The sequence below is a fragment of the Rattus rattus genome, chromosome 10, assembly GCF_011064425.1.
Source record: "Rattus rattus isolate New Zealand chromosome 10, Rrattus_CSIRO_v1, whole genome shotgun sequence".
Lineage (NCBI taxonomy): Eukaryota > Metazoa > Chordata > Mammalia > Rodentia > Muridae > Rattus > Rattus rattus.
The window spans coordinates 80,419,741-80,491,829 of NC_046163.1; the positions used below are offsets into that span (position 1 = coordinate 80,419,741).

General features: G+C 37.1%; 2 pseudogenes; both read left to right on the forward strand.

The window, feature by feature from the left end:
• Positions 1-8,537: 8,537 nt before the first annotated feature.
• Positions 8,538-14,420, forward strand: LOC116910949 (annotated as a pseudogene).
• A 434-nt stretch (positions 14,421-14,854) lies between these two features.
• Positions 14,855-44,102, forward strand: LOC116910950 (annotated as a pseudogene).
• The last annotated feature ends 27,987 nt before the right edge of the window (positions 44,103-72,089 follow it).

Below are 72,089 nucleotides of genomic sequence, written 5' to 3' on the forward strand. Positions count from 1 at the left end.
ACACATGGTATGCACTCATTGATAAGTGGATATTAGCCCAAATGTTTGAATTACCCTAGATGACTAGAACACATGAAACTCAAGACGTATTATCAAAATGTGAATGCTTCACTCCTTCTTTAAAAGGGGAACAAGAATATCCTTGGCAGGGAAAAGAGAGGCAAAGATTAAAACAGAGAAAGAAGGAACACCCATTCAGAGCCTGCCCCATATGTGGCCCATACATATACAGCCACCCAATTAGACAAGATGGATAAAGCAAAGAAGTGCAGGCAGACAGGAGCTGGATATAGATCTCTCCTGAGAGATACAGCCAGAATACAGCAAATACAGAGGCGAATGCCAGCAGCAAACCACTGAACTGAGAACAGGACCCCCGTTGAAGGAATCAGAGAAAGAACTGGAAAGCTGGAAGGGGCTCGAGACCCCATATGAAGAACAATGCCAAGCAACCAGAGCTTCCAGGGACTAAGCCACTACTTAAAGACTATACATGGACTGACCCTGGACTCTAACCTCATAGGTAGTATTGAATATCCTAGTAAGATCACCAGTGTAAGGGGAAGCCCTGGGTCCGGCTAAGACTGAACCCCCAGTGAACATGATTGTTGGGGGGAGGGCAGCACTGAGGGGAGGATGGGAAGGGGAACACCCATAAAGAAGGGAGAGGGAGGGGTTAGGGGGATGTTGGCCAGTAAACCGGGAAAGGGAATAACACTTGAAATGTAAATAAGAAATACTCAATTTAATAAAAAAAAGTTCCTCATGATCATTAATTAAATACATATTACCACTAGTTCTTCCCCAATGTGACATTCTATATAACTCACAATCTGACTGTTAAGTTGTACAACTTCAGGGACAGCTTTTACATATCTAAGAGAAAGATAGTTATTCATTAATACTTTATCCAAACAAGCTTCACTCTGACATAATTAATGAATTATTAATTGGTGACAGAACTTGCTTTCTCTCATCTTCCTAGCTTGTGTTTTAGGTTGCTACAATATTTACAAATGAAGCACATGCCCCCAAATGAATCATGTAAAATAGCCAGGGAACTGATTTTTTAAATTCTGTCACACTCGCTCCAAAGATACTAAAATTAGCAACCCCATTAACAAACTCTTTTACAATGTGTACCTAAGCTGAATGCAAAGAGATATTATTTTACATTTTGTAGGGGAATAGATGCTAAATTGATCTTTTAGATGATAGAAATTGTCAATTTTCTAATTTAAAATTTTAATGAAAAAATATATATATGTCCCATTAGGATCAGGATATCATATCTGTTTCGATCTTCTTTGGTTGTCTTATATCCTGCACAGATACTCATGACCTGATGAATATTCTCAATATACTTTAGTATTTACTTTGTTTTTAATCTTTGCATAAATTTTATGAGCATGTACACGGTACATGTTTGTATGTCTGTACCTGATTGTACCTGCACATTAAGTGTATCAATTCTCACCTTCCTTCTTATGACAGCATCACCTCTTATGTTCACTGCTTGGCAGTCCAGGGTAAGATGATGATATTTGCGGGATTATCTTGTCTCTGCCTCTCCTTTTTTTGTAAGAGTACTGAGATTACAGACAATCGATCTCATATTTTGTGAAAGAAATATGGTTATGAGACCATATCCTATACTAGTATAGCACAGATTTATCCACTTAGCTATATGCTCAGTTAATATTTTCTTAAATATAATAGTAAATCATAAGGGATCATTGTCTTTTGTGAAATAAAGTCCAAGTGTCGGGAAGTAAACCCAAATAAACAAACAGACAAACAAACAAACAAAAGTACATTGGTATGTTTTAAATATGTTATAAGGGTAATAGATTAAGATTAATTTCTTTGATTATAGAAAGCTGAGAAATTACCTGTTGGGAGCTAAATTAACTTGAGCTATCATTATATCCCAAATTGCCATTTCTTGTCTACCTCTGTGCTTGATGTAACATCTTTGTGAACAAAAGGTAAAACCATTTGTGGAGAGGACAAAATCATCTCTTGACTTTCACCTACCCAAGAGTTATGACTGATATCAGACCATATGTACATCCTGTAGCAGAATCTTCACCTTATTGTAACTCACCTATAATATGTATGGAACATCATTTTGATTTTTATAAAAACTTCATGAAATGGAAATGTTGGAGCATGGTATCTTGATTAGTGTGCATCTCTTTCTTTACCATGGTCAGTTGTACACTCACACTTTCATTAAGTTCTAGGTGAAGAAAAATTCACTGTATTGAAATCTTTCAAGGCAAATTCACCACATATTTTATTGTATAAAACTAGAAGAGAATTTCCATCCTAATTTGTCATAAAGAAACAGAGGTGAATGCAGGTCAAGTATTCACACTTTGTAAAAGTGACTCAGATTGAATAATACTTGACTCTCACCCCTGAGAACCAAATAGAAAAAGAATTAACCCTAGAAACAAATTGCTCAGAGGAAGAGAATATCCCTGGTATTCTTTAAAATTTTATAGGCTAATTACATAGCTTTTCTTACGTATACAACAGCAAAGCCAGGCTTGTTAGTAAAAGATGATCTGCTTAAGGCTAACCTTACTTTGACTCTGTGTGTGATCCCGATGTAATGCAGACTCACCCTGACAATATTCCTTTAATTCCTCTAGCGGGAATCCTTCTGTCCACACCTTTAATCACAAATAATGGATTACTATTGGGATTAGACTAAAAGATGAATGAGAAAAAGATATTCTTAAATCTCAGTACAAATTATTCAACAGCAGTGCAGATAGAGACAGTTCTTCTCACTTAGTTCAGTTGAGAGGAGATGGGTTCTGTGCAATCAGTTGGAAGTGAATGCAGTGAATGCAGTAGAATGGAGTTGATTTTGTTCCAGAGTGGAGGCAGTTGAACACAGAAAATAAGATTAAGAAGATTAGAACAAATTGCCAGAATTAATTTGAGGTCGAACAAATACATTAAATGTAAAACCCAGAGCAGATTATTTCAGTCATATTGAAAATGAGTCAGGATCATAACAGTTGCATTGAATCAGTCAATTACAGTTCAAAAAGAATTAAAAAGAATCAATGAGCTTCTAAGATGACAATTATAAATGGTGAATAAAAGAAATACCACTTCATATCATTATTCCTTATTCACTTGGATAACCTATGGTGCAAAAACCCATGCATTAATGTATTTTTTATGTTATGGTTTGTGTTATCTCAGCAATTCATATGTGAGGTTACTACTATAGAAATCTGATACCATCATTTTCTGTCAAGACTTTACGTAGGTTTCCAGAAACCTACGTAGATGATAGAAGCAGATTTCGTGTTTACACATCTCAACTGGTTTGCAGATAACTGTTCTTTATCACTGTAAAGATATGGATACATACCATATAACATTTAAGAATTCTCACTTAATGTCTTAATTTCTATATCTTGTCTGACTTATCTTTCAGTGTTTCAGGAGTCAATGCTCTATGCTTTTTATTATGTATTCCTTTTAATAAAAAATCAAAGGTACTACATTGAATTGAATAGTACTTGGATTACACAGGTTGCAGCACATTTTGATGCTCTCATGTGATATTCTGTAGTCTTCATGTCCATTAATGGCAAGACATATTTGCTTCTTAATTCATCATTTGCTGTTGTTTGCATTGATAGCTTTCTTTCATCATAAAAGTTCTCTTATACATCCTGAGGAGTTAGAGTTTCTTGAGAAATTGAAGCCATAGATAAGGTAGAAAGGCATTCTTATCATTTGTCAAATTAATGCCTGTTCAGTGCCTGAAATGATATAAAGAGCTTTGTGTATGTAAAATTTTATTTAAAAATCTGTGCATAGATACTATTTCCGTGGCATCACTAAGAGAAACACATCAAATTTGTAATTCATGTCTAAAGATCAGTGTGACCTTGGATTAGATCTCAAGCTGCCACATATGAACCTAGTATTATGTGCACTCATCTGCCATTCCAAAACTGGATGCCAAAATGTCCCCGGACACTTCTTGAACGCAAATCACCATTATGGAATATTAACCTCTAAAAGTGGTGGAGGGATTGATAAAAGTTATTTGTGGAAAAAGCAAATTATGAGTTGTGTGCTGGAAATGTATGAAGTTTCTACTTCACTTCATTTCTGCTAGTTTGATGCTGTGTTTTCAGTGATTAGCCTGACAATTGATGATGATAATGATGATGATGATGATGATGATGATGAAGGTGATGGTGATGATGATGATGATGATAATAAATGCCCCATGAAAGTCAGACTGAAGAGAATGGAGGGTCTTAGCATTCAGTAGGATTTCAAGGATTAAGGGGTTGTTAAGTGCATAGCAGCTAATTTTACCCCACTATTATTAAGTAATTTTCATTTCCATAACAAAACAAAATTTTAAGTTCAAATAAATTATTTTTCTAAAGGTAACATGATAATATGGAATATATATTTGTCTAGGTTTTTTGTTTGTTTTGTTTTGTTTTACCTTAATGACATTCTTTTGGAAGAAGTCAATTAAAATATTTATTTAGAGGGCCACTGAGACAGCTCAATGAATGAAGGCAAGTAGTGCAAATGTAAACAATTGAATACTTAACTTACTTAATAGAAAGAGATATGATCACTACACATTGTCCTTTGACTTTCATATGTGTTATGGAGTGAATATATGAATAAACATATTTAAACATCATACAAACTACACAAATATAATTCCTTTTATATAATTTAATTTAAAAGACTCTATAAACATAATGAAAAATATAATGCTTATAAACATCTCATGCAGGCTAAGGAGAATGAAAGAGAAAAGTCAGCCCAGAACATAGAGTATACAACCTTTTATTGTTCAAAAGGAAATGAGAATAGAATGAGAACCCTGGATTTCCAAACTACAGAAGGAGAAGGAGGATCAGGAGGAGGAGGGAGGAGGAGGAGGGGGAGGAGGGAGGAGGAGGAGGAGGAGGAGGAGGAGGAGGAGGAGGAGGTGGCAAAACTTTTCCTCACAACTTATCCACTCAGTTTGTTATACTTCTTTTCTAAGTTTGACCTGATGCACAATGGTGAAACAAGTCTTAAGGTGTGAATGTATAAAGATTCTCTGCACTTGGGCTGAAAAGATGGCTTAAGAGTGAAGAACATTGCTGCTCTTCCAGAGAACTGCTGTTTTGCTCCCAAGGCACACTTCAAGCAGATCATGGCCATCTGTAACTCCACAATTAGCACCTTTAGACACCTTCATCTGACCTTTAACAAGAGTTATATCCCTGTACCCAAACTCAAATTCAGACAAGATATGCTTTTAATTTAAAAAATAAAAGTGTATCTTTGTCCTGATATTCAACTAAGCACATGTATTCCAGGGGTTCAACATACTCTTTTACAGAGATCTAATTTAAAATTATCAGACTCAATTGCTTGGGTAAATATATATCTCGGTAAATATAGAAATCACATAAAATGAAGCAAACACATCCTATGCTATATGACCATCACAGGCCTCACACAGGAAGGTTTTCAACTCCTTAGGAGATATATATTTTCAGAATGATCATAAACATGAATCCCTTTGTTCTGCTTGAATAAGTAAGTGGGAGCTGCATTCTGTGAATTAGGTGCAAGCTGAGGCTACCAAAGAGGCACATGCTACACATGGGGTAAGAAGTGCTAGGTAAATATGTAGTTTTAATCTGTTTTAATTTGACAAATCTATCAAAGACCTCTTCACACACTTGTTGCTCAACATCCCTGCATCTTAGACTGTTGGTAAGCTGAAGGACTTTGGAATCTTCTATCAGTTGCTCTATTTTGATGATTCAGAAATACCAGTGATAATTAGAGGTAGAAACAAAGCATAAGAAGTTTTTCACCATCAGTGGAGTCTATGACTATATGTGACTATATGTGGAAGACAAAATGCCTAAGAGCTATAGTAGTGCTTGGTATGTGTGTGATCTAGGATGTGTGAGTAGGTGTTTATGTGACTATATATGATCAGGTATATGTTTATGTAAGTGTAGATGATGGGGGAGCATATGTGTATAAGTACACATGTGTGTGATCATGTATAAGTGCATCTGAATTTGAGAGTGTTTGTATGAATAAAACACAACAATTTAAAAATATCTACGTGTAAAACTCAAGGGTTCTCATATGTGAAACAAAACCTGGAATTAGGCATGGAACTCAAATGTAAAATACATGATAAAAAAAGCAGGAGAACCTGAATTCCATCTGTTGAATTATGTCATAAAGCCATGGTGGTGCACACCTGTAATTGCAGCACTGTGGAGATGAGGCCACCTAGATGCACTGGTCAACATGTGGTCCTAGAAACAGAACCTATTTCAAATTAAAGGAGGATAGCTCCTGCACAACTGCATCTAAGTTTGAACTGTGGTCCCGCCATGCAGAATATGAGTTTTTAGTACCCAGTATAGCATCTCCAAATGTGTGTATCTGGAGTCACTTCAACACCCCATGCACATAGAAAATGAAATTAAACTTTGTTCCACTTTCAGTAACTTTTCTTTTAGTCTCCACCCACGCCCTCAAGATCAATACTTTCCTTTCTCATCTTACTCCTAGTTACAATTATGGAATGAGGCAGCCATGCCTACAACAGGATACATAGAATTCTTCTCTGTACTTGTCTTTTGTGGACACTCCAGGCTGGATTTTAAGAGCATACTCTGGAATTTGGGAGCAAGAAAACTCATTTTCTTCTAACCAGGGAAATGTAGGTTAAAGTCATCTATTAAACTCTCTACCTGGAGCCACAGATTTTATTTAACCTTAATAACTTGTAAATATCACAATTCTCTACTTGGAGTTAGTGACTAATTTTTCCCTATCTAAATTCCAAACTATGGATGAAATTCCCCATATGATTCGGGTAACCTCTGTACTCTCTTCTAAAAAACAAACTTAAATCACCTTTTAATAATACCTGTCATTGAGAAGTAGATGGTCTAACTAGGATTTCAATCCAAAATTCCCTTGAAGCCCACGTTAGAAAGAATATGAGTATCCAAAAAGAATTTTTTTAAGCAGCTTTTATCTCTAACTCTCTTAGTTGTTAACTACTTCTCACAAGGCAGGGGACCTGCAGCCTGTCATCCAAGGCTGTTTCTCTTTCTTTGTTCCTGGGCTTGAGACATCACATGACTCAACATGGCACTGACTTCATCTTATTTAGAAAATAAACCTTTTTCTCACCTCTTAGGATTACTAGTGGATTTTCGCACAGCACATTTGTTCTCCAACTATTTTTGTAAAATTATATAAGGGTCTGTCTTTTCCCCCAACTAGATCCAGCCCTGCAGTTATTTGGGCGATATCTTGCCAGAAACACACCTCTCAACTCTGTGTTGGTCCAGTGTCTCTGCCACCACACACTCTCCCAAATTGAAATCGCCAAAAGAAAGAACACACAACCCAAAAACCTCTGATCCAATTGATAAGATATAATTGCCCATTTAAGCATACAAAGTCTGGTACACATCCATCCCTTAATAACATTCCTAACAACCTGAAATGGAATCTTAACATCAACCTCCATGTTCCCCTGATGACTTCTCCTCCTGTCTCCTCCCATTCCAGTCTCCTCCTCTTCCCTCAAACTACTCTCCTGCCCATCCTTCCTTCTCGTGCAATGACAGGCCTTATTCTCTGTTGTACCTGTGTCACCTGTATGACAATATCCCACAAACATCCTTAGTCATCAGGGAAATGCAAACCAAAACAACTTTGAGATTCTCACACCAATCAGAATGGCTAAGATCAAAAACTCAGGTGAAAGTAGATGATGAGGAAGATATGGAGAAATATGAATACTCCTCCATTGTTGGTGGGGTTACAAACTGCAATTACACTGTGAAGTCTGGTGATTCCACGGAAAATTAGACATAGTACTACCTGGGGACCCATCTATGCTTCTCCTGGGCATACACCCAAATGATGCCCCAACATATAACAAGGACACATGCTGCACTATGGTCATGGTAGCCTTTTTTTTTTTTAATCTTGTTGAGAATTTTTTATTTTTTTTCCTTTTTTATTGGATAATTTTTATTTACATTTCTAATATTATCCCCTCCCCCTCCCCCTTCTTTTAATGAGGGTGTTTTGGCATCTCTATTAGAGGAGTTAGAGAATGGACTTTAGAATCTGAAGGGGATTCAATCCTTATTTATAATAGCCAGAAGCTGAAAAGAACCTAGATGTCCTTCAAAAGAGGAATGGATACAGAAATGATGGTACATTTACACAATTGAGTACTACTCAGCTATTAAAAACAACGAATTCATGAAACTCTTAGCCAAATCAATGGAACTAGAAAATGTCATCCTGAGTGAGGTAACCCAGTCACCAAAGAACACACATGGTATGCACTTATTGATAAGTGAATATTAGCCCAAAGTCTTAAAATACATAAGGAAAATTCACAGATAATATGAAGCTCAAGAAGAAAAAAACAAAATGTAGATGTTTCAGTTCTTCTTAGAAGGAAGTACAAAATACTCATGGGAGGAAGTCCAGGGACACAGAGTGAATCAAAGATTGAAAGAAAGGTCATCCAGATACTGCCTGTCTGGGAATTCGTCACATATGACATCACCAATCCGGTGACTACTGCTGATCTGAAGAAGTGCTTGCTGACGGAAGCAAGGTATGGGTGTCTCCTGAGAGGGTGTGCCAGACTCTTACTGAAACAGATGAGGATGCTTATAGCTAACCATTGGACTGAAGGGGACCCCATTGGGGGAGTTAGAGAAAAGACTGAAGGAACTGAAGGGGTTTGTAACAATATCCAATATCCACCAACCAGATCCCACAAGAGCTCCCAGGGACAAAAACACCAACAAATGTATACACAACAAGCGACCCATGACTCTAGACATGCATGTAGCAGAGGATGGCATTGTCCAGAATAAATAGGAGGAAAAGCCCTTTGTCCTGTTAGGACTAGTTTGCCCAATGTAGGGAAAACCAGGGGTTTGAGGTTGGCAAGGGTGGGTAGTAGTGGGACCATCCTCATAGGATCAGGTGGAAGGGGGTAAGGGTATGGGAGAAGGGTGAAAAAGGATATCATCTGAAGTGTAAAATACATAAAATACACAATAAATGTGAAATTAAAAAAAAGAATAATATAAAATGTTTCTTGTCAATGAGGGTGCTGAGGGTAACTGGAAGGGAATGGGGGACATGAGACATGAAAAAGGATGCCAAGACAAGAGTCTGATCAAGGTGACAATTTTATTTTTTCCCAAGGCCAAATTTGTACCATAACAGGGGTAACAGAGAGAGGGGGCAAGTGGGAAACATTTACTCAGGCCAAGAACACAGTATTCGTGTGGTCAGCTGATGTCACAGGATGTTAGAAAGGTCACAGGTTTGTCATATCTATTAGTCAGCAGGATGTTGAATTCTCAGTAAGGTTACAGGTCATCACATTGGGTATCTTGATATCAGATATATTTCTCAGCAAGGTCAGAATTTTACCATACCATTATTCATCCTGACCACCAGATTTGTATTAGTCTTCTGCAGCTGGCTGGGGATTTTCCATGAACCAAGTCATCCTTAACTAACCATAATAATAACATCAATAATGTAAGGTTTCAAGGGCATTGCTCCCAACAGTTTCTCCCCTAGGTTGCTTTCGGCAAATATATTTTATATTAGCATCAGAAATTAAACTGAGATGGTTTTAATATGTTAAAACAAGACATCTCATTAAATTGGGAGCTTTGCTTATCCCTAAAAAGCTACCGTAGTACTATTGTCCCTGAAGTCCTGCTCAGTGCTAGCCTTACTTACCTAACTTTTTTTATAGATTTTGTAATCTGACCTCAGGTCTTCATCCTTTGCAACAACTGCACTTACCTGTGGATCTTGTGAATACATCTTCCTGTCAGTGAGAGTTCTAAAAATTTCTCAGACAATATTTCAATTAAATGACTAGTTCTATGTATGAAAACAATAGCCTTAACACTTCTTAGATTATATTCAGGGTTTTATTCCTGCTGCATTGTGCTATATTCCAGTCAGTCCTATATGTCCTGTCTTTAAAACTGCAGCCTAATTATAAATATGCTGAGGAAACACCATTCAGCATTTGTGCCTGACCAACTTCAATCTCAAGCCTGATTCTGTGGATGGCTTATTCTTAGGTCAGGTCTACAGGATGGTGAGGCGGGCCTATACTCACTGCCTTTTCTTTCACCTATCAAACATAAGATTCTCCAGATCCAAGGAATATATAGAGTAAGATTCCTCAATCTCATTAACCAACTATTATAGTACCATCAATGATCAGTGAAATTGGTTTCAAAAATGAAAACATGAAGAATTGAAGAGAGACACCCTACATCAACCTCTAGTGGATACAAGTATGCATATGTTTACATGTGTGCTTCAAGCAGGTGTACACACATATGTGTGCACAAACACACACATACACACCACATTATACTAACAAGTACAAGCATGCATATATAAATACATACATACACACATACATACACAGACACATACACACACACACACAAGAGAGAGAGAAAGAGCCCATATAATACAAGGATTATACAAGTTTATTTGTATTAGTTAATAATACTGACACCTTATATTTGAGGTATGTATCTTAGAGTCAATGCCATTGTACTGTCAAGAATTTTGTTTTATTTTCTCTGAGTGTTGACAAAATACATGACCATAAGTTATTGTTTTGGAAAATTCAATTATATGAAAAGTTACAGATATAGTATTCCCATAGTATTTGTAATGTTCGTGAGCACATACACAAATTTCTACACCCCTCAATATACTCTTCATTAATTCACTAATAGTATATAAATACCGGTTTATGCTCAGGATTGTTCGCATGTTCTTGATTATTAGGTAAAATAACATGTCAACTAGAGTACTATCTTTGGGAGGATTTCATTTAAATAATGCAAGGTAAACAGGTAGAGATTATGGCAGTGTAGCTAGTTAAGAAACATACCTATTTTGCAAGCACATGGCTTGGTTCTGAACCTGAAAACCCAAAATTCTAGGTGTAAGTACACCTGTTAATTATAACATCATGGAGTTTGAAGGTAATGAAATGCAGATCCCTGTGTCTCAGTCCCAATTTCCCCAGTGTTTCTAAGGAACCCTAGGTTTGCCCTAAGAGATGCTGCCTTAAAGTATGACAGATTTTCCGGGTTTGAAACTCAAGGACTTCCCCAGCTTCCCTAGGGAGCCATTCACATGTGCACCTGTACATACAATACCCCATAAAAATAATATGTGTAAGGGAACAAATGCATTTTAAAGGAAGATGAAAAAAACAAATAAGGCTGTAGGGCCTAGAAATGGTAGTGTCTAGGTCTGAGCAGCCAGTGTTTACTCTCTTGAGTCCATTCAGTCACATTACAGGATGTTATGGAAGCACACAGCAGGCCTTTGCAAACACCTATGGGTCTACTGCAGTATTATGTGGCTTTTAATTTTATTTATTCTGCCAAGTTAAAATAACCCCTTCGGTTTTTTGAGAGACAGAGTAAAGGTCAGAAAAGAGGTTTAAGAGTACAGTTTGTCTAACTTAAGCCACAGTAGAGCTTAGGTAGAAGTAAAAAGTCAGAGCAATCACAGAGTTGGTGAGGACACAATGGGCTTGGGTCAGCATATGTAATCCACCTTTCCAAAAATTTCTCCAATAAGTGTAAGATATTTTATTTACTCATCTAATTTTTTTCACACAAGTTTTTCTTCTATTTATGAACAACAAGAAAATAAATATATTAACAATGTCTGCCAATCATTTGCTTCAATTAATGTAAAAGGGAAAAATCTAATTTTACTTTACTTTTTCTAATTAAGAAAATACTATGCGTTTTAATTAATGTATTAATTAGATGCTGTTATCTGTTCCTAGAACAGGTACATTATTAGAAAATAAGCCTTGGCCATTTCTCATGTGTTCTATAGCTTTATTTGATACAATTTTTACTTAATGAAATAAGTAGATGATAATGTCTGTAAGTGAACACTCTATACATGGAGTGTTACTTGACAGTGAAATTTTCAGTATTTCCACTGTCATTTAGGCTATTTTCTTTTGTCCAAGTATGTCATATTCTCTTTTCTCTGGAGTCACATAAATAAATGTTCGCTCATCCCAAATATATCATCAAAGAAAGAGAGAAATCATTCCACTTTAGTGGAACTTGATGAACCTGATGGGCACGAACAAGAGCATGGGTAAAAAAGTCAGTCAGATCACTGAAAACAAAGGACCTAATCCCAGCACCACCAACTGCCTGCATTTTCTTGAGGATGATGTGGGGTTATGGGGCCCTCCCTGTTGGCAGCCACTAACTCTCTATAATTTATTGTCTAGTAAGTGTCAGTGTGAGCTCTCAGCTAAGGCAACTGCAAGCTTCTGTGAAGGACAGGCTCTCACGAACCCTTCTCCTTTAAAATCTGATAAATGACTATGAACCATGGTAAGAGGCAGAGAATCCTGTGACTGTACTTAGAAGACTCCTGTGTTTGTCTTAGAAGCTTACTGGGTCAACATTTTTCAGTTCTCCTTCAGAGAAATTATGGATGAAGTGACTAAGTGCCAAGTTCTGCACAGAGGATTGTGCACAAGAATGTCTGCTACTTCTTCAGTATTCTGATATTCTGTGTCCTTCTAAATTTCCTAGAAACTCATGCACTAAATGTATGACTCCATTGTGCTGAATACTATGCCTCACTAAATACCTAGTGGATGACATTAGATTATGGATAAAGAATGTGAATCTATGCATAGTCTGCTGGAATATACTGTGCTGCTTATTCGAACTTCAAGGAAAAGTTGAATGGTGGTTTTGATCCTGATTCTACCCAAATACACACGATTTCAGAAGCAATGACAAGTATTTACTATACATTTTTCCTGAGAAAAGAATGGGATCGTGTTATCTCTTGCTCCCTAACTTCAGGTCATTTCCTGTAGAAATATGGACAATCTTTTTTTTTTTTTTTTATTATTAACTTGAGTATTTCTTATATACATTTGAGTGTTATTCCTTTCCGGTTTCGGGCAAACATCCCCCCCCCTCCCTTCCTTATGGGTGTTCCCTCCCAACCTCCCCCATTGCTGCCCTCTCCCCAACAGTCTAGTTCACTGGGGTTCAGTCTTAGCAGGACCCAGGGCTTCCCCTTCCACTGGTGCTCTTACTAGGATATTCATTTGCAACCTATGAGGTCAGAGTCAGGGTCAGTCCAGGTATAGTCTTTGGGTAGTGGCTTAGTCCCTGGAAGCTCTGGTTGGTTGGCATTGCTGTACCATATGGGGGTCTCGAGCTCCTTCAGGCTCTTCCAGTTCTTTCTCTGTTTCCTTCAACGGGGGTCCTGTTCTCAGTTCAGTGGTTTCCTGCTGGCATACGCCTCTGTATTTGCTGTATTCTGGCTGTGTCTCTCAGGAGCGAACTGCATTCACATTTTGATCATCCGTCTTGAGTTTCATTTGTTCTAGGCATCTAGGGTAATTCAAGCATTTGGGCTAATAGCCACTTATCAATGAGTACATACCATGTATGTCTTTCTATGATTAGGTTAGCTCACTCAGGATGATAGTTTCAGTTCCAACCATTTGCCTCTGAATTTCACAAAGTCATTGTTTTTTGATAGCTGAGTAATATTCCATTGTGTAGATGTACCACATTTTCTGTATCCATTCCTCTGTTGAAGGGCATCTGGGTTCTTTCCAGCTTCTGGCTATTATAAATAAGGCTGCGATGAACATAGTGGAGCACGTGTCTTTTTTTATATGTTGGGGCATCTTTTGGGTATATGCCCAGTAGAGGTATAGCTGGATGAAATATGGACAATCTTAAACCTCATTTTACTTTAGTCACAGTAACAAACACCATTTGGCTTATAAAGATTTTGTTCCAACTTGATGCAAGGAATTTTGAGGAAAAGTAATGGGTGCTTTTGAATGTATTCATAAAGTATATCAAAGAGACGGTCTGAGAGGATTTTATAAGGGTATGTCTGCCTCATATGCTGGCATATCAGAGACAGTTATATATTTTGTTATTTTAAAAATTATAAAGCTAAAACTATTGGAATATAGAACTGCTTCTATGATTGAAACTGCTGATGGGTCTGTAAAAGAAGCAGCAAATTTCATGCTGCCACCTCAGAAACCTGTGCCACAAGCCTAGCACATCCACATAAAGTTGCAAGAACAATACTATGTGAAGAAAAAACAAAATTCAGATTTTTTTCAGATACAGTCTTTGATTGTTCAAGATGTCTCTGGGTCTATTTACCATGGCCTAACAACTCATCTGATGAGACAGATTCCAAACCCATCCATTATGATGGCTACCTACAAAATGGTAGTCTACCTACTCAATGTGTAGCAGCAGGGGCTGCCATGCTGCAGAACAGGAAGACCAAAAGTTCACCATGGAATCTTGAAGCCTAATGGTGGTCAGAAACGGTAGCTGGGAAGCATGTAACTACAGTGACTTAGTGGAAGTTTCATTTTAGGAAGTAAGGTACCAGACCACATTAATATTTCAAGTGAAGGGAACCAGAAGACAGGGGCACTGGAGCTGCAGGTCCCCCATGATCCAGACACCGCCCGGTCCTAAAGGGACCAGATCAACAGTTCTCTGCACCTAAATCCTGTGGGAGGGAGAGTTAAAAGGGGCAGACACACCTGGGAAGCCAGAAGAGAATACACTCTGCCCGCATTTTTGACTCCAGAGGAAAACACCTAACGCCATCTGGGAGGCCGGTGCACAGGGGCTCCCGGAAAAGGGGGGCACAGACACTCCTGGTTGCCGCCCTCATGGAGAGCTCAAGAGCAGCCCTCCACAAGCAATTTAAGCAACAGGACCTAAGGTAAGATCAACTTTTCTGCTCCAGGTGACTTTCCTGGTGGAATTAGGACACAAGTCCACAGGAACAGCTAAAGACCAGTAGACAGGAAAAACTACATGCCCGAAAGCAGAACACTCTGTTCCCATAACTGGCTGAAAGAAAACAGGAAAAAAGGTCTTCAGCACTCCTGGCACACAGGCCTGTAGGACAGTCTAGCTACTGTCAGAAATAGCAGAACAAGGCAACACCAGAGACAACCTGACGGCGAGAAGCAAGCGCAGGAACCCAAACAATAGAAACCGAGACTACATGGCATCATCGGAGACCAGTTCTCCAACCAAAGCAAACACTGAATATCCAAACACACCAGAAAAGCAAGATCTATATTTAAAATAATATTTGATCCTGATGCTGGAGGATGTCAAGAAAGACATGAAGAACTCCCTTAGAGAAACACAGGAAAACATATATATAAACAAGGAGAAGACTATAGAGAGGAATCACAAAATTCCCTGAAAGAATTCCAAGAAAAGACAATCAAACAGTTGAAGAAAATAAAATGGAAATAGAAGCAATAAAGAAAGAGACAGGGAAACAACCCTGGATATAGAAAACAAAAGGAAGAGACAAGGAGTCATAGATACAAGCATCACCAACAGAATAAAAGAGATAGAAGAGAGAATCTCAGGAGCAGAAGATTCCATAGAAATAATTGACAAAATTGTCAAAGATAATGCAAAACGGAAAAAGCTACTGGTCCAAAACATACAGGAAATCCAGGACTCAATGAGAAGATCAAACCTAAAGATAGTAGGTATAGAAGAGAATGAAGACTCCCAACTCAAAGGAGCAGTAAATATCTTCAACAAAATCATAGAAGAAAACTTCCCTAACCTAAAGAAAGAGATGCCCATAAACATAAAAGAAGCCTACAGAACTCCAAATGCATTGGATCAGGAAAGAAACTCCTACCGTCAATATAATAGTCAAAACACCAAATGATGCACACAAAAAAAGAAAGAAAGAAAGAAAGAATATTAAAAGCAGTAAGGGAAAAATGTCAAGTAACATAAAAAGGCAGACCTATCAGAATCACACCAGACTTCTTGCCAGAGAAAATGAAAGCCAGACAATCCTGGACAGATGTCATACAGACCTTAAGAGAACAAAAATGCCAGCCCAGGTTACTGTATCCTGCAAAACTCTCAATTGACATACATGGAGAAACCCAGATATCCCTTGACAAAAACAAATTTACACAATGTCTTTCTACAAATCCAGCAAAGGATAATAAATGGTACAGCCCAACATAAGAAGGCAAGTTAAACCCTAGAAAAAAGCAAGAAACTAATCGTTTTGGCAAGAAAACCAAGAGAAGAAAAGCACACAAACATAATCTCACATACAAATATGTATATAACAGGAAGCAATAATCACTTTTCCTTAATATCTCTCAATATCGATGGCCTCAACTCCCCAATAAAAAGACATAGATTAACAAACTGTATATACAATGAGGACCCTGCATTCTGCTGCCTAGAAGAAACACACTTCAGAGACAAAGACAGACACTACCTCAGAATGAAAGGCTGGGAAACAACTTTCCAAGCAAATGGTCAGAAGAAGCAAGCTGGAGTACCCATTCTAATATCGAATGAAATCGATTTTAAACTAAAAGTCATCAAAAAAATAAGGAAGGACACTTCATATTCATCAAAGGAAAAATTCAACAAGGTGTATTCTCAATCCTAAATATCTATGCTCTTAATACAAGGGCACCTACATACATAAAAGAAACCTTAGTAAAGCTCAAAGCACACATAGTACTTCACACAATAATAGTAGGAGATTTCAACACCTCACTCTAAACAATGTACAGATCATGGAAACAGAAATTAAACAGAGACATAGACAAAGAAAAGTCATGAACCAAATGGACTTAACAGATATTTGTAGAACATTCTATCCTAAAACAAAAGAATATACCTTCTTCTCACCACCTCATGGTACTTTCTCCAAAATTGACCATATAATTGGTCATAAAACAGGCCTCAACAGATACAGAAAGATCGAAATTATCCCATGTGTCCTATCAGACAACAACAGGCTAAAACAATAAGGGAATGACGCCCATATATACATGGAAGTTGAACAATGCTCTATTCAACAATAACCTGGACAAGGAAGAAATAAATAAATAAATTGAAGACTTCTTAGAATTCAATGAAAATGAAGGTACAACATACACAAACTTATGGGACACAATGAAAGCTGTACTAAGAGGAAAACTCATAGCTCTGAATGCCTCCAAAAAGAAAGAAGAGAGAGCATATATCAGCAGCTAGACAGCACACCTAAAAGCTCTAGAACAAAAAGAAGCAAATGTACCCAGGAGGAGTAGAAGGTAGGAAATAATCAAACTCAGAGCTGAAATCAACCAAGTAGAAACAAAAAGGACCATAGAAAGAATCAACAGAACCAAAAGTTGGGTCTTTGTGAAAATCAACAAGATAGATAAACCTTTAGCCAGACTAACGAGAGGATGCAGAAAGTGTGTTCAAATTAACAAAATCAGAAATGAAAAAGGAGACATAACTACAGATTCAGAGGAAATTCAAAAAATAATCAGATCCTACTACAAAAGCCTGTATTCAACAAAACTTGAAAATCTGCAGGAAATGGACAATTTCCTAGAAAGATACCAGGTACTGAAGTTAAATCAGGAATAGATAAACCATTTAAAAAACCCCATAACTCCTAAAGAAACAGAAGCAGTCATTAAAGGTCTCCCAACCAAGAGGAGCCCAAGTCCAGACGGGTTTAGTGCAGAATTGTATCAGACCTTCTTAGAAGACCTCATACCAATACTATCCAAAATATTCCACAAAATTGAAACGGACAGACAACTACCGAATTCTTTCTATGAAGCCACAATTACTCTTATACCTAAACCACATAAAGACCCAACAAAGAAAGAGAACTTCAGACCAATTTCCCTCATGAATATCGATGCAAAAATACTCAGTAAAATTCTGGCAAACTGAGTCCAAGGACACATCAAATTATCATCTACCATGATCAAGTAGGCTTCATGCCATGCATGCAGTGATGGTTTAATATACGGAAAACCATCAACGTAATCATTATATAAACAAACAAAAAGAACAAAACCACATAATCATTTTATTAGATGCTGAGAAACCATTATCAAAATTCAACACCCCTTCATGATAAAAGTCCTGGAAAGAATAGGAATTCAAGGCCCATACCTAAACATAGTAAAAGCCATATACAGCAAACCAATCGCTAACATTTAACTAAATGGAGAGAAACTTGATGCAATCCCACTAAAATGAGTTACTAGACAAAGCTGCCCACTATCTCCCAACTTATTAAATATAGTTCTTGAAGTTTTATCCAGAGCAATCAGGCAAGAAAAGGAGATCAAAGTGGTATAGATTGGAAAAGAAGAAGTCAAAATATCACTATTTGCAGGTGATATGATAGTATATTTAAGTGATCCCAAAAGTTCCACCAGAGAACTACTAAACCTGATAAATACCTTCAGAAAAGTGGCTGGTTATAAAATTAACTCAAATAAATCAATAGCCTTCCTCTACACAAAAGAGAAAAAAGCTGAGAATGAAGTTAGGGAAACGATACAATTCATAGTAGTCCCAAATAATATAAAATACCTCAGTGTGTCTTTAACCAATCAAGTAAAAGATCTGTATGAAAAGAACTTCAATCCTCTGAAGAAAGAACTTAAAGAAGACCTTAGAAGAATGAAAGGTCTCCCATGCTTATGGATTGGCAGGATTAATATAGTAAAAATGGCCATTTTATCAAAAGTGATCTACAGATTCAATGCAATCCCCATCAAAATACGAATCCAATTCTTCAGAGAGTTAGGTAGAACAATTTTCAAATTAATCTGGAATGACAAAAAACCCAGAATAGCTAAAACTATCCACAACAATATAAGGACTTCAGGGGGAATCACTATCCCTGAACTCAAGCAGTATTACAGAGAAATAATGATAAAAACTGCATGGTATTGGTACAGAGACAGACAGACCGACCAGTGGAATAAAATTGAAGACCCAGAAATGAACCCACACATATAGGCACTTGATTTTTGACAAAGGAGCCAAAACCATCCAGTGGAAAAAAGATAGCATTTTCAGCAAATGGTGCTGGTTCAACTGGAGGTCAGCATGTAGAAGAATGCAGATCAATCCATGCTTATCATCCTGTACAAAGCTTAAGTCCAAGTGGATTAAGGACCTCCACATCAAACCAGATACACTCAAACTAATAGAAGAAAAACTAGGGAAGCATCTTGAACACATGGGCACTGGAAAAAATTTCCTGAACAAAACACCAATGGCTTATGCTCTAAGATCAAGAATCGACAAATGGGATCTCATAAAACTGAAAAGATTCTGTAAGGCAAAGGACACTGTTGTTAGGACAAAACAGCAACCGTAAGATTGGGAAAAGGTCTTTACCAATCCTCCAAGAGTTAGAGAGCTTATATCCAAAATGTACAAAAAACTCAAGAAGTGAGACCGCAGGGAGACAAATAACCCTATTAAAAATGGGGTTCAGAGCTAAACAAAGAATTCACAGCTGAGGAATGCCGAATGGCTGAGAAACAACTAAAGAAATTTTCAACATCCTTAGTCGTAAGGGAAATGCAAATCAAAACAGCCCTGAGGTTTCACCTCAAACCAGTGAGAATGGCTATGATCAAAAACTCAGGTGACAGCAAATGCTGGAAAGGATGTGGAGAAAGAGGAACACTCCTCCATTGTTGATGGGATTGCAGTCTGGTACAACCATTCTGGAAATCAGTCTGAAATTTCCTCAGAAAATTGCACATTGAACTACGTGAGGACCCAGCTACACCTGTCTTGTGCACATACCCAAAAGATGCACCAACATATAACAAAGACACATGCTCCACTATGTTCATAGCAGCCTTATTTATAGTAGCCAGAAGCTGGAAAGAACCCAGATGCCCTTCAACAGAGGAATGGATACAGAAAATATGATACATCTACACAATGGAGTATTACTCAGCTATCAAAAGCAATGCCTTTATGAAATTCATAGTCAAATGGTTGGAACTGGAAAATATCATACTGAGTGAGGTAACCCAGTCACAGAAAAACACACATGGTATTCACCCATTGATAAGTAGCTATTAGCCCAAATGCTTGAATTACCCTAGATGCACAGAACATATGAAACTCAAGAAGAATGACCAAAATGTGAATGCTTCACTCCTTCTTTAAAACAGGAACAAGAATAAATTTGGGAGGAAATAGGGTTGCAAAGTTTAGAACAGAGGCAGAAGGAACATCCGTTCAGAGCCTGACACACATATAGCCCATACATATACAGCCACCCAATTAGACAAGATGGATGAAGCAAAGAATTGCAGGCTGACAGGAACCAGATGTAGATCTCTCCTGAGAGATACCGCCAGAATACAGCAAATATATATGCGAACGCCAGCAGAAAACCACTGAACTGAGAACTGGAACCCCGTTGAAAGAATCAGACGAAGGACTGAAAGAGCTTGAAAGGGCTCGAAACCCCATATGAACAACAATGCCAAGCAACCAGACTAAGCCACTACCCAAAGACTATACGTGGTCTGACCCTGGGCTCCAACCTCCTAGGTAGCAATGAATAGCCTAGTAAGAGCCCAGTGGAAGGGGAAGCCCTTGGTCCTGCCAAGACTGAACCCCCAGTGAACGTGATTGTGAGAGGGAGGGCGGTAATGGGGGGAGATGGGGAGGGGAACACCCATATGGAAGGGGAGGAGGAGGGGTTAGGGTGATGTTGGTCCCGATACTGGGAAGGAGAATAACAATCAAAATATAAATAAGAAATACTCAAGATAATAAAGATAATAAAAAAGAAAGTGAATTAAAATATATAATCGCATTTTTAGGAGTCAATTTTACCTCTTAAGAAAAATCATTTCTGCTACTATTACCTTTCCTACTTAAGAAAACAAACAACAAAAATACATTAATTCATCATCAGAAAATAAAATTGTCATAGGTAAAAAAAAAATATTTCAAGTGCAGAAATCCTGGGCAGCTTCTTTGAGAATACTTTAAAATGCATTACTTTTTCAAAATTGCCATTTTCTCTACTATATTTCACCAGCTCCAGTTTTGTTTTACTGGTTTATTAAATTCAGAATATATTGTGAATTCCATAAGCATTTTTGGTCATTTAAACAAAACCATTCCTAAGGATGTACTGTACTGTAATTTTCCAAAGATGATAGTGGAAATTACAGATGACTAACTTGACTTCTCCTGCAGTACTATAAAATAGCAAGTAGATCCTCAATACTTCAGTTCCCCAGAATGGCCTGTCTGTTACAATGTTTTAACTTGATATCAGTAACCACTGTGTTTTGAAAACCAGTGAAATAATATCTCAATATTTCACATTTTCTACATTAAAATGTTTCTGTCACAACTGAAATATATCCATCCTAATGTGGACATTAACACATCATATGCATGCAGTTAATCTTTTTGGGGCTATAAAATGAGCTTGTGGATACTGACTCAGTGACAAAGAGCATCCTCTTACCTTCTTCAATAATGTGATGTATGAATGGATGTGATTTTGATTCATGATGTGGTTATCACAGTCTCATATCTACTTATTATTTACTTTAAAAGCAGATAATAATGACTAGATTTTTCTGCTTACTTTCTTTTTTTTTTTTTTTTTTTTTTTCTTTTTTTTTTTGAAGCTGGGGACCGAACAGGGCCTTGCGCTTCCTAGGCAAGCGCTCTACCACTGAGCTAAATCCCCAACCTTCTGCTTACCTTCATATTAAGAATTTTATCATTTGATTTATTTCCACATCTGTATAGGTTATTTTTGGTTGGTAGAGGATATGATAATTTTCAGTTTTGACATTTATAGGATTCTTGAAGTGATACTAATATTTAGGACAATATAAATATTACAAAAGACATCCTCAGTTATCAGATACAGTGAATCTTAGGTGACAGAGAGTGTGATATACTGGAAAAATATTCTTCTTCCCTAGTTCCCCAAATGCTCTCTCATAAAGGCAGGTTAGTTCTAGTTCATTGGGCTGAAGAGGTAGAGTTTTTATGTGTTGTTATTGAGTCAGCAATATCTTTGAATACTTTAATATAATACATATGGCCATTATAAAGGTGTTCGCTGCTATACTATAGATTTTCCTATGGATGTTGCTATACTGGTATATAAAATTTCTACAATTAAACTCTACTGTAGTACTCATCAATGTACTTTAACTTTAAAATTTGCAATGGCTATCTCTTCAAAACGACTTTGGGAATGTACTGTATTGCCTTTTGAGGGTGTAAGAATTGGGATAAAATTTATTTTAATTTCTTTTCCATTGCTATGTATTAGACAGACACAGTGTTCATAATATTTTTCTGAATTTTAGGTATGCTTTGGAGATCTTACGTTTTTTTTTAGTGTGCTATGTAATGCCAAAAATTATAAAAATAACCACATACATTAAAAGCTTTCTCTGATGTTGCCAAAGAAGTTTATTCCCTTCTTACATTTCTCACCTTGACTTCCTTTTTATCAGTAACTGGATGTTTTTGAAGTGCTCAATTGGAAAGAATATTCCCATCTATTTGGAGACCAAAGGTAAGAGTAGAACGCTACCTGTGGAATTATTGCAACTTTGGCATCTATTACATGGAACATACCAAAAAATAAATGCCTACCTGGGGGTTAAGTTAAATTTGTAGAAAATGTCTCAGGCTATAATGTTTGCTTCTTCAGGTGCTATTGATACTGCCTAACACAGCACCATTTACTCTGTGAAGATCCATAACAATTGTATTGAATGTAGGATATGATCCCCTGTGTTACACAGATCTCAGATGATGAAGAGTGATGTGAAAGCCAGTAGCCAAGGAACAGCTTGTGAAATCATTATAGCAAATCCATGATAAGTGTCCTTCAGGGATGAGCATGTAGTAGTCTGCTTTTTGGAAGTTTCACTTACATTAACCTCTAGTGCATTGTACTCAGCATTTAAAGTTAACATGTGATCTTCAGGAAAGGGGGTTTTAGAGCCTAAGTATTTACTTGTAAAGCAACTGCTAGAAAGGAGCAATGAGGTCCTTTTGATTTTCCCCTGAGCATTCTCTACAATACTTTACTTTATGACAGAGATAATGCAAAAGATAAAGGAAAAGAAAATCAGATATATGTTATACATTGTCTATGAAGTATTTTTTGAGGATTTTAATTGTAATGTTAAAAGTGTGCATACTCAGGGCATTGGATTTTTAAAAAACTGGTTTTCAATCATGTAATCTTTTTTAAATATCTTAAAGAGCTAGGGTGGACCTTGCTGTATACTTTGTGGCAGTTTTCTCAGAAAATTGAACTTCCTCAGTCAGGCTGGAGCAATGGCTCCTAGAAACAACCTCCACACAGCAGCAAGTGCTGTGGTTCAAATGCTTGATAATTGTTTGGGATAATTCAGTTGGTGAATTGTCAAGCTTTTGTGGGTACCATACAGTACTTTAAGTTTCCAGGGAATGATCTACCACCAAACGTCTGTGCTTGTGTTGGTTTTGTTTGTTTTGATTTGGGTTTTTCCTCAAATTTTATTTGTTTGTTTTATTTTTGTGTTGCCCAAGATGACCTTGTTTCCTGATTCTCCTGCCTTTGCCTCCTAAGTGCTGGAGTAACAGGAATGCCCTACATGCTCATTAACTCTATTCCAGTTCTCATTGTACAACTGTGTAGAACCAACTTGATCCATTAAAGAAGTTCAAACTAGCTTGCAATTCTGATACCATGACAGCATTGTTAGGTCACACAGTCTAGTCCTTAGTCTCATAAACTTGGATGTCTTCTTGTTGTAGAGTTGTTAGGAAGAACATATTAAGAGTGTTCAAAAGAATAAATGTTCATTTACTGAAGTCTAAACATTTTTGGCTTTTAAAAATCGCTGTGAAATAATGATTTCAGCTTGAAAATCTTAAGTGGTAGAAATCAGTCTCCCCCTTTCTCTGAAGACTCTCTTCATATTTCTTAGTATTCTGGCTTTTCTGCCCAAACTGCCAGTACAATAGTGACCCCTGAGGGGCTGATACACACCTCCATGGTATTTTCTGCCCCCTCACATACCTTTTTCCCTATAACTTTGTTTCTCTTTTACTGTACCTGGATTTTTATGCTATCCATTTTAGAAAATAAGGACTAGTTCTGTTCCATTATTCTAAACTTTTAGAATGTACACACAGTGGATGTGAATTAAACTATATGAATCATGCTGTATAGTCAGGTTCAAAGAGCTGATGAGTTTTGCCAATTACTGTGAGTGTTGCTATTGTTGCATTGTTGTACACGGCCATAAATCCTGTGCATTTATGTTTGGTTTTCGTTAACTAGCTGACGTTTACTTGAATTAAGATTCATTTTTTTAAATGAATGAGAATCTACATAAAGGCAAACAAACAAAAAACAAGCAAACAAAAAATAAGAGTCTGCCATGGATCAGAAAATGTCGACATTTAGGTCAAGTGCTCTCTTGATAGAGAGTTTCTCAAGCACACAAGAAGCCAGAGGCTTCAAGTTTAGTAAAAAACAAAAACAAAAACAAAAAAATCAAACAAACTAACCAAAAAACAGGAATTGTGAAGAACATTAAATATTAACATCTGGCCTTCAAATATGTGCATCCCCAAACCTACTCACAAGCATTTCTATAATACATTGAAACGCAAACACACACACACACACACACACACACACACACACACACAGCACACACATACACTAGGTGACTGAAAATTTAAGGCTATCTTAGCACAGGTTTCCTTCCAGCTAGAATTTCAAATTTGCTCATAGTCAGTAAATCAAACAAGTAAACACTTGCTCCACTTTCTGGATATTATAGCAAACCAAGATTATACTCACACAGTTAATATCCTAATTTGGACAATATCCAGAGAGTAGTGGTATCTGAACTGTATAACCTTTTTCATTCTATGCACTGCAGGAGCATGCAGTCTTCCCAGGTCAGTGTGTGACTTTCAAAACAAAACCCAGAGACTTAATTTGGAATGAAAAAAAAGGGAAAGAAAGTATGTGTTGCCTGTGGTTGATGAAGAAACACTCTGGCTTCAAGAGCCATAGTGGAGTATTACCTTTCTCTAAGTAAACTAATTCCTTGACAAGTATTTAATGTTATTCACAGTGTTAACAACAAATATTGTGATGACCGTTTTTATTGTTTTTTGAGTGTGAATATTTGAAACATGCATATGAAACGAATACTATCAGCACCAATACCCAGTGATGATACAAGGTCTCATCAATTCTATTTTAACTACACTCAGAATCATTTGCTCCAGTTTGGATATGTGAAAGAGTGCTTAGATCAAATCACCCCATGACATAGAATCACACCAGCACATATTCCTTGAAGATCAGAATCCATTATTACTCTTAGGTAGCCTCATTATAATGATAAATCTAGTAGGTCAATTCACAAAACATTTTAGACATGTGGATGTTGGTGCTTTAGTTGTTGGTCAGAAGTTTGCTTGTTTCTCCTTTTCAAAGAGCTAATGGCAAAGATTTCTCTAAGTTTGTTTTGATTTAATGATCTCTCTTCTTTCACTTTTTATTTTTTCCTTGAAACAGTGTATTAAAGGAAACATATTTATCATGCAGACATCCTGGCCATCCCTCTGGTCTGATCTAACAAGCTCTCTGTTGCTATAAATTGGTGTTCACATTTAATGAGACTCACAGACACTTTGGCAAGAATTCTTCACACGTGGTTTGTATATCTCCATCAGAGACAGACATTGTTCAGATGGCTTAGAGGTCATTTGGGCTTCCTTGAATATTAACGATTACTACTTAAAGCATTAATTTTTTTAGGGTCAAATAAATTAACAGTGAAAGTGAATTATGTTGGTTTCCCTCCTATTAACTTGGATACACTACAGAAAAAAAATTGCTTATGGTTTGGGTATTTAAAGTGCAGTTTATAGAAGCAAAAAACAATGTCTTTTCAGTTGCTTTACATACCAATTTTAAATCTGTGATTCATGTCTCTAGTATCCTTTAAGTGACTGTGAAGATGGGAATGAATAATGAGTATGCAGTGTGTTATTTATCATATTTGATGCCTAAATTGCCCAATCTCAGCCAGCAGTAAGTACTCATTTTATATTTGATTATTCAGTCATATTAATGCAATGCTGATTATATCTCAGAGTTTCTTGTTATGGAATGGTGGGGCAATTCTGAAGTCATCTTTTCGTGCTTTGCAATGGTCAGTGTTGAAAGAGAAACATCTTGCTTTAGAGACATATGACTTTAAGCAGCAAGCATCAGAGTCTGGGTGTTTTCACAGGCTTGCTGCCCCTTCTTAGAGTTTTCGTGGAAAGAAAAAAGAAAAAATCTCTAGAGTTAATATAATTCTTTTGGAAGGAAACTACATTAAAAGTTCATACTGCAATTTCCTGTTCACATTCTGAACAACATACATTTTTTTTGTCTTCCTTGTCATTTCTTTTTCTTTTTTCTTTTTTCTTTTTCTTTTCTTTTTTTTTTTTTTTCAGTGCTCTACCACTGAGCTAAATTCCCAACTCCTTCCTTGTCATTTCTTATCATCTTATACTGGTCTTCAGTGCATCAAGTGAAGCACCCATTGCTTCATTCCATCCCAGTCTATCAGTAATGGTTGTGAGGCGGCAGTGATATGAACATTACAATTTACAATAAGAATAAAGAATCACAACAGCATGCATATTGTCTTGATTTACACTTTTCTTTTTCTCATCTCACGTTTTAGGATAATTAAGTTATTTTACATATGCTGAAAATTTGTGTTTGTGTCATCAGTTTCTATGTGCATTTATTTATCTGTTTCAGTTTCCTAATTTGGGGATTGATATCCAATCCCAAGGTGCTTTAAAGTTCTTGGAACTATATTTTATTTTCAGAATAGCCAAATGTCTATTCCTATTTCATGCATTAATTCCCACGCCAGGTAACGATAATCTTCTGCTTAATTACATATTTTCATATAATTGTGAGTATGTTGTGCACATTTACACACAAATATGCACATGTTTTTTGTATTCATAAGTACATATTTAATATACATCCACACAGAAGAATATAATTATTTGCTCCTTATTTATAGTCAACTATATTTCTCTTCACCTTGTTTCTCCCATTTAAATATAATCAGAACATCATGTGCACTATTAATATGAGACATATAATCTATTTTATAGTTTATTATTGACTGTTTTAGAGATTTACTCAAAGTTATTCAAACAGTTTATTGCTAACGGTCATTTAGAGTGTTTGCATTTGCACTTTTGCTAATAAATTCTGTGCCTATGCTTTGCAATAGGTACTTAGAATCTGAAATATTTGAGTCAGAGAACAAATGTTCTAGTAACCTCAAAAGACCTTACCAAATTCTTCTACATGGACACTTAATTAGGACACATATTTTTCTTTAGTTTATGCTTTATGTGAATGTGAGTATGTACATGCTATATCATCCCTGCCGAAGTTAGAAGACAACTGAACGTGTTGGTTCTCCTTTCTGCTTTATTTCTTACTGTTTCTTACTTGTTTGCTGCAAAATATACTAGGATATCTAGCCTGTGGAAATTCTCATGTTTCTAACACCTATCTCACCGTAATAATAGGATTCTAAGCAGATTTTACTGCCCATCTTTACAAGTGTTTTAGAGACTTGAGTCAGATCCTTTTGCTTACAGCCCCCATTGCTATACCCACTGGGTCATTCTCCAATCCTTTCACACAATTTGATTCTTATGATCTGCTTCCTGGTCTTTATTTAGATAGGGTATTTCATATTTTACTTTTATATCCCTGGCCAAGGTTCTGAATACAAAATTGGATGCACTGACTTGTCTTCTGCACAAAACATGTTAATTTATCAACTTTTTTCATAATTTTCAATATGTTCTCTTGGACATTTCAGTTGTATATTAATCATGAAAGTATTTTATATGGCAAAGTCATGTATCATATTAAGTACATTTTAAGTTAAGGTCATTATGAGCATTACCATTGAGAATAGATATTTTATTTTACAACTTGAAAAAATACCCATGTTTTCAGAATTAAGGACATTATATAATCAAAGAAGTCAAGCATCTACCTTTATTTCTTCCATCAATTCTCTTAAAAACTTGAGTAAGATTTTTGTTTACTCATATTTTTTTGTGTATTTTTTTGCTTATATACTTACAACTTATATGCAAGCATATAAATGTATAAGACACATATGTTTGAGTAGACACTATTGAATATTCATTTCAAATAATAGAATCTAAATGCAAATCATAAATGAAGGAGTGCAAAAGCAAAGTTTCTAGTTCAAAGTTGGTTAAATTTATAAATAAGATATGCCAACTGTGAAACAGAATGAATCCCAAATGTGCAATGACATACATTTGTACATTACAGGACTTTGATTAGTGAAAAATAATGTTGTAGATTTTTTATACTCTATACATTGAAGACTGTAAGTATCCTGAAGACATGTGTGGGTAAGGGTTAAGAGTTGTAAGAAGAGGAGGTGAGAAAATGACTGCAAGTTAAGCATTTGACACTTTAATAATGCTGAAGACGTAAATTTATTATGGAAATCACAAGAGAAAAACCTGGGAAGAGTGGGACAAACTTGTAATACCATTATTGAGAAGACAGAGGTTTGAGGATTCCTGTGTCTCACTGGCTAAATAGTCAAGCTTAATTAGAGTCATGGTCTCCTTGAGAAACCTTGTCTCAAAGTGCAAGTGGGTCTGGAGAGATGAATGAGCAGTTAAGAGTATTTGGTGGTCTTAATATAACATGCTCTTCTGACTCATCAAAAACAAACATATGTGCCTAAATATCAATATAATGATTCTTATATTTAAAATGTAGATGGCCCTTGAAGAATACTTGCTGAGGTTGTCCTCTGGTCTCCACATGTGCATACACATACACACACATGTGCATATTCTCTCTCTCTCTTTCTCTCCTCTCTCTCTCTCTATCTCTATCTATCTATCTCTATCTTTGCCTCTTCCCCAGCATTGACAAAGATCAGCATTTAATCACAGATATTGTTGAGAGAGAGAGAGAGAGAGAGAGAGAGAGAGAGAGAGAGAGAGAGAGAGAGAGAGATACACACCACATGGAAAGACAACTGAAGACTGCAAAGGTATTTATCATCATATCAAATGTCTCATTTAACAATGTGGCCAAAATGCCAGAACATTCAGAAGAATATTGTTCCTACTCAGGTATGTCATTATACAGGACTCTGGAAGTCCACCTTCATTAAAATAAGTGAATTTCTTAAAACTCAGATAAAAATATTGAGGAAAAATACTACAGAGAAAAGATCCATTTGATTTTACATTTTGGTTCTAAATAGAAATTGTGAACTTGATATCTGACAGAAGTTTATTTCCTATTGTACCTCCAAAACAGGTGAAATGTAAAGACTTTCTAAGCCACTGACAAAGTGTCACTAAGCTTTGAGTTAGCTGTGACAGCATTGCAGACTGAGTCAATGTGCCTTTTGGGACTAGAAATAGATGATCTTCTCTAAATATAAAGGTGATTGTTTATTTTATTGTTTGTTTCTTTGTCTGTTTTTAATGGAAGCTTTTTCTTCTGTAATAGAGTTTTACCTCTTATCACATGTTCTAGAGCACATACTTCCCTAAATCCTTAATGCATCAATACATACAATTAAAATGTAAGTTAGAAACATAAAGCTTTCTGGATTCTGGAGGGAAAGATGGAGTCTTTTAATCTAATCACTTACTTGCTAAACAAATAAATATGGCTTGGGAGATGGCTCTGTAGGTAAATCACTTTACACAAAAGTATCAGTGTCAGAGTTACATTGCTTGAAACACATAAATGTTGAACATATGTGAAGCCTATTCTGAGACCAGTAAGTAGAAAGCTTAGTCAGAGAATACCCTCATAAGCCTGTAGCCAAATCAGGAGATTCTTTGAGCTCCAGACCTTCAGAAGACTCTGTCTCTGTAAATAAAACTTGGGAGGTATCAAGCAGTATACTAGATATCAACTTCAGTCTTCTACATGCAGGAACATACACAAACATATGAATATGCATGCACACATGTATACAGACTACACACTATTATGCAACAAATATAAATTAATTGATTAATTAATTAATTAATGCAATGGGGTATGTTGTATGACTTGCTTCATGGAATGGTGAAAAAAAATTGACTTCTCTTCAAGTATCTTGTTTGTTTTTTAACTCATTCATGTTTCTTCCCCTAAATAATACTTATTAAAATCAGAAAATAAAAACAAGACACTGTGCCAGATCTAATTGCATGGATCTAATAGATGTCAGATAACACTAACATATTTAACATGAACAAAATGTTTTAAATTAAATCTCAAACTTAAGTAATTCAAAATTCATAACTTGAAACTGTGATGTGATGAAAAGTAATTATAATTATTCTAAGCTGCATCTTGAACTAAAAGCTAAGTTTAGCCAGATTTATTTTCTACTCATTTGTAAATTCATCATTATATCCTTGATATGCATAAGTGAATAGAAATCTAGTCGAAGCATACTGTTTTGTACATGTCAATATATTTAACAAAGCATATGGAAAACTTACACTAAAAATATCTTTGCATTTATACTCTAATATCCTCTTCCCCTTTAGTTGCATAACGTATACTCAAGTAAACTGTGTGTCTAGCAAAATCATCCAGTTAAAACTTAATTTAGCTGAATTTAAAGAAAACCATTTATTTCATTTGTTTCAAAATATTTTTCTTGGTTTAAGTTAGCTTGTCCATCTCCCCATTCATATTCCCTCCCTTGCAATAGTCAGGAAAAGAAAGGGCTATATAAGTTAACCATTCACCACACAACTGGATTCTGAGCACTGGCACACTGTCTGCCTCTGTAACCCTGGGGAAATCCTGTAAGATTTTGAGCCGAACTCTCTCTTTGCCTCTTCCCCAGCATTGACAAAGCTCAGCATTGAATCACTGAGATTGTCCAGATCTGATCTATGTTATGGGAAACAAAACTTTAACAGCTAAATGACAGAAGTGCTATTTTCATTATCCGAACACCTATTCCCCTAACCTGAACATGCCTCTGTGAACATCTGTAGCCAGGGGATGTCCCGATAAAACCTTTTCTTCAATTGTGGTTTTTTTTTGTTATTATTTCAAAATTAAATAAATTACTTTGTGGCTGTAGTGAAAATAATCACTGGTACCAGGTTTATTCCTGCCTTACACCATTTATAGTCCCAGAAGAAAGAAAGAGATAGCCTTATAAAGGCAGCACAATGCTGAACAGCTTTCTATCTTCCATGCTGTTGGAATCTACGTTCTTATCCATAACCTAAGTTATTACTTACTATGTTCCACCTGTGCTGCTCTGAACTCCAACTACTCAGCCCTGAGAGCCATATTCTCTTGGTCCCTGGCCCATTCTCTCTCTCTCTCTCTCTCTCTCTCTCTCTCTCTCTCTCTCTCTCTCTCTCTCTCCTCCTCCCCCTCCTCCTCCCCCCCTCTCTATCTATCTCTCTCTCTCTCTCTCTCTCTCTCTCTCTCTCTCACTCTCTCTCTCTCTCTCTCATTCTTCTTCTACCCATGGTGGTTCTTGTTCTCTTTCTTGTGGTTCTCAAACCCAGCATCATAAACCCCACCTATGTCTCTTCTCCAACCTATTGTCAGCTTCTTTATTTACTATTCTGAATTAATTTGGGATCAGTGTTCCAGGGGTTGCATGCAGAATCCAGCTTTTGCCTCAGTTAGCATTAAAATAGATAGTAAAAGATAAAAAAAAACCTCAAAAACTACCTTTCATTCTAATGTAAGGCTTTGTTTCCCTCAGATATAAATTGAACACAATTATAACTATTACGCAAACTAAAGTATAGGGTGTGATATATACTTATAATGTCTAGTCCATCACACTTAGACATTTGGATAAGAGTTTTCAATTCTGTACCGCAATGATGTTTAATTTTGACTTTAATTGCCATCTGAAAATTATCCTTTAAACATCTTCCATGCTAAACAACTTAGGATTAATTGTGACACTATATTTATTCATCAATACCATCAGATATTTAAGAAAGAAGTAAATATTACCTTAACATGCATAAAGCACAAAGACACAGCTTCCAAAATTGAACAATTTGAAGAAAACCTTGGAAAGTCCCCAATATTTCTTATAATGTTAGAACATCTATTTTCAGTCTTTATGCCCAGAACATCTGACAGATCTTAAGTGATGCTGTAACTATGAAAGTGTTGCCAAGGCTTAGCATGTGACAATCCTGCATCCATTTGCCCTTTTTGGACAGCATTTTGTCTGCATTTGAATTTAGGTCATTTTCCCCCAGTGACTAGCAAGAAGGGACTCTACATGGAGATATTGATATTCATCTCTTTCCCTGAAGAGATATAGGAATACTGTCAGAAAAAGACGTGCCTCATAGTCAGTACACTTTAAAAAAATGAAATAACATTAAATGTCATATTTTCTGAATCTGAGTCTTTTAAAGACAATCTATACAGAGCATTACTGAACTTTCAAACATTGATCATTTTAACTGTTCACTATTTGAGTAACTTTAAAACACTTTATTATAATTAAATAAATTAGAATCTAATAAGAAAATGTGTTTCACTAATTGACTATTATCTTACATTGTTTAATCATTCTACAAAGTATCTGATAGCAGTTTTAAAAAGGGCTAGGACTAAGCCTTGTATTGTTAAATGAGTTTCATAGGCACAATGGCTATGAGTAATGAATTAATTTTAAATTTTGTATCAATATACAAATATTCATAACAATGAAATACTTAAACCTGTGCCAATATATAAATTCTGTACAATGAAAGCAATTATAACTTTAATTACGCATCAATATATAAAGATTTCTACCAAACTAAGAGTATGTCTATAACGTGACTTGTCAAAGATTAAATATTTAATAACCCATCCATATCTGTTTGGTTTCTGGAATATATCTACATCTCTTTTTCTTTTTAACCCCATCCAATTTCCTAAGAAAGAATAGAGAAGAGGAAGGAAAGATGGAATTCTTTCTAAGTTTTCATTTAGTTTCCTCTCTCTCTCTCTCTCTGAAATAAGAAAATTAGAATAGGCCCAAGAAAGCTAACTACAGAATTTTTTCTTCAGTCTATGAATCCTGAGAAAATTCAGAGCTTACCTGTAACCATCTGAAAGACTGGATGCTCCAAGGTCATTGGGGATTATAAGCCATTTCTGAAGCTGTTCTGGATGCAAGTTTCTGGAAACAGCATCAATTGAGGGAGAATTAGGCAGGAAGGTGGAACAGCACGTCATTTTATTATCCCAGAGGGTGAATTTTGTAAGAGCTGCACCATTGGTTTCTCATTCTGTCATATATAAATCTTACAACCAATATTTAATTCTATAAAGACATTTATATGGATCGTGCAGGGTACAGTGGTTAGTTAAGCATTAATTTTTGCCCCCATTTAGAGCAGGGAAAGATCACTGTTCTATTTATGAGTTAATTTAATCAGTATTCAAAATGAAATAAATCTTCATTCATGCCATGTGAAAGAATAGCATGAAGAATTTTGAGGATTCTGTAACTGACAAGGTTTATTGGCTATGTATAGTTGAAGTTTTGACTACAGATGACATTTTTGTCTTGACCAGATTTAGTTAGGGCTGATCCCATGTAGAGCGGTCAGCAGTTAAAGTTGCCTGTACTGTTTGGTGTCGCTGACTTTTTTTCTTCCTGTACGAAATCAGGATCTTCATTTTCAGGGGTTCTTCCACTATCATGTCTTAACCACACTACTTTGGAAGGTGTCCAAAGCCTTTTCTCCTTTTCTGTTGACACAAACACATAACCTCTCTCCTAAAATATCATGTTTTTAATGCAGCAACCTGTAATCGACAGATTCAATTTAGCCGCACCCTTTTCCTTTAAGCTTCCTCTATTTTGACCTCCCTTCCAGAGGATTAGTAGTATTATTGATACCACCAAATATATAACCACTTTCATTTTGATAAATAGACAATTTAAAATGATTATTACTTTAAAACATTTAAAAATAATTGAGTCAATTTTCATTTGCTCATGAATTTTATGGAGACTAATTTATCTTTGTACCATTTAAAACAATTATTCTTTATTGAGATATTTCTCTGGATGATCCAGATTTGTTTAGACTAATTTGACTTCACTCAAGAAACTCAACTATAACCCTGCAACCTTATCCATGACTTTTTCTCATATAATAAGATCAAAGACCTGGATTTATTTATTCATCCATATATACTTGAAAGTAAATCAATTATCATTATTTCCTCCTCCTATCTTAAAAACAATTGATGCACTTTTGCTTTATTCCTCCCTTTTATGGTGATTAATTTATCTGTGGAGTATAATTATATCTCCTCTATCTTTGTATAAATTGAATTAATTTTCTTTTAAATGTATTAACTTCAATTAAATTTGCTTGAATTTGTCTGTATATGCCTAGTTTTAGGCCATCAATGTGTCAAATACCAGCTAAGCAATCCCAGAGTTTCTATGGAGCCAAAAACACATTTGCTCAATTTGCATTCATTTCTTAAATTTCCATTATTTTTTAAAACTTCTTTAGGTGAGTCAGGCTCCCTCCATATCCTGCCTTATTTCCAAGTGGGGGCTCCCCATTGGGAGATCAATGGTAACTTAGAAATCAGAAATATGTAACCATCAAAGTATTGTCCATCATATCTCTGTAATACTTTTTTACTTTATGCAGTATTGATTTTTCACATTGCTCTTTCCAAATTTTACTGGAGTCGAACTATACCCCTCAGGTCAGGTGAAAAGTCGTGTTACCCAGAGGCCTTATCCATTTCCAACCAACATTATTTAAAAAGCCTCTAACCATTGGAGTTAAGGACCCTTGAAATGGGGCAGAAGCAAAATCTGCATTTGTTGATTATAAAATAGATCATTAGAATACATTTGTGAGTGGAAACAACCTGCCAAATTCTGCAAGGCAGAGCAAGAAAGAGCAATAGAAAAGTGTAGAGAAATAATGCAGTATCATGGCAATTCTGGACGGAATACAAACATACCTTTAATATACACCTTTAATCCTTGACAACATAGGTAAGGTTAGTTTACAGAAGGAATCATCCACGTTTGAAAGTGATGTCTAATTAAGGTGCAAAGAAAGTGAGAAACCCAAGAAATATTTGAAAGAATGAGTCAGAGATAGGCTAGGCACAACTCTCAGATCTCTCAGATGAAGAGCACAGTAATGAAAACAAAGAGAAGTTGAGAGAGAGAGAGTCAATCAGTTCTGTCCATTTAAGTGAGTTGAGTTGAGTTAGTCCCCTGGAAGTCTGTTATGTTTTCTTAGTTGGGAATCAGAGCTGTGTGGTCAGTACAGTGGAGTTGGGTTCTTTCCTGAGATTGTTCAGTTCAGTGAAGGTCAGCAGAGGTGGTTTCCAAAGGGAGATGCATTGATACAAGAAGAAAAAAAAATTGGTAGTTATATATTTGATTTTTAATTTATATCTAATCAATACAAAAAAACATCAGTCCATTGCTGCAGAAAGGTTTTTCCACCTTGTAGTATTATATAGCTTTATTAAACTACAGTAAACTTCTTTTGTGTATTACTTGCAGAGGACACATACAAGACAACATGACATATGTTGAGCTCAGAGTACAACCTTATCTTCCACCTCTTGAGACTGAGTTCTAAGTTGACTTCCCACAGAGTATCCTGTGAAGGCCTGTCCCCCAAGCTCTCTCAATTTCATTTCTTCCACCCTTCATCTCTCTGTAGGAGCACTGGAATCATGGATAGTTTTAATACGTGTCTAGCTTTATATGAGACTTCTGGACACCTACTATTAGGTCCTTTTACTCTTTTGTGACAAGAGTTGTCACACATTGAGTCATCTTCTCAGCCCAATAGCTTTCCTTTGAAGAAGCATGGTAGGCTCTTGTAAGAAGCACAAGATATGAGCTTGTGTCATCTTCCATCTTGTGCTAAGCAAGGTTGCAACCACATTCCCTGAGCGACTTCTCTGTTTCTGTCTTGACCACCCTTTGATGGTTTTGGGATCCTTTCCAGGAGTCGCGATGGTGGTGGTGGAGGCTTTCATCTCTATTCAGGAGGCGGTGGCCAAGGCAGCCTCCAGGACATCTGCTCTCTGCCGCCTGGCATGGGCCTGAACCAGAATCGCCCTGGTCCTGGCAGCCAGAAGTCACAGCTCCCGCCTCCACCTCCGCACCACCAGTAGCAGTAACCTCCTCTGTAACCTCCGCTGGAGCAGCCCCACCGCACCAGCAGCCACCAAATCAACAGTCCCGCCCTCCGCCCCAGAAATCCAAGCCCTTAATTCCCCAAGGTCTCCTTTCAGCGCCAGAGTGAGCAGTGTGCCGCCTCCCGCGGTCTCGGCCCCTCCCGCCAATCCCCCAACCACCTGGGCCAAGACCAGCCCGTGTCCTACCCCGACTCTGCCTCTCACTGTCCCTTCTACTGCCCCCAGTCCACCTCCTCCCTTAATGCCGAGTTCCCAGGCCCTGGCTGCACAAAGGCGGCAAGATGCCGGTGGGCCTAAGCCAGGAGGTGACCAGGGCATGAACGCTCTTGGTGGCCACTGGAAGTCACCTCATAGAGGTGGCCGGGAGGCCTGTGGGGCCCGCAACACCATATGCCCTACTACCAGCAGCTGCATCACAGGCCACCTCCTGTCAGCCCAGGACCTCTCACAGAGGAAAAGATTAGATTAGGAGGGATTTGAAGCCAACTTGTCTCTCTAGGGGAGGTTGTGGGAAAATTTACACACAGCACTGTAGGTTGTTTGTGGGGAGCCTACCTGCTGATATCACAGAGGATGAATTAAAAAGATTGTTTGCTAAGTATGGAGACTCCGGAGAAGCTTTTATCAACAAAGGCAAAGGTTCAGGTTCATTAAACTTGAATCTAGAGCCTTGACTGAAATGGCCAAAGTTGAACTTGATGATACTTCCATGAGAGGTAGACAGCTTTGGGTTGGGTTTGCCATACATGCTGCAGAACTGTCTATTCGGAATCCTACTACTTTTGTTTCTAGAGAACTTTTGGAAGAGGCCTTTAGTCAGTATGGTCCTATTGAAAGGGTTGTTGTAATTGTGAATGCTGGTAGAAGATAACAGGGAAAGGCTTTGTTGATTTTGCTTCCAAGACAGCAGCAGAAAAGCATGTGAAAGATGGGGTGAAGGATTTTTTTCTTGCTGAAAAAGATACCTTGTCATTGTGGAACCACTTGAAGAGTTAGAAGATAAAGATGGTCTTGAAAAACTGCTCCAGAGAAATCCAATGTATCAAAAGGAGAGAGCTATACCACCTCGTTTTGCTCAGCATGGCACATTTGGGTATGAAAATCCTCAGAGATGGAAGTCCTTGGATGTAATGAAAAAACAGCAAAGGGAACAAGTTGAAAAAAACATGAAGGATGCAAAACACAAATTAGAAAGTGAAATGGAAGATAGCTACCATGAACACCAAGCACATCTTTTGTGCCAAAATCTGATGAAATGCAAAGAATTAAGGTACATGGAAGAACTTCACTGTCAAGAAATGAAGAAATGAATATAATCATGGTGTTTTATCACAACAAAAATAACACCAAACTATAATGTTTGTGATATTAATGTTTGTGTATGTGTGTGTGTGTGTGTATTCACATGTACTTCACATGTATGTATATGCATATTTGCAAAAATATTTTCTCTGTTGCTAATCATGGTGTTTGAAAAAAAACATTAATTTATTATTTACTTGTATATGTATTTGAATGTGAGCATGCATGTTCTATGGCTTCTGTGGGAGGTCAGAGGATAATGTGATGGAATTGGTTCTTTCAGTACACAATGTTGGGTCCCTCAGATCCAACTCAGGCTAGTTGGCAAGTACCTGTATGTGGTCAGCACTCTCAACAACACCTTCCATCTTCTTTTGGAGATGGAATTATCACAGAAACTAGAACTTAGTAATTGAACAGTCCACCTGGCCACCATACCCCAGGTATCATCTTGTCCTTGTTGCCCAGCCCTGCATTTACAAATATATGCTGACACATCCAGATACTTACATGGTTGTTGTGGATTTGAACTTAGTCCCTCATACATTACACACTGAATCATCTCCCCAGTCCCTATACTGCTATATTCTCAAATCAGTTTTTTAAAGTTGGTTTCTCAACACTCCGTATTTGGAACATAAATTAATAGAGGAAAATTGACATGAAATATTCTTAGGCTTAAAAAAAAATCCATAGGTACTTCCTTGGTCAATTGACAACATTAGTTATTTTAAACTCTGATAAAAAAATTATCTTTATATTATATTATGTATGTATTTATTTTGTGAATATTTATGTGTCTATGCAAGTGCTACATACATATATCAAAGCATATGAAAATTTTCAATAGTAATTTCTCTACTTTTTCCATACAAATCCTGAGGATCAAACTCAATTTGTCAGGCTTAGAGACAGGTATAATTACACATTTAACAAACTCACAGGCCCAGAAAAATCACTTTTAAACATTGTAAATGTAATGTCCAACAATAATGAGTTAGGATTAATTAGTATTAGTAATCAATCACACTCTTCAAAGTAATTAAGTTTTGTGAACCAATGTAGGTGTTTGGCCACAAAGAATAAAGAAAATGTACTTTGTACACACAGTAGAACTTTCTTAGTTAGAATGGTGTTATTGCACTTAGAGTTAAATCAATACTAATGGAGAATATCATATTGAGAAAACTAAGTCAATCTCAGAAAGGCAAATATTGAATTTCATATAATTTTGGCAGTTAGATTTTATGCGGTTACTTAGCATCATGCATACAAACATAAAATGAAAGTAGAAATGAAACTCTCTAGGGCTCAAAGAGAACAAATGGAGTCAGGAGATAGGAGGAAAAGAAAATAGCTGTGGGAGAATGTGATCAGCAATATACACCCATGTAGAATTTTTTTAACAAAAACATAAGAAAAAGAATTAGTGCTGTAGACAAGTGACAATGCATAACGCCGCAGGTCTAGCCAAATAACATCAATGGAAAACTGACATTTGGATTTAGATAGGCTTGAACACAAAGCCTTATGCCTCACTTTATGTGTGGTACTGAGGATACCTGTTTCATTCTTTTTTCTTTACCCTCATCATCTGAGCACCACAATACCAATGAGCCCATTTTGAATTAATCTTCTAAATCATTTGATGAAGTATCCAGGTTCACATTAGACCAGGTCACATGTACTTAGAAGCGGAGTTTTGTTAGAGAGTGAAAGTACTCTTTCTTTGGTTACAGGCTGTACCTTTATTGCTCTGGTAAGTTCCAGAGGCTAGATTCTACTACGTACACAGTCATGCCTTGCATCCCCTCACTTCAGTCACTGAGCCACAGTTAAGAAGCAGTGCTGTCCTGTGGCCTAACGGCAGCCCCTATTTTATGATCTTATTCAGTACTAGCTTTCTTCACGCTATGTGTGATGTAGGCTAACTCAGGTTTGGAACTGCTCTGTCTACATACTCAAAAGATATAAATGTCAGAGTCGTTTTTGCTTATTTTCTCATTCTATTTTGTGTCTTTTCCCCGCTTAGTTTCTTTGGTGACTTAGATGTCCAGGCTACAGTTTTTATCCATGTGTTACATCATCCAAGGAAGGAATACAAACAGCAGAAGCCCAAAAGAAGCAAGACATCGATTTTTTTCAGTGCATATGGTTTCTTTGCAATATCATGTAACTTTTATGGGTGACAGCTAGTATATCACAGGGCTGTGTTTCTAAGACACTAGTTACTCTAAGTATCCAGATCCTACAGCCCATATATAAGGGACACATCCCCAACAACTTTCTTTCTTCAGTGTGAAATGGATAAATCTTTCTGGGTTGTAGTTCGTAGCTTTACATACTCTGATCCTGGCTCCATGCTCTTCCTATTCTTTGCTACACCAGGCTAAATCATATAATGGCTAAGAAACTATTTTCCTCCTCATGACAGGATATAAAAACTAGAAATGACTCAGTAGTTAAGAGCACTGACTGCTCTTCCCGAGGTCCTGAGTTTAAATCCAAGCAACCACATGGTGGCTCACAACCATCTGCAATGATATCCAATGCCCTCATCTGGTGTGTCTGAAGAAAGCAACAGTGTACTCACATACATAGAATAAATAAATCTTTAAAAAATACTATATATTTTCTTTGGTTTGGGAAGTATACATGCAGCTCTGGGATCTCCCTTGTCATACTGTCCATGGTTATTATTTTTCTTTTTGTACATTAAGTTCTGTCTCTTGATCAAGCTCCTCTCTAGATTTTAATTTAATTTGATTAGAAATCTATTTCTTTACTTGAAGGCTGCAACATATTGCCTCTTATATAATGTTCTGTCCATTTTAATTCTTTTCTGTCTCAAGACTTGCTATGAAGTATTCAAACATTCCCCAAAGATCATTTTGAATGAGGTTCTTTATGAAACCAACTCTTCTCTCACTTTCCTGTACAACAACAATCACAAAAATCTACAGTTTTTTTGACTGGCCATAAGTTAAATATAACTTCCCAGCCACTTGTTACAAACATCCTATCGATTACATATTTGTCTATATTACAGTGCACTTTATACTCAGTCAAGGATATTTTGGAGAGAATAAGAATGTATTTCTATTGCTTATAAGAAATATATTTTATGCTTCTAGCAGTGTAAGTAAAGAAGCCATACAGTGTGATTTGAGGAATTCATAGTTCTCCTGGAGTGAAGCAAAAATGATGAGGTGAAGGTGTGAGAAGAATGAAGCTGTGAGCAGATTACAGAGGATTCCCAATGAAGTAAATATAGCCACATTCAGAGGGACTGTAATGCAGGTTCAAGCATGGGTACTCACCTCATATCAAAGGCACAGCTATTTTTTTTTTTGAAATTCAGGATTACAAAGCAAGATGAGGGTGCTTTCCTTTAGAAATATATGCTAATAATTGTAATGCAAGCAAGTGATTGCATCAGATTAACGGGATAGTCTTCCAAGCATCTAAGATAATTAAAAAATTAAGTCAAAAGATTTGTCTCTCTTTCAATTTACTATCATTTGTAATATGTGCTGGAATTCAAATACAAAGTAACTATATTTGACCATAGTTGGAAATCATAGAAGTGGGAAACAAGGACAGGAAAAAAAAATCTTGGGCTGGAGAGATGGCTCAGTGGTTAAGAGCACTGACTGCTCTTCCAGAGGTCCTGAGTTCAATTCCCAGCAACCACATGGTGGCTCACAGCCATCTGTAATGAGATCCAATGCCCTTTTCTGGTGTGTCTGAAGACAGCTACAGTGTATTCACATACATAAAATAAATAAATAAATATTTAAAAAAAAATCTTAGGGAGAAGAACCTTTTTAACAAATGAGAATTTTAATTCTTCTTCTTTTCAAGAAACTTCAATTGTCACTTATTCTGTAATATGTGGAGGCCAGTCTTTAAATATCCCTGATTTAGGATCTAGTTTTTATAATGAAAAATAAATAGCCTTGGTCAATTTTCAATGGAAGCTAACACAATGATCTCTCCTCAGTGTGATTTACTGGAATGAAAGGACTTTGAGGCTATGATTGTATGATTGAATCTTGAGGTGAGAGGGAGATCATTAGACTAGATAGATAGATAGATAGATAGATAGATAGATAGATAGATAGATAGAAACTAAACCTAGTATGGCTTGAAATAAATGAGTGATTTCCCTCTAAAATCTGTAAGGAGCTTCATTGAGAGATAAAATGTAAGAGGATGGGGTAGAGTTCAGGCATGAGAAAGATGTTAGGGAGACCAAAGCCATAGAGGTTTCCTCATAGAGCAACTTTCAAAGAATCTTTTCCACAAAATACTCATGAGGAGTTTCCCTTAACCAAATCCTCATAACAAAGGAAATAACTGACATTTTTATAACAGTTAAGGATAGTGGAAAGTTCTGCACTGTGTAACTTTTAAGCATGTCATACATATACGAAAGAATCATGTACATAAATTGAGTGAAAGCAAGTCACAGCACACACTGCTTCTTAACACTGTATTCTAGAGAGATCAACAGGAGTTAGTACATGATTCAAGCTAAGGGATCATTCCTAAAGGTCCAATCCCATGGTGTAATATTTTTTTTGTTTGTTTGTTTTGTTTTTTTATCTTTGTTCGTGCAGCTTAGTGGAAGTTGTATACAGTGTATACATAAATTTACATTCTAAATGAAAGGAAAATTATACAGATTTAAGGTTTAAAAATATGAAGTTAAAAGAGTAAGTTTCAAAATTCACAAACTCAGGGCTAAACACTGTGAAAAGCAAGTCCAGGCAGCCCTGCCCTGCCGCTAGGACTAACAGACCATAAAGATAAAGAAAAGGAATGCAGGAACCAGCCCGAGTTATCAGGACTGACCCAAACCATCTGGCAGAAAGGCACCTCCCCCAGCTTACTCAGAGTCACACCTTAACCAGATGTCCTTCAAACCCTGATAGGCCCCTAGCTTCTAAAATCCTGTACCCTCCAGTCAATAGGTACTCTCCTGCTGTGCTGTAATCTCACTGCCATGTTTAAATGAGCCAATCACCTATAGCCGCACCAGAAATTAGCCAATTATGTGTAACTGCACCAAACCCCCTATTCTTCCCTATATAAACCCCTAACTTTTGAGCTTCGGGGTCGACACCTCTGTCTCCTGCGCAGGATACGTGTCGACCCAGAGATCCCCGTAATAGATCTCCATAATAAACCCCGCCTTTGCTAATTTCATCCAAAATGGTCTCTCTGTGTCTGGGGTCCGCTATTTCCCGTGACTCTAGAAAGGGTCTCTCTTCGGAGATCTTTCATTTGGGGGTTCATCCGCGATTGGTGTTTCCTGTGGCGCACCATCCTGAGACTCGAGCTAGGATCTTTCACCAAACACCTGGGAACATTGACTGCTCACAAGTGAGCTGACTGGATTGATCACGTCTTTAAATGTTTTCTCTCCAGTTTTTGTAATAAGTCCTATGAAAAGCACCTCAGCTAGCATCCAGTGGTAGCTCATGTTCAGAACACGCCCTTGCTAAACAGGAACTCTGCTTGATTCCGGTCTTTTCACTATAAACTTATAGAATACTTTCAAAAAATCTTTTCCTCCAAGCAGTTGATGAAAGTCATTGTTCAAATGACTTTTTCAACAAAAGCCTTGAAGTGAAAACCCCAGAGGGAATTTATGGATACTGATTTTCCAGAATCTTCTCATAGTTCCCCAGATGCTGCTAACCTGAGGTGAGAAACTATCACATCACCAAACTCCCACTTCCTGTACTGGTGCTAAGATCTGGTATTAAGTTAAAGATAAAAATTATTCGACACTTGGTTCAGAGATCTCATACAATACAGGAATATTAAATGACACCATTTAGGGAACCTAATATGATCTAATCTTATAGAATCTTGTTATATGGCCTTTTATCCCTGTTACAATATGTTTAGAATATTTTCATTTTAGAGTAAAGACTGACTTGTCACTGTAATCCGGATAACAAATTTCATAGAACAATATAGAGATAGTTAGTCTAAGTTGGTAATAATAAACTTTTAATATTCTCTAATGGGAGGGATAGAACAATGATAGGACGTTCACCTGGGATTCCTAAGACCACTTCAACTACAAATGATCTTTGGTGATGCTAGAATATGTAGGAAATGGTAAATTGACTGAAAGTGATTCCAACAAGCAGGTTCTTTTACGTCATTGGCTGTATATGGTGATACACTGTAGTGATGTAACTATTTCTTTGCCCCATGTTTCTGTTAGTAACCTCTCAAGAATATTTGTAAGCTGGATAAACTCACTGCTTTATTACGAGTTAAGTTCTGAGCACACTCCTCAACTTTTAACCTTGTTCATAAAAATAATTCAAAATGGATTCCAAAGGACACTGAAGGATAATTCTACCCATATTTAAGAGAAAGCTCAACAGGGCAAACAAAGGTGTAAATCCTTGAAGCTGAGGAAGGGAGCAAGACATAGAGAACTTGGTGCATTTTAAGACATAAAGGCAGAGAACAAAATGAGAAAGGTCAGAATATCAGAGGAAGGTGAAGAGGCTTCTGACAGGTATACATAACAACAAAAACTGCTTAATGTGTGAGCATGGACTCATAGCAGAAAAGATCAAGTCCTAGAGTCGTGTGTGCTAGAATTGTGTGCATAATTACACAATAAACATGAGGTTAGAAATAAATATATAACCAGCTTATTTAAATATAGAAGCAAACAGGAGCCCATGTGATCTCTGGAAAGCAATGGGCTATGGTCACTTAAATATCCCTAATCTCTTTAACATTTATTTATCAATATCTCTTGTGAATTAAATGAAGTTCTGGTGAGAGGGCCTTTAGTTCTTCTCTACAAAGTGACTGGATATACTCTATTTATTGAATGAAACTCAGGTACTGATAGGATCCCTATTTTGTAAAACTGTCAGGAGATTTTCTTGCTTCTGGGCAAGATTGCAATGAACAGCAAGCCTTGACCTTCTAAGTCTGTATTATAGGAGTTTTGACCTAGTATTACACATATTTTCATTAGTATTCCCCAGGGTAGGACAATAATCAAAAGTTGCAATTTTTCTATAATCCAGAATTACTGTTTTAATTTTTGAGATAAGGCATTGACAGTGTAAAAATAATGAAAAAGTAATTATGTTTTTTTTCTTTTTTTTGTTGGATATTTTTAAATTTATATTTCAAATATCCCCTTTCCTGGTTTCCTATCCATAAACCCCCTATGCCATCGCCTCTCCCGCTTCTTCTGTGAGGGTGTTTCCCCTTCCCAACCACCCACCCCCTTCCTGCTTCCCCACTCTGACATTCACCTAAACTTGGCAGGAGCAAGGGCTTTTCCTCCCATTGGTGCCCAACAAGGTCATCCTCTGCTACATATGTAGCTCAAACAATGGGTCTGTCGATGCTTACTCTTCGGGTAATTGTTTAGTCCCTGGGAACTCTGGATGGTTGGTATTGTTGTTATTATGGGGTTGCAAGCACCTTTGGCTCCTTCAATCCTTTCTCTAACTCCTCTGAAGAGGACACCATTCTCAGTTCAATGGTTGACTGATACCCTGCATGCTTTGTTACACCAAATGAATATGCAAGTTGCTCTTTCTAACTCTATGAAGAAATGTAGGTGGAATTTTAATTGGGATTTCATTGAATCTGCAGATTGCTTTTGGCAAAATGTCCATTTTTACTATAATCTTGTCAATCCATGAACATGTAAGATATCTCCATCTTCTGAGATCTTTTTCCATTTCTTCAGAGACTTGAAGTTCTTGTCATACAGATCTTTCACTTGCTTAGATAGAATTACACCAAGGTATTTTATATTATTTGTGACTATTTTAAAAGGTGTCATTTCACTCATTTCTTTCTCAGCTGGTTTATCCTTTGAGTAGAGGAAGTCTACTGATTTGTTTGAGTTAATTTTATACCAAGCCACATTGCTGAAGTTGTTTTTCAGGCTTAGTACTTCTCTAGTGGAACTTTTGGGATTCACTAAAGTATACTCTCATATCATTTGCAAATAGTGATATTTTTGACTTCTTCCTTTCCAATTTGTATCCCTTTGACCTCCATTAGTTGTCTGACTGCTCTGGCTAAGATTTCAAGTACTATATTGACTAAATAGGGAGAGAGTGGGCAGCCTTATCTAGTCCCTGATTGGATTGGGATTGCTTCAAGTTTCTCCCCATTTAGTGTAATATTGACTACTGGGTCACTGTATATTGCTTTTATGATGTTTAGATATGGGCCTTGAATACTGATCTGTCCAAGACTTTTAACATTAAAGTGTGTTGAATTTTATCAAAAGCTTTCTCCACATCTATTGAGATGATCATTTTGAATGAGGTTCTTTATGAAACCAACTCTTCTCTCACTTTCCTGTACAACAACAATCACAAAATCTACAGTTTTTTTGACTGGCCATAAGTTAAATATAACTTCCCAGCCACTTGTTACAAACATCCTATCGATTACATATTTGTCTATATTACAGTGCACTTTATACTCAGTCAAGGATATTTTGGAGAGAATAAGAATGTATTTCTATTGCTTATAAGAAATATATTTTATGCTTCTAGCAGTGTAAGTAAAGAAGCCATACAGTGTGATTTGAGGAATTCATAGTTCTCCTGGAGTGAAGCAAAAATGATGAGGTGAAGGTGTGAGAAGAATGAAGCTGTGAGCGATTACAGAGGATTCCCAATGAAGTAAATATAGCCACATTCAGAGGGACTGTAATGCAGGTTCAAGCATGGGTACTCACCTCATATCAAAGGCACAGCTATTTTTTTTTTTGAAATTCAGGATTACAAAGCAAGATGAGGGTGCTTTCCTTTAGAAATATATGCTAATAATTGTAATGCAAGCAAGTGATTGCATCAGATTAACGGGATAGTCTTCCAAGCATCTAAGATAATTAAAAAATTAAGTCAAAAGATTTGTCTCTCTTTCAATTTACTATCATTTGTAATATGTGCTGGAATTCAAATACAAAGTAACTATATTTGACCATAGTTGGAAATCTTTTTTTTTCTTTGTATTTGTTTACATAGTGGATTATGTTGATGGGTTTCCATATATTGAACCATTCCTAAATCCCTGGGATGAAACCTACTTGATCGTGATGGATGATTGTTCTGATTTATTCTTAGATATGTTTGCAAGAATTTTATTGAATATCTTTCAATTGATATTCTTAGGGGGTTTGGGGTCAGGGAGCTATTTGACCAGTTCAGTTCAGTCCCATTTTTTCTTTTAAAGTTACAAGTCTAAAGAGAGTATCCATATTAGAAGAATCTCAAATGTCGCACAAACATGTAAAGAGATGTTTGGCCTCCTTAGTCATCATGAACAAGTAAATGAAAATTACTTAGAGGTTCCATCCTACACCTATCAGAATGGCTGAATTCAAAAACATAAGTGAGAACACATACTGGTGATGACGTGAAGCATGGAGAACACACCTCTGTTGATGGTGGGAGTATACATATACATAGCCACTATGGAAGTCTATATACAGTTCCTTAGAATACTGAAAATTGTTTTACCTCAAGACACAGCTCTACAATTCTTGGGCATATGTCCAAATGATGCTCCATCTTACCGCAAGGGCACTAGCTCAATCATGGTAATTGCAGCTTCTTTCCTAATATACAGAAACTGAGAGCAGTCTGGATGTGCCTCAACTAATGAAGAATAAAAATATGTGTTGCATTTTCACAATGGAATAAATCTTAACTGTCATAAACAATAACATCATGCAATTTGTAGGCAAATATGTGGGAATAGACAAGACTTTCCTGAATGAAGAAAGCCAGACCCTGAAAGAAAAAACTGGTATGTACTCACTTATAATTGGACATTAGCTATTAGTAAAGAATATTGATACTATAATGTACAGACTCAGAGAGGCTAAGAGCTAAGGAGGATTCATACGAGGATGCCTATTTCTCCCTAGGAAGGGGAAATAAAAAAGATTTTGCAGGTGTGATAGAGTTGGGTAGGAATGGGAACAGGATGAATCAGATGGAGGGTAATGGAAGTTTTGGAGAAAGAGACTACTGGGAGACATGACTGGAATTGGAGGGGGTTATCTTTTGATGAATGATGTGAATACCAGGTACAGTGAAAACTCCCTGTAATATGTGATAGTAAGTTCAGTAAAGTCTCCTTCTAATTGTGAATGTTAAGGCTGAACTGGTCATCTTTTATAGACTGTCAAGGCTAATAGCAGTTGGTCTGGAACATCAACCCACTCACAATAACTTTAATCTACAATATGTTCAGGATATGCTGTGATAATATCAGAACAGAAATTGTGGGAGTAGCCAACTATGATTTATTCAACTTGAGGCCCACACCATGAAAAAGAGGTATGTCTGACATAGCACAGAGCAGGAAAACCCAAATACCTACAATAATATCAAACATGACTAGCAATAAATTATATCCAATTAAATGACTCTTAATGATATTCTGCTATACTCATAAATTTATGCCTAGCCCAGGTTTCATCAGAGAGGCTTGATTCATCAACTGATGGAAACAGATGCAGAAACCCAACCTGAACATTAGGTAGAGCTGGAGGAATGATGCAGAATGGGGATGGGGAAAGGACTGTCTAAGCAGAAGGGTATAGTATCAGGGCACACAAAAATATAGCCCACAGAATCAAATAAACAAGATTTATAGGATCTTACAGAAACTCAAACTGCACACATGGGTCCTGTACAGGTCTGAGTTCGGTACTCTGAATTCCTTACAATTATGTAGCTTTGTATTCTTGTGGGATTCCTAACAGTGGCATTGGTGTTTGTCCATGACTATTTTGCCTACACTTTGGACCCTATTCCTAGTCTTATTTGAACATAATAGGTCATGTACTATGTGTATTCCTAAGAGATCTGGTTTGTTTGTTTGTTTCCTTGCTGGCTTGTTTTTGAAGGACAACCAAGGAAAAGTGGAATTCGTGGAGTGGGGATGTGGAGAGAGAGACTGAGTGGAGATGGAGGAAGGATGAAAAAGGAATAAAAGAGGAAAAAGAATGTAAGAAACAGAGTACTACTTCTTAGGGCAAAATATCTATCAAAGATATAACAGGCACCCTACTAAGACACAGAATTACTAGTTTCTAGGCTCCAGGATCTTTCAAAAAAGGAAAGTGAATGTACTTTAAATGTAATGTTGGTGGCCACACAGCTTCCCCACTACCCAATTCCCTGACTTCTGTTTGGGAATCAGTGAGCCAGACTATAGGCATCTGTGCAGCCATCCTCATTCACAGAAGTGTATAAGAATTCCTTTTCTTTAATGTGTTCCTTAGTTTCTCCTGTGACTGCCATTGCAATGCTGTTGTCTGTCTATTGATGATATTAATAACTTTTCTAAAAATCTCCATTCTTTCAGAAAAAAAAAACATTGGAAAACACAGCCCCTTACATAGATAGGAACAATGAAAATTCATAACATTTTTGTGTTTTATATGGGTTCAGGGCAAGACATCTCTAATAAAACACACTTACTTATTTCTTCAAATTCTAATTTGAGTTGAAATTGTTTACAGATCAAATCCTTTGAACTAGGCAGGCATTAGGAAGTAAAGAACAGATTTAAGTATACAGTGCAGCATGTTGTATTTAAGTATAAGGGTTCTATCTGAGCTTTAAATTTAAACATCTGGCTGTTATCTTATTATAGATTAGAGATGCAGAATATGGAAATGTATTTGAAACCATGTGTAGTCAGAGTAAATGTTTCTGTGGAAGCATAAATATGCATGCAGTCCAAATATACTGTGCTTAAAAAGTAAAATGACTCGATCAGATTACCACTTGGTTGACCAATTAATTTATTGGTACTCTATACAACCATGAATGTTCTTTCTAAAAGTGTTGCCATATATATATATATTTATAATATATATATATATATATATATATATTCCAGAAAATACATAAATACGTAAACTTTCCTTTGTTCAGGAAGACCATACCTCTGGAAATGGTTCTGGAAGTTTTCTTGCTCCCTGTAATAGTAAAACAAAAGCCCTCCTCTACTCTTTCATCTCTTGGCTTATTTATTTTGGCATTGTACATTCAAGATGCAAATCCATTGTTCTCAGTTATGAATTAAAAAAGGAAGCACAAAATGTATTAATTTCTAAATCCCTTCTCTCTCTCTATTCTCTCTTTCTCTCTATATATGTATGTGTGTGTATATGTACACATATGTGTGTGTGTGTGTGTGAGAGAGAGAGAGAGAGAGAGAGAGAGAGAGAGGCATACACCCAAATCGTAAAGTATAAAGTTATCAAGATTACATAGAAAACTTTTAGAATTTAATCACCTATTGGTTGTGTATGTTACTGGCAACTTTCTTTATAGAATTCTTAATTTTAAAAAACAAATTCAGAAACAGATTGGAAATAAAGCTTGAAAACAATATTATGAGAATCTGAGGGGATACTGGAAAAAGGAGATGTAAACCTTGATACTTGAAAAAATAAGGGGAATGGAGAAGAAGAAAAGTGACATGCTGCAATGCTGTTTGAGTTAAGCCCGCAAGTAGTTTACACACACACACACACACACACACACACACACACACACACACACACAATCAGGAGTGGAGAGGTACTTCAATAAGAGTCTAAGAAAGACCACAGTACCAGCAAAGTCATAACAAAGCTTTGGCCAGCATGAAAACGCATAGGGTAGGAAAAAGGAAGTGGCTACAGGGTTACATGACAGATGTTCTGTCAATGAAGAATGGATGCATTATTTCACCTAGGAAAAATTATTCCTCCTGTCCCCTTAGTATTGGATAAATTAGCAATCTAAGGAAATAAATGCCTCTCCAGTACCAGGAGTGTGGTAGTCCATGCTTCTATACTAGTGGTGAGGATGGAGAAATAGAAGGATGCCAAGAGTTAGTTGTTCAGGTAGCATAGCCTTATCAATTCTAGAAAATACAGAAGGAAAAATATACACATTAAATGTATATTCAAGAGATATAGAAAGAATATTTCTAACTTATTTTATGATATTAGAAATTTTTATTAGAAAAAATATTTCAAGGGCTGTAGGATGATGTCACAGGTGAGGCAGGTACAGGATAGAAGGAGGCCTGTCATTGGAGGAGAAGGAAGGTTGTCGGGAGAGACGTTTGAAGGAAGAGGAGGAGACTAGGGGAGAGAGGAGGAGACAGGACAAAGGAGAGGGGCTGAGAAGCCATGGCAAAACAAGATGGCAGGTGATGTTAAGATTCTGCTTTGTGTATTTACAGGTTGTTATTAATGTTCTCAAGGGATGGATAGTACCGGGCATTGTATGTTTAAGTGGGCAATTATATCTTACCAATTGGATCTAAGATTATTATGTTGTATGTTCTTTTATGTGAGGGTTTGAGTGTAGAAAAAGTGTGCGGCTGGGATGTGTTTCCGCCAAGATATCTAGCAGATATCTGGGCACTGTGGTACAGAGCTAGCAGGGTAAAAGACACTGTTACTCTTTATTATTTTTATATTTTTACAACAACAAAGGGCATTATAATGAGATAAATTATTAGTTGGTTTTATGCATTGAGGTAGATAAAAGTCAGTAAGAATTTTCAGGCATTTGACTAACAGTTCAAAGATAAAATAATGACTGAACTTTTTTATTGAAGTATTTAGAAGTTAGGCTAATGTTTGAAAATCAATTGTTAGTAAATCTGTACAGTAACAGAAGGAAGGATAAAGTGACTTCAATGCATACAACAAAGCATGAAATAAATGAGAAAATCCATTCATTATAAACTCTCCTAGAATGCCAAAAGGAAATTGTTCTTTAAAGCACAAAGTGAATCAGCTAGGAGGTGCCATGCCTAATGATGAAATATAAGAGCTTCTCCATAGTTTGGGAGGTATATTAAATTCTCTTTCTAAATTGCCAAAGGAGAAAGGCAAAAAATTGGGAAAAGTATGAGATTGTACTTGAGACAACCTTAGATGAATTAACTATGTGTGTGTGTGTGTGTGTGTGTTTGTGTGTGAGTGTGTGTGTTTGTGTTTGTGTGTATATGTATATACATAATTTTACAGGAAAGTAATAATTTATACATGCATAAGTGCACAGATAATTAGTGAGATAGTCCTGAAAAAGTTCAACACAAGCATAATAACAAAAGCATTTGAATATAAAATGGAAGATCAGACCATTAACCACAGAACAGTGTTTGAAGTGCATCTTTGGGACATAGATGACTCATTCGTTTAAGAAGAGAGAAATACTTTTAAAACCATAAGCTTAAGAGACACAATATTTAGAAACTACAATCTGTAGTCTATAGGAGCTAACTGATAACGAGACATCTTTGTTTCTAAAGCATTTGCTAACCAGAAAAAAAGAATAAAGCAAACAAAATATTTTACTATATCCCATATATTATTAAGCAGAAACTTGAACTCCCCAAATCACAGACCAAAATGATTTTCGCACAAATAAAAACAGTGACTATTGCATGACAGAAACCGGCAGACTTTCTGAAGTAAAAGGGCTGCTGATTTGTGCTTGCTGACACACAGAAAGTGAGCATTAGTGGTGAGGAGAACAGCAAAGAGCAAGCTTGCCTATGGCAAGCCCTACTTCCATTTCAAAGATGTTATGTTATATAACCAGCTTTCAAATCCTGGACATTAGCTATTGTAGTGGTCTGAATATGCATGGCCAATGGGAAATGTCATCATTAGAGGTGTGTACTTGTTAGAGCAGTGTGGCCTTTTTGGAGGAAGTATCTCTGTGTGGGAAGACTTTGCGGGCCCTTAATGCTCAAGTTCCACCCAGTGTGGAAGAGGGATACTTCTCGTTCTGGCTGCCTTTGCATCAAGATCCAGTATTCTCAACTTCTTCTTCAGAACCATATTTGCCTGGATGCTGCCATTCTTCCTGCCAGGATAATAATGCGATGAACCTTTGAAACGATAAGCCATGCCCAAATAATTGTCCTTTATAATAGTTGCCTTCATCATGGTTTCTCTTCTTAGCATTTGAAATTCTGACTAAGAGAGAAGTTGATACTTGGGACTGTGCCATTGCTATGGTAGAACTGAACAAGTTTTTGTTTAAGGGAATGTAGATTTTGGAAGCAGTGGAATGCTTCAAGTGGGGACTAAAAAAATTAACATTCTATTAGGTATATTAAAGACATTGGTCATGAGTTTGATTTCAAATCCACAGCCTCAGGAAACATCAGAACCTATCAGACTTAGCCAACTGATTCGAGTTTTAGAGTCAAGAAGAGTAGAAGTTAACTAATGTAATGGATGGTGACTAACTGGAGCTAAGAAATAAGATGTGGTTAAGAGGAGACCAGAATCTCTCAGGTGAAATTTGCTGTGAAGCGTTTTCTGAGAGCAAAAAGAAGCTATATTTCAAAGATAGACAACATGCTTGCAGCTAGACTAACTTTGTATAAGCATTACCTAGGTGGTACTAGTTTCGAAGGTACAAAGGGGTCATGAATAGCAGCTGAGGCTTGTCAGTGTGAGGGGCCAGGAAAGGTCATTTGTAAAGGTACAATATTAGTTGTATTTGATGGCATAAGCTTAATGAGTCATGCAAATTAAGTTGAGGTTTGGCATAATAATGAAATCCTATGAGAGTATATTGGTGAAAATGCTTACAGTGGAAGACCCAGATTATTGGAGTGGCCAGAACACTGGGAAGACTACCACCAACAGCAGCAGCAGCAATAAAGTGGAAGGAAGAGAGCATAAAGTGCTACAGAGGCCAGAGTTGGAGAAATAACCCAAGGTCTTTTGAGTAGCCCAAAATATCATGTGTATATTCTAAACATTGGATCAAGAAGCTGTGAATTTCCTTTAGAGAAACCGAAATGTTAGAAATATCAGAACCATGTGATAACTGCTATGTGAATTTGCTAAGTTGTAGTGGAACCAGCCCAAGAGAAAAAAGTTTGTTGCAGTCAACAAGGATGAAAGGAATTGGATTTATGAAGAGCACTTTGACACTGGAGATGGAGACACCTAGTTTGGGGTTTGCCCATCTGGTTTTTGGTCTTGTTTGGTCCAGTGTTTTTTTCACTATGACATTTTGGAACAATAATATATGTCATCTGCCACGATATACTGTAAGAATGAGATAATGCTTTTTAAATTTGATTTTATAGATTAGTGTTTGTTGACTGCATGAGTGTCAGATGGGACTTTGACTTGGGATTTTTAAACCTTGTTGAGACTGGGATAGGCTTTTGAGTATGGAATAAATATATTTTGCATTATGCTATGGTTACATATGACCCCCCCCAAAAGTTCATATTTTTGAACAAGCCTATGGGTACCAGGGAGTGGAATGTTGCAGATTGAATATACTAAGCCCCTGGCAACAGGCACTATTATGAATTTGAGCCTTGTAGAAATAGTTGAAGCCTTGTTTGAGGAAGTGTTTCCCAGTGAGGATGGGATTTACAGCCTGCTAGTATTGAACTTGTGATCAGCGCAGAAGAGACGGCCTCCTTCTGGCATCCTATGGATAAAGCTGTAGGTATCTCAGCTGCTTTTCCAGAACAATATCTGTCTGGATGCTGTCATGCTTCCTGCCATGATAATAGACTGAGGCTCTCAAGCTGTACTCCAGCCCAATTAAATGGCATTATTTATAATTTACTGGGGTCAAAGGCTGGATGACATAGTGTGAAAATGAATCTAATATTATCAGAGAGCATTCATAGGATTAGGAAGATGGAATAAACTTATCATAATAATTTTGAGAAGTAGGGTTGTGAGTAAATACTGAAAGACAGTTTTGTTTAAACACTATAAAGAGAGATTATCATACTAAAACTAAAATATATCTAACATAGTAATACATACTAACATTAACACTGAAATTTCATATATATTAGCACACACAAAGCAAAGACACATACACACACACACACACACACACACACACACACACACACACACACTAACCAATCCACCATAATGGAAACCAATACATACAAAGTACCAACAAGAAAAATTAAACAAACAACAAATAATGCAAAATGAAATAAGAATTCTGTATAATACATTTGAATGTATTTTAAGTTTGCCACATATTCCAGTACTTCAGGCCTATCCTGACTTGGGCTTAGTGGTGCACATTAAGTTAGACAACATTAGAGAAAGCTAAAGTTCCCTGTTTATACAGTTTCAGTTGCTGATACCTTTTAAAAAACAAAACAAAACAAAACAAACAAGAAAACCACACATGATTCCATCACTTATTCATAGCTTTTTCTTTTTCATTTTCTTTTTTTCAGTATCTATGTACAGTTTTGTGTATTGTTTTGCTTTGTTTTGTTGGATATTTTCTTTAATTACATTTCAAATATTAGCCCCATTCCCGGTTTCTCCTCCAGAAACAACCTATCTCATAACCCCCTCCCCCCCCCCTGCTACAATGAGAGTGCTCCCTTACCCACCTACCCAGTCCCTCAAGTCTACGTGCCAGGCATTCCCCTACACTGGGGCACTGCACCTTCACTGGACAAAGGTTCCCTCATCCAATTGTTGCCCAATACGGCCATCCTTTGATACATATAAGGCTGGAGACATTGGTGATATAGTCTCTGGGAATTCTGGGTGTCTTATTGGTTTTTTATTCTTCTTCTTATGTGGTCGCAAACCCCTTCATCTACTTCAGTACTTTCTCTAACTCTTCCATTCGGGATCCTGTTCTCAGTCCAATGGTTGGTTCAGAGCATCTGCCTCTGTATTTGGCAGGCTCTGGCAGAGCCTCTCAGAAGAAAGCTACGTAAAGCTCCTGGCAGGATGCACTTTTTAACATCCACAATTGTGTCTGGGTTTGGTGACTGTTTGTGAGATGGATCCACAGGTGTGGCAGTCTCTCGATGGACTCTCTTTCAGTCTCTACTTCACATATTGTCTCAGTACTTCCTCCTGCGAGTATTTTGTACTCCCTTGTGAAAAGGACTGAAATATCCACTTGCATCTTCCTTCTTGAACCTCATATGGTCTGTGAATTATAATTTGCGTATTCCAAACTTTTGGGCTAATAATCACTTATCAGTGAGTACAAACCTTGTGTGTTTCTTGTGACTGGGTTACCTCACTAAGGATGATATTTTCTAGTTCCATCCATTTGCCTATGACTTTCATGAAGTCATTCTTTTTGATAGCTGAATAATATTCCATTGTGTAGATGTACCATAATTTCTGTATCCAGTCCTATGTTTAAGGGCAGCTGGGTTCTTTCCCAACTTCTGGCTATTATAGATAGGGCTGATATGAACATAATGGAACATGTGTCCTTCTTCTATGTTGCAGCATTTTTGGGTATATGCCCAAGAGTTGTATGTCTGGGTCCTCAGGTAGTGCTATGTACAATTTTCTGAGGAACCTCCCAACTGATTTCCAGAGTGTTTGTACCAGCTAGCAATCCCACAAATAATGAAGGAGTGTTCCTCTTTCTCTACGTCCTCATCCTCATTAGCTGTCACTTGATTTTTTTTTTCTTAGCTATTCTGACTGGTGTGAAATGGAACCTCAAGGTTGTTGTCACGTTTGAATTATTTTTCTTCTGAAGACTAAGGATATTCAACATTTCTTTAGGTATTTCTCATGCATTCTGTATTAATTAGTTGAGGATTTTTGGTTTAGCTCTACACCTTATTTTTAATAGGGTTATTTGATTCTCTGGAGTCTACCTTCTTGAGTTCTTTGTATATATTGAATATTAGCCCTCTATCAGATGTATGACTGATAAAGATCTTTTCTGGATCTGTTGGTTGCCTTTTTGTCCTATTGACAGCGTGCTTTGCCTTACAGAAGATTTTCAAATTTATGAGGTCCCATTTGTAAATTGTTGATCTTAGAGCATGAGTCACTAGTGTTCTCTTCAGGAAATTTTCCCCTGTTCCCATGTGTTTGATGGTCTTCTCCACCTTCTCTTCTAGGAGTTTCACTGTATCTGTCTTTATTTGGAGGTCCTTGATTCACTTACACTTGATATTTGTACAAGATGTTAAAAATGGGTCAATTTGCATTCTTCTGCATGCTGACCACCAGTTGAACTAGCACCATTTGATGAAAATGCTGTCTTTTTTCCAGTGGATAGTTTTAGCTCCTTTGTTAAAGATCAAGTGACCATAGGTGTGTCTTCAATTCTATTTTACTTATATACCTGCCTGTCTCTGTACCAATACCATACAGTTTTTTTATCACTATTGCTCCATAATACATGAAGAATTGAGTTGGATTTTTGATGGGGATTGGAATGAATCTGTAGATGGCTTTCAGTAACATGGCCACTTTTAGGTTCTTAATCCCGCCAATCCATGAGCATGGGAGATCTTTCTATTTTCTGAGATCTTCTTGGATTTCTTTCTACAGAAACTAGAAGTTTTGATCATAGAGATCTTTCACTTGCTTGGTTAGAGTCAAACAAATGAGCAATAGTCATAGACTATTGTGAAGGTTGTCATTGTCCTAAATTCTTTCTCAGTCTTTTTTTTCTTTCTTTCTTTTTTTTTTTTTTTGAGTGGATGAAGGCTATTTTCCTGAAGATGTTTTTCAGGTTTAGTATTTTTTGGTGAAATTTTTGTGGTCCTGTATGTACACTATCATAACATCTGAGTGAAACCTGCCCAGAATCTTCTGACTTTCATAGTCTCTGTTGAGAAATCTGTTTTAATTCTTAAAGGTCTGGTTGTATATGTGACTTTTTCTCCTTACTGTTTTTAATAATCTTTGCTTTTTGCATTTAATTTTTTCATTCTTATTTAACAGGAGTTTCTTTTTTGTCCAGTCTATTTGGAGGTCTATGAGCTTATTCTATGATCATAGGCATCACTTTTTTATTTTACTGAAGTTATCATCTACAATTTAGTTGAAGATATTCACTGGCCATTTAAGTTGGGACTCTTTACTCTCTTCTATATTTATTATCATTTTGTTTGGTCATCCCATTGTGCCCAGAATCTCCTGAGCGTTTTTGGTGTAGATTTTTGCATTTTGTATTATCTTGGAGTGTTGTGTCAATGTTTTCTATAGTATCTTCTGTACCTGATATTGTCCCTTCTGTCTCTTGTTTCCTATTGGTGATGTTTGCATCCATGACTCCTATGTCTTTCCTAGGTTTGCTATCTTCAGGCTTGTCTCTTTTTGTGATTTCTTTATTGGTTTTAGTTTCAGTTTTAGGTCCTCAATGGGTTTATTCAATTCCTTTACCTGTTTGGATGTGTTTTCCTCTAATTTTTTAAAGGATTTATGTGTTTCCTCTTCAAGGGTTTCTACCTGTTTACCTGTGTTCACCTGTATTTCTTTATGGGAGTTATTTTGGTCTCACTAAAGTCCTTTATCACCATCATGAGATGTGATTTTTAAGTCTGAATCTTGCTTTTCTGGTGTGATGGGTTATCCAGGACTTGCTGTAGGAGGAGAACTGGGTTCTTATAATGCCAACTTGCCTTGGTTTTGGTTGCTTTTATTCCTGCACTTGCCTCTTTACATCTGGTTAGCTCTAGTACTTCCTGCCATGCTGTCTCTGACTGGAGCCTATCCCTCCTGTGATCCTGGTTGTTTCAGAACTTCTTAGAGTCCAGCTGTCTTGTGATCCTGTGATTCTTGCATCCTGTGATCCTGAGATCGTTGGTGTGTCAGAGGTCCTGGAGTTCAAGCTTACTCAGGATGTTGCAAAAGTGGGTTGGGGGTCAGAGCCCTGGGTTTTCTCTGGGTACATATACAAGCAAGAAAGTATTAGTGCCTATGATTTGGTAGCACTTGTGTTTTCCTGGTTCCTTTGTGTGTCCCAGTTATACTGGGTATTGGAAGATATTATGGCCTCAACTGTGATCTCGAGATCATCAGACATCCAGAGCTTTTCATTGTGTCTGATATCCTGGACATCATGGTTCCTCTGTGATCCTGGGATCCATGATCCTGGGATTCTGTGATCCTGGGCATTTCAGAGCACCTGGGAGATGTGAGTCAGGCTTGCTCTCAGTGTTGTAAGTGTAGGTGCAAACCCAGCACCCCAGGTCTGCTCAGGGTCCAGGTTCAGACAGAAGGTACTAGAGCTTTTTTTTTTATTATTATTATTATTAACTTGAGTATTTCTTATTTTCATTTCGAATGTTATTTCCTTTCCTGGTTTCCAGGCAAACATCCCCCTAATCCCTCCCCCTCTCCTTCTTTATGGGTGTTCCCCTCCCCACCCTCAACACATTGCCGCCCTCCCCCCAACAATCACGTTCACTGGGGGTTCAGTCTTAGGATATTCATTGCTACATATGAGGTCAGAGTCCAGGGTCAGTCCATGTATAGTCTTTAGGTAGTGGCTTAGTCCCTGGAAGCTCTGGTTGCTTGGCATTGTTGTTCATAAGGGGTCTCGAGCCCCTTCAAACTCTTCCAGTTCGTTCTCTGTTTCCTTCAACGGGGGTCCTATTCTCAGTTCAGTGGTTTGCTGCTGGCATTCGCTTCTGTATTTGTTGTATTCTGGTTGTGGCTCTCAGGAGAGATCTACATCCGACTCCTGTCTGCCTGCACTTCTTTGCTTCATCCATCTTGTCTAATTGGGTGGCTGTATATGTATGGGACACATGTGGGGCAGACTTTGAATGGGTGTTCTTTCTGTATCTGTTTTAATCTTTGCCTCTCTATTCCAAGCCTAGGGTATTCTTGTTCCCCCTTTTAAAGAAGGAGTGAAGCATTCACATTTTGATCATACATCTTGAGTGTCATTTGTTCTATGCATCTAGGGTAATTCAAGCACTTGGGCTAATAGCCACTTATCAATGAGTGCATACCATGTGTGTTTTTCTGTGATTGGGTTACCTCACTCAGGATATTTTCCAGTTCCAACCATTTGTCTATGAATTTCATAAAGTCATTGTTTTTGATAGCTGAGTAATATTCCATTGTGTAGATGTACCACATTTTCTATATCCATTCCTCTGTTGAAGGGCATCTGGATTCTTTCCAGCTTCTGGCTATTATAAATAGGGCTGCAATGAACATAGTGGAGCACGTGTCTTTTTTATAGGTTGGGGCATCTTTTGGGTATATGCCCAATAGAGGTATAGCTGGATCCTCAGGCAGTTCAATGTCCACTTTTCTGAGGAACCTCCAGACTGATTTCCAGAATGGTTGTAGCAGTCTGCAACCCCACCAACAATGGAGGAGTGTTCCTCTTTCTCCACATCCTTGCCAGCATTTGTTGTCACCTGAGTTTTTTATCTTAGCCATTCTCACTGGTGTGAGGTGAAATCTCAGGGTTGTTTTGATTTGCATTTCTCATATGACTAAAGATGTTGAATATTTCTTTAGGTGTTTCTCAGCCATTCGGCATTCCTCAGCTGTGAATTCTTTGTTTAGTTCTGAACACCATATTTAATAGGGTTATTTGTCTCCCTGCAGTCTAACTTCTTGAGTTCTTTGTATATTTGGATATAAGCACTCTATCTGTTGTAGGATTGGTAAAGATCTTTTTCCCAATCTGTTGGTTGCTGTTTTGTCCTAATCACAGTGTCCTTTGCCTTAAAGAAGATTTGCAGTTTTAAGAGATCCCATTTGTCGATTCTTGATCTTAGAGCATAAGCCCTTGGTGTTTTGTTCAGGAAAATTTTTCCAGTGCCCATTTGTTCGAGATGCTGCCCTAGTTTTTCTTCTATTAGTTTGAGTGTATCTGGTTTGATGTGGAGGTCATTGATCCACTTGGACTTAAGCTTTGTACAGGGTGAAAAGCATGGATCCATTTGCATTCTTCTATATGTTGACCTCCAGTTGAACCAGCACCATTTGCTGAAAATGCTATCTTTTTTCCATTGGATGGTTTTGGCTCCTTTGTCAAAAATCAGGTGCCCATAGGTGTGTGGGTTCATTTCTGGGTTTTCAATTCTATTCCATTGGTCTTTCTGACTGTCTCTGTACCAGTACCATGCAGTTTTTATCACTATTGCTCTGTAATATTGCTTGAGTTCAGGTATAGTTATTCCCCCTGAAGTCCTTTTATTATTGAGAATAGTTTTAGCTATCCTTTGTTTTTTGTTATTCCAGATGAATTTGCAAATTGTTCTGTCTAACTCTTTGAAGAATTGGATTGGTCTTTTGATGGGGATTGCATTAAATGTGTAGATCATTTTTGGTAAATGGCCACTTTTACTATATTAATCCTGCTAATACATGAGCATGGGAGATCTTTCCATCGTCTGAGGTCTTCTTGAATTTCTTTCTTCAGAGTCTTGAAGTTCTTATGGTACAGATCTTTTACTTGCTTGGTTAAAGTTACACCGAGGTACTTTATATTGTTTGGGTCTATTATGAAGGGTGTCATTTCCCTTATTTCTTTCTCGGCTTGTTTCTCTTTTGTGTAGAGGAAGGCTACTGATTTATTTGAGTTAATTTTATACCCAGCCACTTTGCTGAAGTTGTTTATCAGCTTTAGTAGTTCTCTGGTGGAACTTTTGGGATCACTTAAATATACTATCATATCATCTGCAAACAGTGATATTTTGACTTCTTCTTTACCAATCTGTATCCCCTTGATCTCCTTTTCTTGTCTGATTGCTCTGGTTAGAACTTTAAGAACTATATTGAATAAGTAGGGAGAGAGTGGGCAGCATTGTTTAGTCCCTGATTTTAGTGGGATTGCTTCAAGTTTCTCTCCATTTAGTTTAATGTTAGCAACTGGTTTCCTGTATATGGCTTTTACTATGTTTAGGTATGGGCCTTGAATTCCTATTCTTTCCAGGACTTTTATCATGAAGGGGTGTTGAATTTTTTCAAATGCTTTCACAGCATCTAATGAAATGATCATGTGGTTTTGTTCTTTAATTTGTTTACATAATGGATCACGTTGATGGTTGTCCATATATTAAACCATCCCTGCATGCCTAGGATGAAGCCTACTTTATCGTGGTGGATGATTGTTTTGATGTGCTCTTGGATTTGGTTTGCCAGAATTTTTTGAGTATTTTTGCGTTGATAATCATAATTGAAATTGGTCTGAAGTTCCCTTTCTTTGTTAGTTCCTTGTGTGGTTTAGGTATAATAGTAACTGTGGCTTAATAGAAGGAGTACTGTAGTGCTCCATCTGTTTCAATATTGTGGAATAGTTTGGATAGTATTGGTATGAGGTCTTCTAAGAAAGTCTGATAGAATTCTGAACTAAGCCCGTCTGGACCTGGGCTCTTTTTGATTGGGAGACCTTTAATGACTGCTTCTATTTCTTAGGAGTTATGGGGTTGTTTAATTGGTTTATCTGTTCCTGATTTACCTTCAGTACCTGGTATCTGTCTAGGAAGTTAACCATTTCTTGCAGATTTTCAAGTTTTGTTGAATATAGGCTTTTATAGTAAGATCTGATAATTTTTTGAATTTCCTCTGAATCTGTAATTATGTCTCCCTTTTCCTTTCTTGTTTTGTTAATTTGGAAACACTCTCTGTGTCCTCTCGTTAGTCTGGCTAAGGGTTTGTCTATCTTGTTGATTTTCTCAAAGAACCAACTTTTGGTTCTGTTTATTCTTTCTATGGTCCTTTTTGTTTCTACTTGGTTGACTTCGGCTCTGAGTTTGATTATTTCCTGCCTTCTACTCCTCCTGGGTGTATTTGCTTCTTTTTGTTCTAGAGGTTTTAGGTGTGCTGTCAAGCTGCTGACATATGCTCTCTCCTGTTTCTTTTTGCAGGCACTCAGAGCTATGAGTTTTCCTCTAAGCACAGCTTTCATTGTGTCCTATAATTTGGGTATGTTGTAACTTCATTATCATTGAATTCTATGAAGTCTTCCATTTATTTCTTTATTTCTTCCTTGACCAGGTGATCGTTGAGTAGAGCATTGTTCAACTTCCACGTATATGTGGACGTTCTTCCCTTATTGTTATTGAAGACCAGCTTTAGGCTGTGGTGGTCTGATAGCAGGCATGTGATTATTTCTATCTTTCTGTACCTGTTGAGACCCGTTTTTAGACCAATTATATTGTCAATATTGGAGAAAACACCATGAGGAGCTGAGAAGAAGTTATATCCTTTTGCTTTAGGATAGAATGTTCTATAAATATCTGTTAAGTCCATTTGATTCATGACTTCTCTTAGTCTGTCTATGTCTCTGTTTAATGTCTGTTTCCATGATCTGTCCATTGATGAGAGTGGGGTGTTGAAATCTCCAACTATTATTATGTGAGGTGCAATGTGTGTTTTGAGCTTTAGTAAGGTTTCTTTTACGTATGTAGGTGCCCTTGTATTTTGGGAATAGATATTTAGGATTGAGAGTTCATCTTGGTGGATTTTTCCTTTGATGAATATGACGTGTCCTTCCTTATCTTTTTTGATGACTTTTAGTTGAAAATTGATTTTATTTGATATTAGAATGGCTACTCCAGCTTGCTTCTTCCGACCATTTGCTTGGAAAGTTGATTTCCAGCCTTTCACTCTGAGGTAATGTCTGTCTTTGTCTCTAGGTGTGTTTCCTGTAGGCAGCAGAATGCAGGGTCTTCATTGAATATCCAGTTTGTTAATCTATGCCTTTTTATTGGGGAGTTGAGGCCATTGATGTTGAGAGATATTAAGGAATAGTGATTATTGCTTCCTGTTATATTCATATTTGGATGTGAGGTTATGTTTGTGTGCTTTTCTCCTCTTTCGTTAGTTGTCAAGACGATTAGTTTCTTGCTTTTTCTAGGGTGTAGCTTGCCTCCTTATGTTGGGCTTTACCATTTATTATCCTTTGCAGTGCTGGATTTGTAGAAAGATATTGTGTAAATTTGGTTTTGTCATGGAATATCTTGGTTTCTCCATCTATGTTAATTGAGAGTTTTGCAGGATACAGTAACCTGGGCTGGCATTTGTGTTCTCTTAGGGTCTGTATGACATCTGTGCAGGGTCTTCTGGCTTTCATAGTCTCTAGCGAAAAATCTGGTGTGATTCTGATAGGTCTGCCTTTATATGTTTCTTGACCTTTTTCCCTTACTGCTTTTAATATTCTTTCTTTATTTTGTGCATTTGGTGTTTTGACCATTATGTGTCGGGAGGTGTTTCTTTTCTGGTCCAATCTATTTGGAGTTCTCTAGGCTTCTTGTATGCATATGGGTATCTCTTTTTTTAGGTTAGGGAAGTTTTCTTCTATGATTTTGTTGAAGATATTTACTGGTCCTTTGAGCTGGGAGTCTTCACTCTCTTCTATACCTATTATCTTTAGGTTTGATCTTCTCATTGAGTCCTGGATTTCCTGTATGTTTTGGACCAGCAACTTTTTCTGCTTTACATTATCTTTGTCTGTTGAGTCGATGATTTTTTTTTCTTTTTTTTTTTTTTTTTTTTTTTGAGCTGGGGATCAACTAGGGCCTTGCAGCTTTAGGCAAGGGCAAAGCTCTACCACTGAGCTAAATCCCCCAACCCGAAGTCGATGATTTCCTATGGAATCTTCTGCTCCTGAGATCTTCTCTTCTATGTCTTGTATTCTGTTAGTGATGCTTGTATTTATGGCTCCTTGTCTCTTCCTTTGCTTTTCTATATCCATCGTTGTTTCCATGTGTTCTTTCTTGATTGCTTCTATTTCCATTTTTAATTCCTTCAATTGTTTGTTTTTAACTGGAATTCTTTCAGGGATTTTTGTGATTCCTCTTTGTAGGCTTCTACTTCTTTATTTATGTTGCCCTGTGTTTCTCTAAGGGAGTTCTTCATGTCTTTCTTGAAGTCCTCCAGTATCATGATCAAATATGATTTTGAAACTAGATCTTGCTTTTCTGGTGTGTTTGGATATTCCGTGTTTGCTTTGGTGGGAGAATTGGGCTCTGATGATGCCATGTAGTCTTGGTTTCTGTTGCTTGGGTTCCTGTGCTTGCCTCTCGCCATCAGATTATCTCTAGTGTTACTTTGTTCTGCTATTTCTGACAGTGGCTAGACTGTCTTATAAGCCTGTGTGTCAGGAGTGCTGTAGACCTGTTTTCCTGTTTTCTTTCAGCCAGTTATAGGGACAGAGTGTTCTGCTTTCAAGTGTGTAGTTTTTCCTTTCTACAGATCTTCAGCTGTTCCTGTTGGCCTGTGTCTTGCGTTCACCAGGCAGGTCGCCTGCAGCAGAAAAGTTGGTCTTACGTGCAGCCCCGAGGCTCAAGTTTGCTCGTGGGGTGTTGCTTAGGAGCTCTCTGCTGCAGCAGCAACCAGGAAGATCTGTGCTGCCCTTTCCAGGAGCTTCAGTGCACCAGGGTTCCAGATGGCGTTTGGTGCTCTCCTCTGGAGTCAGAGCTGTTGGCCGAGTGCAGACTCTTCTGGTTTCCCAGGCGTGTTGGCCTCTCTGTAGGTTTAGCTCTCCCTCCCATGGGATTTGGGTGCAGGGAATTGTTTATCATGTCGGTCCCTTCAGGTTCAGGCTGTGTCAAAGAAGCAGCAGATTTCCTGCTCCTGTGCCCTTATCCAAGGGAACCCAGAGGCCATATACAGTTTCCTTTTGGGCCACGAATGTGGGCAGGGGTGGGCAGTGTTGGTGGTCTCCTCTGCCCTGTCCTGGCGGTGAGCCTTCTCCCCCACGGGGCCTGGGAGCAGCGAGCTGGAGGCCACTAGTGCTTTTTTTTTTTTAGCAGGGGTTCCTATGTCCTTGGATCATGAGGGACTCAGTTACTCCAGGTGTTGGGAAAGATACTGTGGCCTCTCCTGTGATCTGGGCATTTCTTAGCACCTGGGACAGTAGTGCTTCCTCTGGGTGTTGTAGGATTTTGTGCAGAGCCAGTTCTGCATATCTGGTCTGGATAGAGATTCAAACTGGGATCATGGGCATGTTAGAGCACCTGGCAGTTGAGCTTCCTCGGGGTATTGTGGAACTAGGCCCAAAAGCAGTACCAGAGGTCTGCTCAGGGTGCTTGGTTACACTGGAATGAACCAGTGTCACTGATTGGGCAAGAGTTCCTGAGTTCATGGATCCTCAAGGATCCAGTTACTACAGGAGTTGGGGTAGGTGTTGTGGCCTTTCCTGTGATCCTGAGTGTTTCCAAGCACCTGGAATAAGAGCTTTCTCTAGGTTTTATTTAGTGGGTACAGAGCCAGCACATATCTAATCTGGGTGGAGATTTAAACTGGAAGGAACCTGTGCCACTGGCCAAGTGGGTTTTCTGCATCCCAGCCTGGGGGTCCCAGTTACTCTGAGTGTCAGGGCAGTTGTTATGGCCTTCTCACCTGTGACCCTGGGCCTGTTTGAGCACCTGGGAATCTAGCTTACTCTTTGTGTTGTGAGACTGAGTGTGTTGCCAGCACTCAAACTTTTGTAAATGTAGCATAGATTTTTTATAGTATTGTACTCAGATTATGAATGTGCCCCTTAATGTCTGCATATTAAGTTATCACTGTCTTAGGGTCCTCTAGATTTACAGAACTTATGGTATGTCTCTCTATATATATTAAAGAAATTAATTGTGATGATTTATAGTCAATAGTTAACTAACCTAACAATGGAGAGTAGTGAATCGGAAGTTCAGGAATCTAGAAGTTGCTCAGTCTGACAAAGCTGGTTGTTTAAACTCTTCTTCTGTAGAAATAGGTTCCAGCAAATATGCTGGCAAGCAAGTCAATGTAGTCAAAGAAGCATGAATCTTACTTTTTCTAATGTTCTTATGTAGTCCTATGTCTGAATCTAAATCTTGACTTCAAGGCTCACCTTGAACTCAAAGACGTGTTTGCCTTTGTATCCTGAAACTAAAGTTGTGTACTACCTTGCTGGAACACTATATACCAAGATTTCTATGTCAAGGTCAAGGTGAGAAATCTTGGTTCCAGCCTCAAGATCTGGATCACAGTTGTACCCTTCATTTCTGGAGTGTATTTCAGTAGAGATGTAATAAAGTTGACAACTAGGAATAGCTATCACAATACATTCCATCAATAATTTTATGTATAAAACTTGATAATAATATATGTCAATAAAATATTTGCAGGAATAATATAAAAACTATCATTTCTTTGGAGGACAAACAAGGCACAAAATAAACTCGAATAATTTAGTCCATCATAAAACTGAGCATTGAAACAGTATTTAGTTGCTATCAAAAGATTATTTTTTGAGAAAATTTATATTTAGAAATATAAATAAATATATAAATTTATAATATTTATATTATATAACATATTTATAATATTATGGGTTTATATATTATACATAAATTATAATACATACATTAAATATAAATTAATAAAGCAATATTTAAAAAAGACTTCTCAGGACATTTCCAATATCTGCAGATAGGAATATGCAGAAGAAAATTAAAACCTAAGTACATTAATACATCCCATGCCTTTGCCTTCTGCATTGTAACTTTATGTCTAGGTCTAGACAAGGCCACTTGAAAAAATACCCACCATTCCTTGTGAACCCCAGAATAGTTATTTTCTGTGTGGGATTGCAGATTTCTTAGCTGGCTCTCCCTTTATTTATCTTTCAACATTTCCTTTTGTGAATATATTTTTTTTCCCTAAGGTTGTTGTCAGGAACCATCCTCAATTGCTCTTTCACCTGTTTACTAATTAATAGTCTCAGCCAAATTCAGAGTTTGATAATAAGGCGAATCTCACTCACCAGCTTCTACTGGGGATTACCTGACACTCTCTTTCCTTTTTGGGCAGTAATTACAGGGGAGCTATCAGTCCCCCCTGAATTTATGTGAGTTCTAAACTCTGTCCCTCAAGATTAAGCTGCAGAAGTTTAAACTACTGAGCCAAACCCACAGCTCTAAAACAGTGTGTGTGTGTGTTTGTGTGTGTGTGTGTGTGTGTGTGTGTGTGTGTTTGTGATTGTTGATGTCACTGGGTGTTGTTGTTGTTGTTGTTGTTGTTCTACAAGCATGATTCTGAGCAGAAGTCGATAACTCAGGGGCAGTGGTCACATCACATATGCCATTTCTGCTTTCTGTCTTGCTGTGTCAGTGATAATGGTGTGATCTGGTCTCGACTTGTAAATAAAAGACCCTTGTGAGATTGCACTGGAAATGTCTCCTTGCTGGTCTTTTGGGGTTCATAAAAATTGAACAGGTACAAAAATACTACACAATGGTACTCTTTAAAGTGTCAAGCTATTCCAATCATTCCCTCTTCTTCCCAGATACTGGAAAGAAGTCTCTAAAATTCATGATATTTTTAACTATAAAGTCATATGAGATATTATAATATATAATTATAATATATACACATACATATATATTATATATAGTATATTAATTATAGAGGTCTCTGAGATCAGCAGGGTTCCAAGATATAACTAGACAATGGTACAATGTCCCTTTACCTCTTAGGTCATGGCCTGATGTTTTATGAATCTATTTTCTCTTAAGACCTAACATCAACCAGCATGAAAAAATCAAATCACACATCCTTGGAGCTCCATTCAAAGGATAGAGTTAAGATATTCTGTGCTGCATTTCTTATACCGTCTATTTCACAGTTGTATCCAGTAACTTCTTCCTTGATGATCTTTCTCATATTGGCTATCCTAGACTAAAAAATGTGATTTATAAAGAGAACTTAAATCAGGTCTCTTTTCAGAGGATATCTCTGAAGTCGCCTTTGTTTTCCCCAGAAATATCTCTATGATAACAATTTTATTTTAACTTTCAAGTTCTGTCTGAATGAAGATCCTTTCTAGGTCTATGACTAAAGGTTCTTCTATTGTAATCTGTGTTATACCATTTCTTATCAACTGCTGTGTTGCTTTCTCTTACACTTTCACATTAAAGCCTCATCATGGTTTGAAATCCCTTTCTTCCTCTAAAACTCATTCCTGAGAGGTAATCATGTTAGGGGCTTTCCTAAATCCACTATCAAGCTTCAGTCTTACATTTTACCTTCCATGGCTTCACATTTTGCTGATTTGAGATGAATTCCCCGGACTGATTTAAAACAAATCTCTTTTGTGAATACATCCTCTCCTCTTAGTTCTAACTTGTATGATGGAGCTATGGTAGACAGATTACAATGAATCAATCAAAACATTTTCCTCTGTTGCAGTGGTTGAATGTGGAAAATCTCACAAATGCCCACGCATTAAAATATTTGACAAAAATAGGTCTTTTATAGGTCATAGTATTGTTATTTGACAAAAATAGGTTTTTTATAGGTCATAGTATTGTTAGGATTTGGAGAATGATTGGAGCTATTTGAGTGACTGGTGTCAAGCCTTTGAGGAGGTCATTTACTCTTCATTTCCTGATTTCTGTCGGAGAATAATCCTCCCACTTACTCATGTTCCTACCCCGAGTCACTCTGTCTTCCTGGCCTAAAACAGGAAGGGCAAATGAACACTCGCCACAGCTAATGAAACTAGGGGCCAAAATCAAACTTCAATTTCTTCACTTAATTACTTAAATTGATACATATGTACTTCAGTAATCCATAGCATATCCAGCTAAACGTACAGCTAAACAAAGAGATGAGAGAGAGAGAGAAAGAGAGAGAGAGAGAGAGAGAGAGAGAGAGATCATAAGATTGATCAGGAAAAGTATCCACACAAAAAAACCCAAAAAGCAAAACCAATAACAACAACAACAATAACAACAACATCAACAAAAACATGTTGTTCTATGGAATCCTGTAAAGAGCTAATATGAATTTGTAGATGTGAAAATACAAATATATTGAAGAGATTTCACTCACAGTGCTATCATAAGAGATCCTATCTGCTAGTATAATAACACACATTATTTTTACCCTTTTTATAGAAACTAAGAAGAGCCTGTGAAACAATGCTAAATGTAATTACTCCAATGAATCCTGTATATGTACCTATCTTACATCTTTGAATATTTGAAACTGTCTCAGCTCAGTTAACTTGCGATTGATTGAACAGTTTGCCTGGTGCCAAGTTTCACATTGACATTTGTCACCAAAGCAGAATGTCCACAGCATTTGTGCTGGTATGTGCAGGTTACCCAATTGCCAGCTATTTTGGAGTACAAAATATCTTGATCCAGTAAATATGGCAAGTAATTATAATAATAGGTTAGTGATGGAACCTGAGCTACTGCGTTTTTCCTGTAAATAGGAAACATGATTAGAGGATCCTTATCCTGGATATTCAGCTATTATTCCTTCCTGCCATTTGCCAGTTTCAAGTGATCTTCAGAGACACTACAATATATTGCAAAAAGAAGGTGAAAAAAAGGGGAACTCCATGATGTAGCTACTCAAAGCCATCATCCACTATGTGATATAACCTTAAATGCTGCAGATGTTTAGGTTTACCTTCATTTGTGTAAGTAAACCCTTATTTGCACTGTAAGTTTATCCAATAAATTCATTGATTTAACCAAGTTGGACACTGATGGCCTTGTATTCAGCTTACTCTTGGTGTTCAATTTAAAAGGTAATATTTGTTCTCATCTCTCTAGAACATGCAACACACTGTATGTGGTTCCTTAAACTTCACTGTATCAATAACTAATCTTTGGATAATCAGATCCAACCAAATCTCTATTGTGTGTTTAAATAAAATATAAAATAATAAATGATGTTTCTGCATATTCATAATTCACACAATTACCAGAGTCCTATAAAAGTGATAGTATGATATTGAGAATTTGTATACCATTCCTCACTATCACTCTTCTGTATTAACTGTTGCTTAACAAACAACAATTTGCCATATCTTGGCATGGAACAACTAACATATATAGAAATAATAGAGCTTAATTGTACAATCTTATGTTTATTTATATGAGCTGATTGAAAGAAAAGTAAGTTTTGTTTTACAATCAAATTATAACAAGAGGAAAATATAACACTCATCTATAGAAGTCAATAACACTATCAACCCGTAAAAAATGAATGACTCCACTGATCCCAAATCATGTGGAAGGAAGAGCTGAACAGCAAGAAGTGTAGACAACCCTGAGAACACAGTAGAGACTGCCATTTAATCCCACCTTTGCCCATATCCTAGCAAAAGAGGAAACTGCATAGTGATTCTGGACACAGGAATATAGGAGCAGTCAGCTGCCAATACCTCTGGTTCTGTTCTGCACCCAGAAGTGAACTGAAGTGAAATAGTCAAACAGCTCCCTGAACCCAAATCCCATGGGGTAGGGGGAGAGCTAGATCCTCAGAAGTGCGGACACTATTGAGGAACCAGAGGAGACTACTCTCTGCCCATATTCCTGACTCAAAAGGAATACACCTAGGCCCCTAAACACGGGGACCTAGAAGCAGCGGGACAGGACCCTTCTGGTTGCTGCCCTTGCCAAGAGCTGAAAGTTGACTACATTGCTGAAAGCAGAACACTCTGTTCCCATGACTGGCTGTAAGAAAACAGGAAAACAGGTCTACCAGAGTTCTGACACACAGGCCTACAGGAGGGTCAAGCCACCTTTAGAAACAGGAAGACAAGCTAATTCCAGAGACAACTGGATGGTGAGGGGCCAGCACAGCAACTGAAACAACAGAAACAAACTACTTGGAATCATCAGAGCCCAGTTCTCCCACCAAAGCAAACACCAGATATCCAAACACACAGAAAAAGCAAGATTTGGATTTAAAATCACATTTCATCATGATGATGGAGGACTTTAAAAAGGTCATAAATAACTCCCTTAAGGAAATACAGGACAAAGAGGAAACACAAAAATCCCTTAAAGAATTAAAGGAAAGCAGGACAAAGCAGGAAAAGGAATGGAACAAAACTATGTAGGAATTAAAAATGGAAATAGAAAAAAGAAAGAAAGCTCAACGGGTTGGGGATTTAGATCAGTGTTAGAGCGCTTGCCTAGCAAGCACAAGGCCCTGGGTTCGGTCCCCAGCTCCAAAACACAAGAAAAAAAAAGAAGAAGAAAAAAGAAAAAAGAAAGAAAGAAACCTCAAAGGGAGACAACCCTGGAGATAGAAAACCTAGGGAAGAGATCAAGAGTCAGAGATGTGAGCATCACCAACAGAATACAAGAGTTAGAAGAGAGATTCTCTGGAGTAGAAGATACCATAGATAAAATTGACGCAGCCATCAAAGATAATGTAAAACAGAAAAAGCTACTAGCCCAAAATATGGAGGAAATCCAGGAGACAACGAGAAGATCAAACCTAAGGATAATAGGTGTAGAAGAGAGTGAAGACTCCCAGCTTAAAGAGTGAGTAAATATTTACAACAAAATTATACAAAATCAACTTCCCTGAGCTAAAGAAAGAGATGCTCATAAACATACAAGAAGCCTACAGAACTCCAAATAGATTGGACCAGAAAAGAAACTCCTCCTGTCACACAATAGTCATAAAAATAATTTACAAAACAAAGAGAGAATATTAAAAGCAGTAAGGAAAAAAGGTCAAATAACATATAAAGGCAGACCTGTGAGAATTATATCAGATTCTCACCAGAGACTATGAAAGTTGAAGATGCTGGACAGATGTCACACAGACCCTAAGAGAACACAAATGCAAGCCCAGGCTACTATATCCAGCAAAAATCTCAATTACCTCTGAGGGAGAAACTGTTATTCCACAACAAAAGCAAATT